This window comes from Rosa rugosa, chromosome 1, assembly GCF_958449725.1.
Source record: "Rosa rugosa chromosome 1, drRosRugo1.1, whole genome shotgun sequence".
NCBI classification, from domain to species: Eukaryota; Viridiplantae; Streptophyta; class Magnoliopsida; order Rosales; family Rosaceae; genus Rosa; species Rosa rugosa.
The window spans coordinates 45,201,944-45,274,032 of NC_084820.1; the positions used below are offsets into that span (position 1 = coordinate 45,201,944).

Below are 72,089 nucleotides of genomic sequence, written 5' to 3' on the forward strand. Positions count from 1 at the left end.
CACTAGATCCATCATCTTTTTCCTTGCTCTCTGCATTAGACTTTTCAGTATTGGTGTTGGATTTCACAACTCGCTTATAGTCACCACCCCGTTCACAACAAAATCTCAATTTCGGTCTTTTTTTCTTATTCCCAACAACACCTGTATCAGACCTCCTAATGATAATCACCATATTATTCTTCCTACCAACAGAACGGACCCATTGAAGTAATGCATCTTTACTCTCGAAAATCTGCACAAACCACTTTGGACTTTAATTTGCATATAACACCTTTTCCAAGTAAGAAAAAAAAGAAGAAAAAAAAGAAGGACATAGTCAATAACCATTATTAAACAAATAAGAAAACAAACAAGAAAATCATCTTCCAAAGACATGGTAGCATCACTTTCCTTATTCAACAGCACTTTTTTCACTTGATGCATAGTTAGGACGCAGGACTTCCTTCAGTTACAGTAACAAATAATGAGATAACATGCATAGTGCTGGGCATTGAAACCTTTCAATCCATTCAATGTTATCCAGCTTATGATTAGAGGGATCTATAAAGTATATACTACTTCGACAGGTTTTATCATGTACAATGGTGTCTGTGTCTCCGTCTGTGTCTGTGTCTGTGTCTATATATATATATATATATATATATATATATATAATTTACGCCTTTCAATATACAACTCGTAATAGTATTCATCACTCACCTGATTAGTTGTAAATTGGTTGGTATAGTTTTCTGTGGTCTCCGATCCAACTCCACTTTGACTAGATTCATTGTCTTCTTGTTGCTGTTCCTGAAGTTAAATAAACTAATTTGATCAATTCCTAGAAGGTAACAATGTATCAATGCTAAGGCATGAAGTAATCAGAAATCAGAAACAAAGCGAGTAAAGTACTTGCTTGCCAGGGCTATATATACTTTAGCTTTACTATTATAGTATTACACTAGGAATAAACCATGTTATATAATTACTATTATAGTACGTATTACACTAGGAATAAACTCTCTGAAGACCAAGATATATGGTCTTGGAGGCATAAACCATAGAGATTAAACCATTCCATTGTACTACAGTACTATAACAACTTGATCGATCACAATTAATGAAATTGCACTCTACCAGCCTTAAAACCATGACAAAGCATGTGCAAGAACCTAATAATTACCTATACATACATATTTGAACAGCCATTCAACAAATCAACGATTACTCAAGTTAAACAAAAATTTGCGCATTGACCCGTTCCTATTGAAAAACAAGAGTAGTTAAAATCTTAATCACATGTATAGGTAACGACGTTCATTGAGAATGGTTAATTGAAGTTTCTTGAGCCATACCTTGTAATCGAGATAGTGAAAAAAAGAACAGAACTCATACCTTGCGTGAAGACTCCAAAAGGATGCTTTGCTCAATTACGGCATCATCAATTTCTTCCATAGAATTTGATGTATATTTTAGGGTTTACGTTGCAGGAGAAAGTTTTCTTTTAAGTTGAAGACTCTGTACTGTTTCATGGAGGTAAGAAGATAATTTTTTTTTCCCCTATTTTGTGTCCTTATTGGTAATTTGATATGGGTTGATAAAGTCAACTATAACTTGAAAAAAAAGAGAGGTCCAATTGCCAATTTTGGAGGTATGAATAGAAGCTCCCTAAAACATAACGAGATGCACAGACGCATCTATAATAAAGAAAAAATAATAAAGCAAAACTAGATGCACAATTGCATCGAGAAATAAAGGTAACCAGGTAACCATGTGACTTGATGCCGACTGGCATCGCTGCACTGCATATGTCACTAGAGCAGTGTAAATGTAATAGTAACTGTAGTAGTAATCGTAACCAGGATCGTAACCGTAACTTGGGAGATACACCTCAAGAGAGTGAAGTGAGGCTCCCGAGAGGACGAAGGCGACCAAGGGTGTCAAAAACTTGGACGTTAGCAATCGAACTCTCAAGAACAAGAACCATGAGACCGAGTCTCTAATCCAGAATTGAACTAGAGCCCGGATTAAGCAACAACAACCACCTGGGTCCCAAAAACGAGCCCAAGAGTGCGTAGGCCTAGAGAAAGCCCACACACACCCTGCAGAGCCCAACATACAGGCCCAAGCCCACAGAGAGATACTATGGGCACCCAGACCACTCCGATCGGATTCCCTAGCCCTACGACGGCACCACCCGACCACTGCTACCAGTACACCAGAGCACGAGGGCAAAGAACGGCCGCCACTAGAGGAAGCATAGGTGCTCCGGAAGGAAACGGCGCTCCGAAAACTACCATCCCCAAGCAACCTTGCAATTCGGATCGGACCCCTATACCAACTGGAGTTCTTCAGCCCCTGCGGTCGGACGTCTTCCCGACCTCCACCATCACCTACTGCCACCAGCAGGCCTACCAGGTCCCTATCGCACCTGTTTGGACCCAAAATGAACATTTTGGCCTAACAAGGCACGTCTTGGAGAAATTGAGCCAATATCAGTGGCTCAAGCTATATATTGTCGACAAGCTCGAAATATATATTTAGAGGCTAAATAAAGCCTACTATGGAAGTATGACAAGTCAACTTTAGCATATTTTCCTACTTCGGCTAGGAAAAACCGAGCTAGACAAGGAAGGAGGGGTGGCAGACTAACCAAATGAAATCGAAATGTGCTGAAACTTTCCAGATCCATTCTAGACAGACCAAGGATCATTTCTTATGAAGAGTGCAAGAGCTTTTTTTGAGTGGAAGGCCTTTAAACAATCAGCCCAATTTTCTACAGAAGCAAAACTGGAAAACTGGACCTGTAAGAGGTCCAGCAGCATTTTCGGCCCAACCACATGGAATAAAAATCTGAAACTTTGTCAGGATGATCTACACTCATAGTGGAACATTTCATATGAAGAAGTCGAAGGCATATAATGACGTCTTGCTGGAGAAATAATTGAAGGAATAAAGGGGCAGAAACTGACCTAAAACCAGCTCAATATTCACATGTTCATGTTTCCTACCCACATGAAGAAAGCTAGATGCTTTTCTCTTTTTCCTTGGATATATTTTTCTTCTACAATCTCTTTAATAGATCATCACCACTTCCATGTTGCTGCACCTTCATGCTTTGCTTTCATTCCATATTTTCTCTATCTTTTCCATATTTTACAAGTGAACTTAGATCTACTTTCATTATTTTTCTTCCACTCATCATTTCACTCTTCTTTTTCTTCCCTATATAAACACCTTCTCCTCTCATTCTAAGACACACATTCACATTCAACAACAACATCTCTAAGATGATCTAAGTTCTCTCTAGAGCAAACCTCTCTAAGAGCAACTCCTCTCCCTCTCTTTCTCTTTCTCTTACCGGTGATCACACTCCTAGTCCTAGTCTTCTCAGAAGCCGACTTTCAGTGCCACCAAATCCTCTGTCAACGTGCTTCGGTCCTAGTCTCCTCGGGAGCCGACGGTAGTGCCGCGACCACAACGGTTACAGAACCAGCCAAGCAAGGGTAACGCCCTAGCAACCCAGCCAAGCTAAAGTCACGCTTTAGCAAGATCTCAATACTTCCCGGTGTTCTCGCTCTGTTCGATCTACAACATCGAGTATCGATTTGGTGACGCAAGAAGATTAGCAAAAGTCCTCACCACGAGGCACAAAGAATCCCACGACGAGGTTGGTGCTCTCCTCGTCCACAATTGCTTGAAAGAAGTCAGGTCAAGGGACACCCCCGACGACCGCACCCGAACGGTGCTGGCACGCCCGCGCAAGAAAAGAGACTGTTGACTAGCTGCAGCAAAATTGGAGCCAAACAGCACCCACTTCTCCATCCCCGGGAAAGAGATGAACCAGATCCAGTATCCCACAGACGGATTTTCACCCACAAACTCGATTTGGAAAAGCACCTCCTCCGGCGAGAATCCTGAGCAGACTCCCCACGAGCACCGCCGTATAGTTTAGAGCGACAGTCCAACAAGAAACGGATGCCACAACCCAATGGTTGAGCATAGGATACAGACGACCTCAAGGAGGACGACAAACAGGCGTCACGAGGGGAAACATCGGAGGCCACAGATCTGGACGAGCAAAACCCTAGAACTAGGGTTTGCCGCCGCCAGTAGAGAGAGAAGAGAAGAGCTCTCATCCTATCTTAACATATATAATGTGCAAAAAATTAATGTACTTAGTAGTCATTTTACACTTGAGTAATATAGTCTTTCAATAATTCAAATGTTTGTAGGGTGAACTAAGAAAATTGTAGGGTGGCAATAGAAGCACCCATAATATTTTTGGGGGCTAAATTATAGCACTGGCCCCAATATAGCTCCCTCTTACTGGACTTGGCCTTAGATAACCAAATGATAAGTTAGGTGTAAATTATCTAGTATCCTGATTTAATTCATAAATGTTTGAGTTTATGTTTAAATTAGTCCACCTAATATCAAAGTTGATTCCAATGCGGCCCTTAAAGCCTAATACACGGTTGCATTCACCAAAACCCACATTCCCTTTTCTCTGCAATTTGATCATGGCTGATTCAACCAAACCCACCATCGCCGTCGATGATCAGATCAACGTCGCTGCCACAAAGCTCAACAACCCCTACTAAGACCTCGATGCTCCGACTAAGTAGATTACTACCTCCCAACTTCACCTGATAGAGGCCGACAACGACCCGAGCTCAAGAGTCGGTGTGACCTTGACGCTGTTGAGGGAGATTCCGGAGCCGGATGATTGCGAGGTAACTACGAGGGAATTGCTGAACTGGATCTTAGGGATCTTGATGCCGACAAGGATCATTTTAGGGTTTGGATGGGGAGAGCTACAGGGGCGAACATAAATGGTGAGCCACGCTGGCTTGGGGACGAGGGGACCGAGAGACGACCTCAGTCAGTGACTTGGTTAGTAGAGACGTGGGGTTTCAAAAAGTGATTTGGTCAGCGACTTTGTACTATGACATGAATTGTGACATGATCAATGACTTGTACTGTGACATTACATGAATTGTGTCATGTATTGTGACATTCCTAGTTAGTGACTTGGTCAACACTCAATCAGTGACTTGGTTAGTAGACACATAGAGCTTCGAAAAGTGATGATATGGTCAGTGACTTGTACAATGACATGAACTGTGACATGACATGTGACTAACAGCATGTGAACAATACCTTTAAAACACCCTCCTTTAGAGCAAGTCCACCTGTTGGGCGTAAATGTCAAGGTCGAAAAGTCAAGAAACTGTTCATTGCCACTGGACATGGGTTTCCACCCGTTCTGTTTCTTGACCAGTCAGTTACTGTTCATTGATTTTTTTTTTTTTTTTATAATTGTAAAATTGAAATATATTTGATGTAAATAGATGATAATAATGGAGATTTATGGATAATTAATGTCATAATTGTGATTGGTATAGCTTTTCGGAAAGGAACGACACTAGGAAGAGAACTCGTCGTTTTGCCACGACGTGTGGGGTTTTTCGAGCTTTCGGGATCGTTTTGGGCCTCAAAACTGCAATTTACGATTTTTATAATATTTTCGGTGGACAAATTATGAGCCACTTACAGTTACCGACAATTTTTCTTAAATTGTGCAAAGCCCTCCACAACAGCGTAACAATCAAAACTCTGAAAATTGTATCTTTTGGTCTTCCCTTTTCTCTTCATCCCGACATGCCACAATTTACGTGCTTCATCAAGCTATGTTATTTTAAAAAAAAAAATGCAATTAGTACAAATATAAACGCCATTATGAATGGTCATCTATTATAAAGGTCATCATTTTAATAACAAAGTATCTCACTGTTTTGCAATAAAAATCAATTAGTGCAAATATAAATACCATTATAATTACTTCATTATTTATCAAGTAATTATTTTAATTATAATGTATGTCGTATTACAATGAAAAGCAATTACTACAATTATAACCATATTATAATTACTACATTATTTATCAAGTAATATTTAACTATAATGTATCAACAAATTAAATGATTTATCAACAAATGCATTCGAACCGCTCTTGTACCAATTACGAGCTTTTCTTAATGCACAGTGCCACTCAAATAGTTCAACCTTCAAAATTTTCCACCTTCCCTGCAAAGAGGAAGATGATCGGCCCTTTCCACTCCAATTTGCGGCAAAGTGTCGCTTCACGCCCCTCTATAGGTCGATTTTTTTCTGATTTGTGCCCACAGCCGGATTTTGGCTTATAGCTTTCCAAGACTTTCACAATTGAACATCTTCCTCATTCGTCCATCTCCTCCCGGATTCGGCATTTTCATCTTCACTTTGATCTCCCCCTTGTCCGGCCACTGGACGTGTGTTTCTCACTTGTTCGGCCATATTGGAAATAACAAAATTTGGAATATGAAAGCTATAGGAAGAGGAGGAAGAACAAAATTGGATTACTATGAAAGATAATTTTTTGGGTATGAGATGTAAAATAAATGGTAGGTATTTATAGAGAAATTTTTATAATTTTTTAGAATTTTTTTTTGTTACCGTTTGTTAACGTTACAAATATACATACATATTAATTCCCTAGCCGTCAGATCTGCTCAAAGTATTCAATCCAACGGTCCATATCATTTGACCGTTGGGTTCAAAATCTCAAACCAGCCAACCGTACAATTACACGTGTAGCCCCTGCTGCCTTTTAATTGCCGCTACGCGACAAAAGCTAGCTGCAGCACGCAACTCGCCAACACGCGGTCCCTGCAGACTTGCAGAGTGTCCTTCTCTCCACTGAAGCCCATGACGTCAGCCACAATGGTTTTGGGCCGAGCTGGCAGCCGGCCAAGCTTGGGTCAAGAAGAAAGTCACGGGCTTGGCTTTTTTTTTTGGACTTGGTCAGGAAAAGCCAAACGGCTAGTCAATCTTGGGCCGGTGGATGGAAATTTTTGCTTCTTGCCGGTCACCACATCATTAATCCTAGCTGGAGGCCGGTCAATAGCAGACCGGTGGACATGCTCTTATGTCTCACTCTTCTACTCCTACTCTCTTTATAATACAGCCTTTTACTTTGTAATCTGACCCACAAGCTGTCACCAACGACATGTCGGATCCCAACCGATTCCCCTGTATCAAACCACCATCAAACCCCACACTTCCTCACCATCTCCACCATCCAATCAACCCCTCCCTCAATCCAACGTCCACGAGTACGCCCCTTGACCGACGACCACCATATTCCCAGTGCATCTCCTTACACTCTCCTCCTTCAACTCTAATGGCACATGTGGATCGAACTCAATGATGAATTCATTTCTCTGCCTTTGCGGGGATCAACCTTACAGTTTTATTTGTCCAATATCTCATGATATGTTAGTGGCGGAATCACCGGAGATTGATCAGAGAATTGAATCGTAAATGTCACAGTAAATGTCATAATGCATGCCAGGAGACAATGCATGTCACAATCATAATAGGTCAAGTAAGAGATTTAAACTTGAAGATTGTGACCTTGAAGCTTGATGGGAACTGTAATAGGTCGACAACGAGAGAGCTTTTCCATGAAAACTTGTCTTTGCGGTTGATTTTTCTTTTTGGATAGAGACGGTTTTCGGCGACGGTTTTGGTGAGAACTGTCAGTGGCATAGTTTTGTAGTTTTTGTTATTTTTAATGTCAGGTTATTAATAGATGGATTGTTTTAACATGAATTAAATTGTGTAACCTAATATAACATAAGACATGTACAAATAACATTTTTTTTTATCATTTGTCAGTGAGCTATGACTTGTTGGTAAGTTATAATTTCAACATTGTAAAGGTCATGGGTTCGACTCTCACTGACATATGTAAGGGTGAGGTGGGCTAAGAGTTTTTTATTATTTTTTATTTATTTTATCATTTTTCCTAAATAAAATGGAGGCAATCGTTTAGGAAAAAAAAAAAAAAACTTATTAGCCAGCATGACTATTGTAGATTGTCAGAGCGTATATATTTGTCCTAAGTTATTTTATACCGTAAAACCAACTCTAAGCGTGTTCTCTCTCTCTGCACGCACCTAAACCCTACTCCTGAACGGCGGTCACCCAGCCGCTCTTCTATCCCCGTCGACGTCCAAACCACCATGGCATCCATTGAGGATGTTACGGAATCCTTTGCTGCATCTCTTGCTTTGGCTAGCAATGAGATCATTGATCTGTCCAGACGGTCGGGTGGTGCACAACGTCGTCCACGACAATCTTTCCTCCTGGCTAAGCCTCTGGCCAAACCACCACCTCTGGTGACTGATCTACGAAGATTCTTTCGGAGAGTGTGGGTTCTTGACAAGAATTTCCAGATCCAAGAGCGAGAAGACCACCACTTTGTCCTGAGTTTTGACCTACTTCGAGATAGAAACAAGGTTCTCCGGGGTGGACCTTGGAGAATCAATCATGCTCCCATTGTGTTACAGGCATACGATGGGGTAGCCCCGATCCAATCTGTGGATATGCGATCACTTTTTTTCTGGGTGAAGATCTCTAACATCCCCCCTGCGTTTGAGGATCCAGATACCATTGCTGATATCGCATCTGTTGCAGGTAAGTTCCTAGAGATGGATACTAAATTGTTTAACAATATGAGGAAGGTTAGGGTTAGGGTTGCTCATGACCTAGCCAAGCCTTTTCTCCTCAAGAAGAAACTTCGCCTCGCTCCTGGGGTTGAACCAGAAATCTCCTTCTTCTTTGAGAATTTAGTTGGCATGTGCAACTCTTGCAATTTCCTCAGGCATGAAGGAGAAAAGTGTCCAGTTAGCATGGAATCTGCACGACCGAAGCATAATCCTGTTGAACGGATTGACATTGGTTCTCCATCGTTCAGCTTTTCTGCAGGTAATTTCCGCTTTCATGGCGTGCAAACGCCGGTATTACCACCGGTCAGTCGTGCACTGTTTCAGAACAACACCAGTTCACGTAGAGCTATCATTCTGCGTGAAAAATCGCTCCCCGAGATTCCTGCAGACAACTCATTGGCAATAGTTCCCGTTTCTAACCTTCAAGAGACCAACCAATCTCCAACCAAGGAGGAACACGCTGTGGCTCCAACAGATATTCCTGAAATCCTGCACTCCTCTTCAAAGCACGTGACTTCACTGTCAAATGCTTTGGTCATGGCTTCTGAAACCCTAGCTTAACCGGTTGATGAAGATGCAGGGACGTCACAGGGCACCAAAGTGAATGGAGATGCAAAGCAACAGGAGGAGCATGGCAATGCCCCAACAAAGGCCGAGTTTAGAGTTGAGAAAAGAGAGCGCCCTCCAACCTCAGGGGCTTCTCCGAAGAAATTGAAAATTCTGCTCCCAGACTTGTTTCAGAAAATTGAGCTACAAGATGCACCTGGGAAGAAACTGAAAGTTCCTAGCTTCCCTTGCAAATTCACTGCTCGGTCTCTTGGCCTCACTGAAGCACCAGGCAGCATTTTAATACCCAAGGATCAGATTGTGGAAGTTCTGAAACCAAAAAAGAAGAGAGGGCGACCTTTAGGGTCGAAAAATAAAAATCCCTCCAAAGCAAAAATGGTTGCTGCTGCACAGGAGAATTGCTATGAGTACCTTACTAAGCCTCCAAGCCCTAGTCTGAAGGGCAAGGAGACGATATAGGTTTTTTCTTTCTTTTCATTTTAGCCTATAAACTATGAAAGTGCATAGTTATAGGCTCGCTTTTAATAAGTGAGCGGTAAGTTCTAAGATAGCTGGTCTATCCTATGTATCACTGTGGCTCCTCCACGAAATCTTGTCTGGCCATTGAGATGTGTCAGCGGATGGATATGTAATGGCCTTCTTGGCATGCGTTTTATCAATGAAATTTCATTAGTTTCAAAAAAAAAAGATTGTCAGAGCGTGAGAAATTGCTAGAATTTAATCACCAAATTGGGAGAATCAGTAAGGGTGCATACACCCATAATATGATGCACACACTCTTTAGCTACAAAATCAACTATCATATTAACTTCTCTGTGAATATGTTTTATGTGTAAGAACTGAAAATGATTCATCAAAAAAGTGCTTTAGGGGGCATAGTTCAGCTTTGTCACTGTGCAAGGGACTTACCAAATTAGCAAAGTCTAATTCAATCTTCAATTGAGCAATATGCAGGGAGGTAGCAAGCTGTAAACCATGAAAGAGTCTGTATGCTTCAGCTTGGATTACTTATCTCCCAAAATTAACCATAAATCCACTAATTCATTCACTAAATTCATATATGTTAACAACCCACCTCCAATCACTAGAAGAGCGAGATCCATCTACATTTTTTTTTTGTGTTCCATACCAGACTTATTCCAGAATATCATATTTCTCTGCATAGTCTTCTGAACTTTAGCCTTACAATTGAAGAACAATATTCCATTTGGTGGCATAGTGTAGAATAGTCTCAGAGATGCTATAATAAACATTAAAGCAGGGATTGAAGATCATTTTACACCTCCATTGATAAACCAACAACTGAAGATTATTATTATTATTATTTTTTGGGTACACTGGAGGCAATAGCCCAGAAAAAATAATATAGCTAGCATGAGACTATTCCATATTGTCCCAGCTCTAGAAACCCTAGAGTATCAAAAACGACATCTTTTTAAGACCCAAAAAATATCAGTAGTATTCATAATAATAGATTATTCACGGTGCTTTTGTCCTTCCTAGGACTTTTTTTGGTTTGCAATCCATTAACTTTTTTTAGTAACAAGGCTAACTTCCGCTATTATTTCTCAAGTGAGGACTTCATTTCCTACATTGATTTCTTTTTTGGTCAAACGTACATATCCTCTTTAATTGCCGCTTCGCTTCGTTCGAAGACATTGATGAGCCATATAGGGAACGTGTGGTCTTTAAGGAGGATTGATTCTGCTGACACTTCATTTCCTACATTGATTTCTTTTTTGGTTAAACGTGCATACAGGGAAGGTGTGGTCTAGGAGGATTAATTCTGACACCGTCTAAACTTGGTGTTGGCAGACTCAGTGTCTGCAGAATTTAAGCACTTATTCCAAATTAAGGTGGGAGCGATAAAATAAAATTAAAATAAAACAAAAGTAGATACTACTATTAGCGAAAAGAGCAACACATGTAGATTTCAAAAATACTGACTTTCACACTGAAAAAAATCAGTGAATTTTCACTGATTTTAATTTTTAAAAACAGACATTCGTGTATGAACTAAATGTCTGGGTTCTACATAAGAAGATGCTTAGACAATTACTCACTGAACTCAGTGTGCCTAGATTTTCTCACAGATGTCCGTATGTACCAAGTATTTAGTCTATACTAATATTTGTATAAATTGTTATAAAGTAAAGAGAAGATGGAGAGAGAATAGTTGGGAGGAAGTAGAAGTGTTCTCATTCAGTCTCGTTAGCCTCATTTATATAGAGGTAGGGTTTACATCAAAGTACACAACTAATGAGTATTTATGTGGACAGCCATTTAGATAATAATATTTACAACACTCCCCCTTGGATGTCCACCAATGAATGATGATATTGGACGCACTTATTGTTGCCTCGTTAAAAACCTTGCCAGGTAACAAAAACCCAGTGGGACAAAAATAACCCTGGTCGAAAGACAAAAAGAGCACAACGCGCATATGTCCTAGGTTGTATGCTTCTGGATGCTCCCCCTGATGAGAATCTCTCCCTGATTGTTGCAAGCCTTAATTATGTATAGTGGTTTGATGTGTCTATCACAGAAGTGAGACCATGTGTGCTTTACATATAGGGGCTCATCACAAATTTTCATACCTGCAAAGGTTAAGCAATACCAACAAAGCTAGACGATTTTCAATAAGCCTTACCTCATATGATAAGGTTAGAAACAATCTCATATGCTCAAATTCATACACAAAGTAATAGCTAAACAATATAAAGAAATTGACACATTTAACTTTGTATAGTTTAAAACATTGAAAAATCATCATGGCATACCTAGCCATACATATCAATATCTTTGCGTATTGATATGTCTCATATAAGCTCTTCAAGAGCTCTAAGTAAATCATAACTTTGTGAAAGTTAGAATATGTTGCAACATTATAATCATAATTCGAATTCGATAGTAGTCTTGTCATAGTACTCATTAAGGCAATTTAGATTACGTTGACTAGAACGAAATGAGTACATATGAGCCAGCTTTAGACTCTTTGATTCCACAAGTGAGCTTCAGGCTCTTTCAACCATTCATGGACTTGCATTTGAATCATTCAAGGATTTGATAAGCAATAGGCTTATAATCATAATTCGAATTCGATAGTAGTCTCGTCATAGTACTCATTAAGGCAATTTAGATTACGTTGACTAGAACGAAATGAGTACATATGAGCCAGTTTTAGACTCTTTGATTCCACGAGTGAGCTTCAGGCTCTTTCAACCATTCATGGGCTTGCATTTGAATCCTTCAAGGATTTGATAAGCAATAGGCTTATAATGACACTTTACTTTTGAGATTTTTCTTTTAGTAATGTATCTTTAAGATCTTCATAATATACGATGACAACGTGCCATAAATCTCTCGTCAATATAACAACTATATGTAACACTGTACTTATAGAAAATTGTCATTCGTATAAGGGAAGATGTTCACAATCTCATGTCTCTATAAATAGACATTGTGTCATAGTGATTTATCTTCACTTTTGATAAATACCCTTTTGTAACTTGTAGGGTTAAAGGTCCAAGTATTTCATCACGTTTCAAATGTTCAATTTCATTGGAATTGCCTCTTTCCAATTTGACCAATAATATACTTTGTCGACATTCATAATGAAACATGGTATATCATCAATACAGCCCTTAATGAATTTTGGTAGCTACCAAATGTAAATTATCATCGATGATCATTAATCATAGATCCCACACATTCTTATATGCATGCATTAGCTGTAGTAAACTTATTGATATTGGGTACCCATGCCACTTCTGGGGCATATATTGTCACTTCCAAGACAATCATCTCTCATAGATGAATCACGTAGAGAATGTGGATCTTTATACTTATAATCTCATGTAAAGCATTATAGGGCTTATATAATCTCCCCTTTTTGGGAGCTTAAAACTTTAGACTTGGTGGATATAATCCGCACAAATTCACGCCGTTATTCAAATGACGGTAGTCTTTCCTCCCCGTAACGGTGGGAAGACTGTCTTATTTTGACCATGCTCAAAAGATGCGTTCAAAAATCTATCACTTTTTTTGAAGTGAAGATGTTCATTGGCTGGTGGCGAACCCAAACCAAGTTTTAGGTCAAAAATGTTTTGTCCATTAACATCAACCCTAAGACATCAGTTCATAATGGCGTACTTACACCCTTTGTATGTGTAGCCATATTAGGAGCTGTGATATTGTTTAATGACATTCTCTTCAGGAGAACCATGTCAATTGGATACACTTGCATGCCACAAATCAAATGGAGTCTACATTGTTTGTATTAATATGGTCGGTCTCAAGGACTTTAACCCAAGCAGATGCCTTTGCATTTAGCATATAATTTTGTCACTTTCTTTTATCAATTCACTAGTTTTGATATTTCTCAAAGTCAAAATGAGACGGTGGATAAATATCTCACACTTTCTCCCCCTCATTGCAGGAGGATTGTCTCATTAAAGTGACAACTCGCAAATATGTAAATAAACAATTTGCTTGTGAGTAAGATTAGCAATCATCAAACTTGTAAGTGATTCCATGCAACATGGTAGACAAAAGATGACGTAACCGGTCATGCAAAAATAGTGTATTTGGTTCAAGGAACTTCAGGTTCATGACATCATATGCCTTAATTTGCTGCAGAAAATTCGATACAGTATATATCCGATGGCATAAAGTCTTCTCCAACCATATAGGAGGCAATTAATGCAACAATATTACAAATTCGGTAACATGATAGTAGCTCATTTGGAGCCATAAATCAAGATCTACAATATCATGTTACCTTAGCTTCAGTAAATATTAATTGTGGAATACTGATAATTGGAATGAACCAACTTCATTTTGAACTACTAGCCAAAATGATATACTCGAAATTTCAAGTTAAAGACTACAATCCATAAGAACAAGTAACTTTATCATGCGGAGAACCTCAAGTTCTGTGTCACATATAAATGTGTAGTCAAAAAGAGGAGGGACTTCAGGCCCTCATATAATTGGAGATCCAAGAACTTGGGTTTTGATTTTTTTTTTTTTCATTTTGTAACAACTTCTTGAGGAACATGACGTTCTAAGATAATCAGATTAGAAAATATTTAGTTTCAAGGAAACTCAAGAGGTTACAATAAATCTGAGGAATAACACAATAGTGCTTTCAACTTTGCTTATTATAAGCAAAAGACATCAGGGATGTGTAATAATCTCAATGTTTTTATTAGTCAATGTAATTTAATTTGACCAGTGCCCTTTCGAAAATGACTTGATAATCATCCACCATATAGTGTACCATAGGCGACACACACCCAATGTACAATTTCCTCACATATGTGGATGTTAGGACAGTATTTACATTGACTCCTGATTTATGATCTCTTGCCATGATCCACTTCTGGTGGCATTTCATGGTATAGCCATGTCAATCAGCTTTCTTATCAATAAGATCCATGAGAGGGAGAGGTTATACATCTCTGGTAATATTGGAGACACAGGATGCAAAGAGACAATAATAAGTGCTCTTCTGGAGCCATCAATCAGATATGTAAGATCTGAGATGATTGTTATATTAGCCCCATAAGCATAAGCCTTAATAATGTTTTCTGGACACCATGGATAAATTGCATTGTCTGAAAGTCACTCAAAACATAAGTTTGAAGGTGACACAAAACAAATTTGTAAGAATTGAAAGGTGGATCTCATAGGATATACACGAAGCTTCTGGTCCGTGTTATACAGTTAAAACATGACGTTTAATTATTGTATTGTTGTTTGATGTAGATTAATAACATAAAATGCATTCTGAACTTTTGGCCAAAATGCTTATTCGAAATTTGGAGGTAGAAAAGACTGAGTCCGTAATAAAAAAAAAATTCTTTAATGAAAATAAGGAAATTAATATAATGCTAGCAAAATTTAAATAAAATTATGCGATAAAATGAACTGGGAACTTCTGGTTCCATAAGTGAAGGAAATACACAGAACTTCTGGTCTGGTTAACTTCACAATACATGATAATCTTGTATCTCTCCCTAATTGCACAAGAACATAATCTCAAAATAAGGCAAGGAACTTCAAATTCACATTGTCGTGCGGAGGAGGGAACCCCAATACCCAAACATTTTGAGGAACTTCCGGCCCTTTTATAATTATTGGGGATCAAAAATATGTGAGTTCATATGCTCGATTATATAGCTCTGAGGATCTTCTGGCCCTCGTATTTGCATAAGTTCTGAAGAGATTCATGTCACATTTTTCCAATGTACATTTCATAACCCTAGAGGAACTTCAGGTCCCCATATGATCAAGGATCAAGTAACATGCGATTTTGATCATTGTATAATTCTAAGGAACTTCTGGCCCTCATTAATTGTATAAGCTTTGAAAAAAAATTAGGTCACAGCGTTGATCATGTAACTCTCGAGGAACTTCAGGCCCTCTGTAATCGAATCAAGAGACTTCAGGTCTCGATCTATTTTGATTACAAAAAATAGATAGTTCACCACCATATCAATTTTCCAAATTGAATGAAAGAAGAAGGTGAATCAAATGGTCAAAACAAATAAATATATACTTGAAATTCTTTCAATTGAAAGACTGAAATATGCACTGATCATATATATGTATATAATTCCGTAACTGGATTATTAAAATTTGTTATAGCCCACGAGATTATAATACTGACAACCATATATATGTAAAAGTTCCAGCCAAAAAAAAAATATATATGTAAAAGTGAGTTTGCTGTACCAGTTTATCTAATAGATAAAATGAAGAAGGATCAAATTGAAAACTCAATTCAAAACATATATACCTTATTTACTGGTAGTTGAAATTGCTCACCGTTAAATGTCACTGAAGATCTCGAAAAGCCAGAATAGCTTGTAGGTATGAACATAAGATATAACCATGGTAAGACAATATTAACGATATACTATAGTGTGGAGAACTCCATGCACCCACCATCATAAACAGAGGAGATACTATCATGGCAGACATATATGATCATCAGATTACATGTGCCATTATAAGATATAAGGAAGAACAAATATATTGATTCGCTAGTGATTATATATAAGAGACAATAAGCATGTATATATGCATATAGCTAGGGAACGCCAAAAATAGGATGAACTCATAGATCATGAATTATGGTAAGAAGTAACAACGTTACACCAAAAATTCTAGGATCATCATAGAATAGAACAAGTGTGCTGATAACGTGTTATAAAGTAAAAAGAAGATGGAGAGAGATTTGGGAGGAAGTAGAAGTGTTCTCATTCAGTCTCATTAGCCTCCTTTATATAGAGGTAGAGTTTACATCAAAGTACACAACTAATGAGTATTTACGTGGACAGCCATATAGATAATAATATTTACAACATAAATTATAATTTTTTTTTGAAAAAAATATTTGTATAAATTCGTTATACATAGATATCCATCAGTGATAAAAAAAAATTTAATTTGCAAAATAACTTTCATTCACCCAACATTTTTAATAGTAACTTTTCACACTGCCATTCGTGTGAATGTGAAAATGGCACTAATAGATCTGTATGTAGTTTTGCATAATTATCTGTAGCAATTGATGCTTTCCCCACAGAGATACGTGTCAATATTTGATTGACAAATAGATGTGATATGTTTGAATTTTGAGAAATTATATATATATATACACCACCCCAAATCCTTTAAATAATTTAGCAAATTTTTGGCATAAACTTCCTCTTCTGCCTCTTTCTATCATTTTGCTTCCCTAAAGAGTCTGGTGGAGTTGCTAAATTTGATAAAAAAAAAATTAAAGATGCTCTCTAAAATAACTAAAGAACCAAGGTAGAGAGTGTTAAAGATGCTCTAACATATATGCATGGTCAATTCCGACTTTTTTCTTTTTCTTTTCCTGCTCTCTCTGGTTTCTACTTTCTACATCCTTCAAGATCTAGCAAAATTTGAATTATGAAAAGGAATACATATGTCAAATATGCTTTGGGGGTGGTCAACAAATTCGGACCCACAATCATGACAATTAACCACACCATGAATACGAGAATGATTTCAACCATGAATACTGTGATAATTATGATTGTAAATGTAGCAACAATGATGACCATAAAGCACAATAATGATTACAGCAATAAGTGTGATAATCATTACGGCCATAGAGCACGGCAATGATTACGGTCATAAAGCTTGATAATAATTATAGGTATGAAGACGGTAGTAATCACGACTTATGACCCAAGTCCTCCCACACCTATAAATAATGGGCACGTTGATGGTCAAACTCAGACAACGCTCAAATAAAGCTTCTCGATCATTCCTGAACAGCTTTCACTCCAGTCTGTATTTATTAGTGAGTAAAAATCCTCTTTGAAACTTTTCATCACCAACAAGAGTCGCCATCTGTGGGAACACTTTTCCCTAAAAAGTGATGGCGGGAGCTGCAACTTAAGGAATCCCATTTTCGTCATGAAGGATTAGTAGTGACGGAATACAAACCCTGAACGAAGTTGGGCAGAGATGAGACATGTCAACCATGAACCCCAATGCGCAGGGATCGCATTCGGAGAATGACACTTCCCAAGTACGCCCCATTTCCATCTATTAATAACCGCAATGCCGGGAGACAATGCATGTCACAGTCGTAATAGGTTGGCAGTGAAAATCAGACATTGAAACTTGAAGACTGCGACCTTGAAGCTTGATGGGAACCGTAATAGGTTGACGGCGAGAGAGCTTTTCTAGAAAAGGAAGAAAGAGTTTTTGCAGCTCGTTTTTCTTTTTGGATAGAGACGGTTTTCGACGACGGGTTTGGTGAGAAGTGTCAGTGGCATGATTTGTAATTTTTGTTATTTTTAATGTCAGGTTATTAATAGATGGATTGTTTTAACATGAATTAAATTGTACCCTAATCTAAGATAAGACATGTATGCGCTTGAGACAGCAGTAGAGAATTGCGTCCCTGTCCGGCGGTGAGCCCTTTCGCCGTCGTCGGACGGGCATTGGTTGGCTCCTTGTGGGTCTGTGTGAGGTCGAGCTCCTTGATCGACGTTCTGTTTTGATCGTGGAGATCGCGGTGGCAGTTGGTGCGGTGAAGGAGAGGGAGATTGCGGTGGTTATCCGATCTGGCTTTGCTCCTCGATGGTCGGTTCGACGGACTGGTTTGGTGTCGCAAACTCGGAGGTTGGCTGGTGGCGGCTTGCTTGTGGCGGTGCATTGTGGAACCGATCGGACAGATCTGATCTGGATTGGATCTCATGGATCCGATCTGGGACGGGCTTTGTTTGGTTGGGGCAGTGCTTACCCATGGAGCGACTGGGATGGCAGTAGGTTCATGGCGGTTCGGCAATTGCAGAGGGGCGGCGTAGTGAGGGGTCTGGCGGCAGTGGCCATGGTGGGGTTGGGCCTGGTTTGGCTGGCGGTCCGTATTCTTCCTTTGTCCTGGGTCGAGGTCTGGGCCTGGGCTCTCTGTTTGGGCCTGGCCTGGGCTAGTTGGTTATTTTATGTTTTTAGTCTTATTTTCATTAGTTGTTTAGGTATGTCTCACTATTGGCGTGTAATAAGTCCCTGCATGAATCTTGTAGGGTTAGTCGGGCTAAATGTCTGTGTGTGCACTCTAAGTGCCTTGTCTGACCCAGCGAGGCGACGATCCTTGGTTAAATGGTCGCAGCCTCCTAGTGGCAGAATGAAACTAAGTGTCGTCGGATTTATTTTCCGGCGGCAACATAGTAGGAAAGCTGTGATTTTGGTATTTATGCTTCGCTGTAATCGAGTTATCTTTCCGTTATGTCACCGCTTTGTCAAAGCAAATAGAGTAGCCAATAGTGCACTCTTTGCTAATTGGTGCTTGTTAGAATACATGTATTTTGTAGAGTTTTCTGATATTATTTCAGGACGTGCTCTAGATGCTTATTGTAATCAGGGGTTTAGGCTCAATGTCCCCCCCTTGTATTCGGCAGTTTCATTAATCAAGGTTGGAGGGTAGCCGCACCAAGCCCTCGTTTCAAAAAAAAAGATAAGACATGTATAAATAACATTCTTTTATCATTTTTCCTACATAAAATGGAGGTAATCGAATCATTAGGGAAAAAAAAAAAAAAACTAGAGCGTCTACAGTAGCCGCTCCCAATGATAAAAGAATGTTACAATGGTAGCCGTTTTTGGGAGCGGCTACTGTATGAGTCAGTCACAATGGTAAATATGAAAAACCAAAACCCTAGCCTCCTCTTCACGACATCGTACCCTCCTCCATCGAAAGCATGGTGTCCATTGACGACATATAGAACAAAAAAGGGGGAGATCTTCAAATGAAACTAGACTGTTAAAAGGGGACCAACAATTCATATCCATAATGCACACAACCATCATGCATTTTAACAGAGTATAGATTTGTAGTAGACACAGCCCTCTAATACAGAAACTGAAGCTACATTTTTTTTTTCCTGATTGAGCGAACTACCAAAGAAAACTTTAACCAAATTTAAATCTTTGCAAAACCCTATGACTGAACATGGACAGTACATATTTGATACTGAAGCCATGATTTTGCAAATCTAAACCCATATGAGATACAGGGGCGTAGGTTATTCTTTTATTGAATGACGCCAAAGAAACTTCATATTTACCATTGTGACTGACTCATACACATTCTCAGCCCGGATTGGGGTGTTCCTGTTTGAGCTGTACAAGAAGAAGATTTTATATACAGATTCGAATCCCTCCTCACCCACAACCGGCCAGAAAGGGAAGGATGGTCCTGAATAGTTGCATTCGAAAGGTTTTCCCTCTCTTGGTAAATGTTTTTCAGAAAGGACTGGCTTGCATTGCTACCATAAGTGACTATGCAAACAACATCATCTCCCATTCTCCCTGTGTTTCTAGTGATTTGGTGCATCTTATCTACAGTGATCACTAATCAGCTTCATACAGATAAGGAAACTATTAATTGACAACATAGCTGCCCAGCTAAGCTACTTGATTAACCTTAAAGATAAAATAAAAATAAAAAAAGCCTCTCTTTGACCAAAATTCCCCTGCAAATCCTAGATTCTAGAATCACTGCAATTTCTTCCATACTTCGTGTGACTCTCAAAATCATGTATTCTATACGACTCTCGTGCACAACTCTGATATGGATAGTCAAAATTATCTTATGCATTGCTTACTGTGTTGCCACTAATCCATGCATACCATATTGAATTCCTTATCCAAATTATTCTGACTAACATATAATCTAATCCAATCAAAGCCAAGCATAGCAATGCGAGACGGGGAAAAACAAAAAGCCCAGAAAGAGAAAGTAACCTGAGAAATGAAATCGGTGGTGTTGTTAACGATGCTTGAATTCTTTTCTGCTTCTTCTTCTTGTCGTCTGCGAGGGTCAGTGTTTTTGGAAGCTACTGCCATATATTCTGTATGTTTCCAAGTCCCAACAAAGTAGTTCTGTTTAATTGAAATTTATCTTTCTAGCATGTTAGTGTCTTTTACTTTCATAAGGATGTTCTAACGCTTGCAGAGCTCACATGGTTCTACAGAGCATACACCAAAAATATACTTGACCTACGTAATAGACTAACAGTGAACTGAACTGAGAAATGAACAGGGGAAGGTAAATGAAGAAGTGACACTGTCAGCTACCCTATACAAAATAGAGACAACTGTTACCTGGTACGATTCGATATGGCTACTTTAATTGTAAACACATGGTCACCACGAATTGATGGCTTGTTCAGCTTTGGTACTCCTTTTTTGGTCAGGACTAGAATGTCACCAGGTTGGGTGCCGGGTGGAATTTGTAGTGTTGTTAATCCTTCAACTGTTTTAACCTGTTTACATGCCAGAACCTCCATCAATTGGTCATGCTAAATATACGAGTGAGGAAGAGGGGGTTAAAAAAAAGGGACCAAAACAAACATGGTGTACTACAACAGATCCATAGTCAAGTTGGTCCAGAAAAAGAATTTCAGCTTCTGAAAGCGCAGACAGATATGATAAACTATTTGATCTTAAAAGTGTAGAAGAACAATCGACACGTGCAAAAATAGTGAAAGGAGTAATCACTTTATGTGAGCAGTAAGCATCACAAACAAGGTTACCAAAAAAATGTTGAAGATAATTTTAAACTATTCAAAAAAAAAGAAAAGATAATTTTAATGATGGATAAAAATCTGAACAATAAAATGGGAGCATGAAATAATCCAATGAAAACTTTACCTGAACAACAGTTCCCAATATGGCGTCCAGATAGCTTATAGATACTGTTGAAGAGAGATTTATGCCATCTCTTCAAATTCCTCCTATTTCTTCAACATCAAGATATACATAAAGATCCCCAGGAGGGCCCCTGATGGAGTAACAAAATCAACAAATGATTCTAAACCATGTACCATAATGTGTGACATAAATACTGAAATTATACGTACAGAATTACAGATATATTTATTCTCTCAGAAAAAACTACTAACTATTCCATCTGAGGATTGAAAGCAAAATTACGAGCAATCATGAAATCCTGGAGGCTGTAATTCATAAGGGTATGAAATCCGCTACACTATGAATTGGGTCACACAAGACTTCAATTGTCTTGACTGTACATAGTCAACATAACAATACGTGAATAAGGCAACTTAATAACATAACAAGTTTGAGTAAGGCAGCTTTAATAACATAACAAATTTGACACCTAGATGCAATCGTCAAATTTTCTGCTCCAATGCAGTTTGTGTTTTGGATGAATGATGAGTTTATAAACTTTGTATTTGATTGAAGTTCCTCTAATATTCACACAGCCATAGAATAAGAAGTTGATGTAATATTCACTCAACAAAACAATAAGAAGTTAATCCATATTTACGGAACCAAAGAATTCTATGTAAAGGGATGTCCAACTGTAAATACCAAAGTTTAAAATATTGGATATGATTAGACATATCGGACTCAAACTTAAGAATATAGCGACAGATACATCTAAGATATATCAGTACTGATGAGCATTTGTCAGGGAGAGAAGAAACATCTTCCCTTGGGGGGGAAGAAAAATAGATCAGCATTTGTTTCAAAGCTTGGTAATTACTACAGAGCCTTACATAGTTAGAAATCACGAGAACATGTAGTCTATAATGGAAATATCATAGCTTAGACAAAAAGAAGCCAGTAACATGGAATTTTGTTCAATGATCTATCCATATATAAGGGAAATTCGAACACCTACCCTCTCGGTCCAGCATCTCCCTCTCCAGCAACTCTACGAATACTTCCCCTGCTAACACGAGGAGGAACTTTCACTTTGATACTTTTCTTAACACGAACACGTCCTTCTCCAGAGCACTTCCGACAGTATTCAGAAATAACTTCACCATCTCCACCACAATTTGGACATGCAGAAACCTAACATGAACAGGAAGATAACTTAAAACCACCATCCAATTATTTTTGCCCAGAAGATGATGTACCAGTAATTTAGGTATTCTGTTTTTTAATCTACACAGAGTGAATCAGTCCCTAAGGCAAAAGAAAAGGATACCGGCCTCATCTCTATGGTTGCAATATAAACTTCAAAGTAGCCCTTAGCCATAAATACTTGGAAAATGTACAAAAGCAGGAAAGCATCCATGAACATATAGGACTCAATTAGCAAAATCAACTCCACCTAGAGTAATTATTGGCCATTATGTCATTACTCACTACTTAAATAATTTTATGTTTGGCCTTCCCAGACAGCACCCTAAGTGATTATTCCACATTTATGTATTTATATGTAAATTCTTCTTATCCCAATTGGCGCCATCTAAGGCAACCATTTGTGCCTTCTCATGTCATGTCAGGTTGTAAAACCCTTATCCAATTTTAATTGAGTTGCATGCCTGAGAAAATATAAGAACAAAGTATAGTTTATCACTTTGTTGCACAACCATTACATTTTATTTTGGGTCAAAATTAAGATTGTCTTACATAACGTTCGTTGATTTAGCATCAGCATTTTACAGACTCTGACCATGCCAACTACCCAACAAAAGACTACAACGATCTTAGGAAAACAAAGCTCTAGCATAAAATACAATTCCATGGTTGACTTGGTGGCAGTACATGGCAACCATAACCTATGCCATTATACATCAGGAAGAATTTGACGTACGGCAAATGCTTCAAACCACTTCTACTGTTTCTGCTACTGATTCATTGGACATATATATAACTTGATCCCAACAAGATACAGACAAAAAAAGAACACAAAAGGTCAAAAGCCTCGTACACACACTAACAGCTGGTGTTGTACTTTCATATCCTCCTCAGAAATTTGCACTTTACATTTCAAGGATTGATATCCTAGTGCTGATTGAAGAAAATGTTAGTATAAATCAACCAAAATAATATCGACTTCTTCACCAAAGAATATGTGAAGATTATATGTCAACTTTATGATTGAATAACCAAAACATATTGAATGCACTTCAAGAGTATCAACAATTGATATACTGTTAAGGTGCATTCAGTATGAGACTGGACAAATTTCTAAACCACAAGCATAAACCAGCCAAAAAACCAGGAAATAGAATGTGAAAAGTTTACCACATGCACTTGTCTCATTACATGTTCGGGTCTGTTTGGGCTTGCTTTTGAAAAGCCTAAAAGCGCTTGTCCAATTTTGCAAAAACGTTTTTGTACCAGGAAGCTCAAAATACTATTAAGTGGTTCTAAAACTCACCCAAGTCAGAATATTTTTATTTTTATTTTCTGCAATTATTTTATTTATAAATATTTATTTTTATTAATTTAAAAGAACTTTTGGGTCTCCAAAAATCAATCCCAAACAGGCCCAAAGTTTTCTTTAGAATTTGATCGTTAGCCAACAGTACTTTTTTTTTCTTTTTTTTTGGGAAGATATGTAAATCAAAAGAAAGAAGCAATAAAAATAAAAAACAACAGAGACAGAGAAACCAGAAACCCAAAGTTACCTGAGAAAACAAGCCAAAAGGTGTCTGCGCTGTTCTCATAACTTGACCCCTCCCACCACAAGTAGAACATATCCTCCTTTTGGAGCCTACATTTGCTCCACTCCCAGCGCAAACTTCACATGTTTCCAGATGGGAAAGTTCAAATTTTTTTTCCACTCCAAATATAGCCTCAGAAAATTCTAAAGTGATGTCATTACTGAACATATGTGGATCAGGAGTCAACTAAGAAGTCGTCCACGGTATATTCATTTTGTATCACAACAATTACTGAACAATAGGAGAAGAAAAGCATTTCTAAGACACAGAAAGGTAGTGAAAAGAACAAGTAGCAGTGAGGCGCTAATATTCTGTTGGAAAGTATAGCAGAATCTGTTAGAATAGCTGTCAATATCAAATACATTCATTCTGTATCATTATGCATTCATTCTGTATCATTTACCTAGGATAGTTTTCCTTATTTGTCACCTAGCTTTGTGGAGACTGATTGTAATTGCTGTATATATTGAACACTGATGTATAGAAGAGATAATCCAGCCAAATATATTCTCTTTTCATGGTATCAGAGCAGGACTAAGATCCTGACTCTTCGTTTTTGACCGATCTCCTCTGTAACATCTCCTCAATTTTTCAGTCACCATGGCCATCAACGAAGTCCCACCACCACCTCCTAAATCCGGCAAATCAGTTGCCACCCCTGGTTCATCAGATTCAGATTCTTCAAAATCTGATATCTCCAATCCTTATTTCACTCATCACTCGGATCATCCGGGATTAATTCTAGTCTCCAAATCCTTGAACGGAGACAACTACTCTGGTTGGAAAAGAGCTATGACATTGGCCTTAAATTCCAAGAACAAGCTCGGGTTTGTCAATGGATCAATCAAGGCTCCTTCAGAAGAAGCTGATCCAGAAGGGTATGCGACTTGGTCGCGATGTAACGACATGATCCACTCCTGGATTGTCAATTCAGAAATCACTGACAGTATTATCTATTATCCTACTACTCATGAAGTATGGGAAGATCTTCGTCAGCAATTCTCACAAGAGATATCGCTTCTCTTCGGCAAGAACAATTATCAGTCTCTACCTACAACACAAGATTGAAGAGTTTATGGGATGAATCGGCCACATATTCAGATGCAGCACATGGAGCACAAGCAGATCAACAAAAACTAATGCAATTCTTAATGGGTTTGAATGAGACTTACAGTGCAACTCGTGGGCAAATCCTCTTGATGAATCCCCTTCCAACTGTCCGCCAAGCATACGCTGCAGTCTCTCAAGAAGAGAAACAGCGACTTCTCACTGATTCACATAATTCAGCCGAATCTAGCTCTAATGCAGCAGCTATGGCAGTAAGGAACAACAACAGGTTCAATTCGAATTCAGCTAGAGGAGGAAGATTTGAAAGATCTGATCGCTCCTTTGCCCAACAAGATGTCCGTCCAAATGTTTGCCCAGATCGCCGTTTTGACAATGATCGGCGTCGCGGTACAGGTAGAGGCAGGCCTCAGTGTTCCTATTGTGGAGATCCAGGTCATTGGGTCCAAACATGCTATCAGTTAATTGGGTATCCACCAGGCCATCCAAAGGCAAAGCAGAATTCTGGCCCAAATTCTAACAATTCTGGAGGAAGGACTTCAAACAGGTTAAATGAAGGACTTCAAAAATCATGTGCTATGACCATTGCAAACAACTCAAACCCTGCTTAAGCAACTCAAGATAAAGAACTTGATAGATATTTAAATTAATCTTTTCTGGCAATCAATCAATTTCAAACTGCTTTGTATAAAAATTTTACTCAGCCTATGTTTTCCTGGAGAACAAATCACTAATCAGGTATCCACAAAAAGAGCCCTTCCAATTTAGACTCATTTTTAACAAGGGGTTTGACATTTTAGAAAAATGAGGGAAAAAAGTTATTTAATAGCAGCAATTGTATTTGAAGTAAAATTAGAATCGCCATAATATCTCATTGTCAAGAAGAAGGGCCACCTAAACTCAAATTATACAATTTCTCTATCATTCATGCAACAATGAATGATGTTAATCAAGAACCAATGACGTTGTCTGCAACATTATGACTCACCGTATATCTTCACCCTTAGTAATAGTACTGCGACGGCGTGTTTCAAAACGAGTATCCATATCAGGGAAAGGATTGCTTGACCCAAAAAATGTCTCAAATAAATCGAAAGGATTATTAGTCTGCACAAAAACAAAACTAAATTGTATAAGTTTTAAACATATAATATGCATCATTAAGCAACTGGCTATGGAAACCGTTTACAACTCTATAGTTGCTTATACAGGCCTATTCCAGTACCACATAATAATACTATAAGCCCTGTCAAAAATAAGAACAACATTGCATTAATTTAACTAAATTAAACATTCATCAGATAACTCGGATTAACAATTGGGGAAACAAGTAGAGATAGTTTTTCGAGATTTCAACATATTCATGAGAAATTAACATATTCATGAGAAACTAGGAAATCAATATAGAAACTGGGAGAGCACTCTCTTCCATGGATTACAGGTAAGCAACTTTTGCTAAAAATATATATACACAATCTACAGGCCCTTCAAGAGAAGTACTGAAAATAACAAGAACAATAACCAATAAATCAACCCAAATGTAAACTTGGGCACACACTTCAGAAACAAAGCAACTGTCCAAAAATAGCATACATACTCAAAAACAATTTTTTCTATGGAGAATGCTTACTTTTTGAAATAATTCTGCTCTATAGAGAATGTTGCAAAGACACTGGCATATAGCCTATAGCTTTTCAAATAATACTGCTATAGTGTACAAATGTTGCCGAGGAAGTAGCATATACCGTAAATATTAAATCAGGCTAATTGTGAAAAAAAATAAAAAATAAAAAATTGATTCACTAATCGTGACGGAACTTGGAGCGAAGTGGGCTCTCATGTGCAAAGACCAAAAGGTTTATATGTGTTGTGCAAGTCTGTGTATAGTTATTGTGCTTGCTTAAATCCTGTGATAAAGACAGAATCACCAAATTGAGGCCAGATTGTCCCAGAACATATCCAACAATAGATAATGCATGGCAAATCGTTAACATGCATCAAGAAACTGCCACCTTTATGCCCCCAAAGAATTAAAGTCCTGAAGGAGTTTGCAGTAAGTTTGGTTGCTGAAAAATGCCTCAAACTAACAGTTCCATTCTATAAAATTCGACGCCAAAAGTTCATTCACAAAACATTACAAGATTCTTAGTACGTAGTGTGAAAATCAATCATGGTGGATTAGAAGAAGTAGGTACCTGGCGAGCTAATCTCCGAAAAGCGGTTTTGATTTCCTTGCTAGTGGCGGCTTTGTTAACCCCGAGAGTGGCGTAGTAATCACCGGAAGCGGCGAACACCGTCCCAACGCGGCGTTTCGTACTTAACTTGTTCCACGGACGAGTAGTAAAATTGAGTGACGCGAAGCTCTTGTGGGACCCGCTGAGAGCAAAGAAAGAAGACGGCGACGGCGGGAAGAGAAGGTGAGGAGAGGGCCATCGGAGTGTGGGCAAATCAATTGGAAGATTTGATTGTGGTTAAATTGAAGTGTCTATTCTATTGCCTGGAATTTTAATGCAAAGTAGTTTGAATATTAAGTACATCTGTTATGTTAAAAATCTGGGTATACCTACACATGCATAGGCTATAGCCTTTGATTGAATCACGAGCTCTTGTGAGTTATGATGTAACGCCCCAAACTGCACCTCACCAGCTTGAGCACGTCACAGTGCCGCGAGACCCCGAAACATAAACCGAAGGTTCGATTTACATTCCAGAACCCCGCAAGGCATTTTAATAAATAATTTTTTCGTAAACCGCACAGCGAAAACGTCTAAAATAATATTGAGGTGAAAACTTGAAAACTTTTATTTCAAATATTTGTTCGTCTAGAGCTTGAGTCAACAAGGAGTCAAGAAATAATCGACATATCCGAGAATCGAATTTATAATAAATGATCAATCAACTACTTCTGAGATAACACTAAACAATCAAGAAATGGAATTAAACTTCGAAACCTGTTCCCATTACAACCGTTTACCGAAGTTGACTCCGCACACCCGCTCCGTCCGTCAATCCCGTCACCAGTGCACAGTACCTGCATCCACACTGTTGTAGGGGTGAGCTTTCGTCCTCGCTGCTCAACAGGGGCTTCACCCCGGCTAGATTTGAAAACCTTTAAATAAACTTTTGTGGCGCCAGTATAAAAACATAAGTAAATGCATTTTCTTTAAGAACGACGACTTAAATGATTTTCCGATATAAAATACGATGCATGAACTTCAAGTAAATACGGTCGTGTAGTTGTCCCATAGACCAACTACACGACCTTACCTCAAATCAATTCATAACCAGGTAAGCGTAGCGAGAGCGTCCGCTACCTAGCTACACACACGGAATCGGGTCGTCATTACGATCGCGCACCGTCCGACCGGTGTAGCTAACCCTCCGGAGGTTTTGGGGATCGAACCCAAGGAAGTCAGAGCCACCCTTCGCTCTCAAGCCATCAACGATATCTCTCACGGAATGGTTAGTATGCATTGCATTTAAACATAACCATACCATATAATTTAACATGCATCATGCTTCACTTTATATAAAACGGGAAAACCACTAACCGAGAAAGGCCCCGAATCCCCTACCTGGATTCTGAAGTCGTCCGAAATTCACGAACCTTCCGTTCCTCGGGTAACTGGAGTCCTAGATTCCGACATAATAATCGTTAATGGTCCGTTAAACACTTAATTAATATATCGACGATTATCTAATCGTCCAACCCACTTTCTTGGTTTGACCAGGGTTGACCAAAGTTTGACCAAATTGACCAATCACAAAATTAACCATTTTGACTTCCTTCCATTTTTCATTAAGTGTGCCCAAAACTGCTAAGGGCACCCATTAACTCCGGATTCTTACCGGAAACAGTACTTATACCATTTTCTTCAAATCCCGGGTTGAGCATTTCGTTAATAATACCCATCTCTTTTTATTGTTACATGTGGTGTCTTCCCGACCCAATTTCTTTCCACAATTAAGTAGTAACAAGAACAACTTCACCATTCAAAACTAACACAAGCAAGGATTAAATCTATAGTTCAATCCCAGCAAACATCACAGCATGTACTTGGTCCAAAATCACAATCACAACATCATTCCATTCCCAGCCAACACATAAGTATAAACCAATTCTAAATCAAACATCCAATTCAACTCCCATCCAACCATTCGGCAATAAATCACCAAAAGCTCAGTTTCACCCCAAGAACTCGAATTTTACCTTTGACAATCAGAGTAGCTTAATCTGAGCTAACAGATATCGTGAGCAAGCAAACTTGCAGCCACTGTGCTTGGTGAATTTCGAACAGAGGGCAGAGCGCATCCTAGTCCGAAGTGCAGCAAGGACCAAAGCATCCCCGAACGCCAATTCAAGGAACCAAGCTTCCCCGGACCTCAACTGGTTTTCCAAGACGCCAGAAACGAAACTAGAAGCCTGGAATCGCCGCCATGGACGGCGGTCCGTCGATACCCGAAATCACCCAAAACACAAATTCATCAAAACTTAATCGAATTCGAGAACCACTTATACCAGCACGTAGAGCGTAAGGAGAGGGTTAGTTTTCCTACCTCACACAGCCCCGAAGGTCGCCGGAAATTGCAGAAGCATCGCCGGAAAGTTCAAACCTTTCAAGCTTCGAATCTCTCTCCACAGTCCGTGCATGGATGATCCGTGGCCAGAGGCACGTCGGCGTCGTCGAGACGAAGCGAACGCCGGTGGTCCGCCGCGAGATATGGTCGGACGGAGGAGTTCCGACCGGTTCTTGTTCTCGGGTCGTCGGGTCGCGTCGCGGGTCAGAGGGAGCTTGATGCTTCTGGAACCATCTGATGCGTTGGTCTGATGGAAGGTCTATATATAGTTCCCTTAAAAAATCTTGGATGGTCCAGATTAAGCGGTGGGTAAATGAATGGATCAGATTGAACCAGATAATTTCCATTTTCCTTAAATAATTGTTTATAATCCCAAAACTTCCAAAATTTGTAAAAATTAGCTCGGGTATCCGAAAAATTCTCCGAAAATTCCCACGAACTCGTCGTGTCGTGTATTTTATTATCGAGTCAAAAAAAAATAACATATTCCACCTTGTGAAAAATGCAGATGAATATTCCCGAGTATTTAAATAACCACCGAGATCGAAAATTTAATTCCTTAAACGATCTCACTAAACCTTTGAATTTTTCCGGGGCTCACATATGATGCTATTTTGTTTTCACGTACGGTTTTATGTTCATTGGATGCATATTTCTGTACCAGCTTTGCTTTTTATCTCCGCTATTCACTATGTGCACTGCAGTTGACCCATGAAGTTTTTGGAATTTCCAGGTCTGTTGCAAATGGTGCTTTAAAATGGCTGAGTGACAAGTCAACTGAAACATTGGCACTAGGTATTTTTCTTCCTCCCAGGCACCCTTTAGGAATGGTCTTGAACGAGCCTCGTAGTCATTTATTCTGATGTCTTACCAAACTGGACAACATGTAGTTAGGTATTATTTTATTTGTTGAACTTGTATCTTAACATTTCACCAAATTAATGATCAACATTCACACGCTGCATGAAATATGAAAGGTTGGTAGGAGTTGTGGTTCTAATTATCGTGAATAAAATCTTTAGTCCATAATTAATTGACTTATTTAATTAAGGCTATAGCCTATAGGGAACAATATCTTATTGTATTTGGTATGTGTTTGTATTTAGAATTTAGCATGTGGTTGAATTTAACCACACGACTAACATGATGGAATCTGACCAATAATGCATTTTTGTCACTGATGGAATCTGACCAATAATGCATTCTACCTAATATGACACTTGTCTTTATTGTTTGCCTTTACTTTTTCTTTTCTTTTCATAATAGAGCCTTACTCTGTCGTTTGCTTTCCAATCTGTTTTTTTTTGCTCTGTCAGATTTTATTTCAAATATTTAGCAAGATGACGATTACGAAAGCAAGCGAAATGAACGATTTCATTTTACTGGAATTAAATTTGATAAAGAAAACAAAAAAGTTGAAAGGTAAAGTCCGTGATATAAAGTGAAGTCTGGCCCCTAAGGCCCCCTCATCACGTGGATGTCGGTGGACCTAATCACCAAATAATGGAATGTACAAAGTCAAGTATGGCCGCCCCTTAGGCCCATCATCACATCATTCACATGTGACATGTGGATGTCGGTCGACCTAATCAATATATAATAGTATGTACATCATATATGTATGGACACACTTCTCACTCTTAGCTCCTTTGATCGGTCTCCCCTTCTTTCCACTACAGGGTGATCAATTTTTGATGGCTGAAGCCCTTATTTCCGTTGTCCTAGAACAATTGGCTTCAATCACCCGTCAACAGGTACAGCAACAAGTGAAATTGGTAGTTGATGTTAAGAAAGAAGTTGCAAATCTCAACGACAATTTCCGAGCTATAAAAGCCGTGCTCAAAGATGCAGAGGAGAGGCAAGTGAAGGAGGATTCCGTCAAATTATGGCTGGATAATTTAAAGGACGTGTCCAACGAGATGGAGGACGTGTTGGATGATTGGAACACTGAAATTCTGAAGCTACAAATTGAGAAACAAGAGAAAGAAGATGGAAATGCTCTTGATACGACTAAGAAGAAGGTATGTCTATGCATTCCTTCTACTTTCTTTTGTTCTGGCCAAGTTAGTCGACTTATTTTTCGTCGCGACATTGCTCAAAAGATTAAAGATCTCAATGAAAGGTTAGCAACAATTGCTAATATGAGGCAAAATTTTAACTTTCAGTATACAAAAAGTGGTACTGAACTTATTGAGAGACAAAAGACTACTTCTTTTGTCGATCAAACATTTGGTCGGGTAGATGAAAAAGAATTCTTGGTGCGCATGTTGTTGAGTGAGAGTAATCCTGAAGGGCAGAGCCCCCTTGTCATCCCTATTGTAGGGATGGGTGGAATCGGTAAAACAACCCTTGCCCAACTAGCATATAATGATGAAAAAGTGAAGGCTAATTTCACAAAAAGAATATGGGTTTGTGTCTCAGACCCATTTGATGAGCTCAACACAGCCAAAGCCATCATTGGAGCCCTCGGTGTAGATGTCAATTCCATTTCGAATAACCTAGAAGCTTTCTTCCAATCTGTGCACAAATCTATCAAGGGAGAAAAGTTTCTCCTCGTCTTAGATGATGTGTGGAACCCAGACTATACGAAGTGGGAAAATTTGAAGCTACCTTTACAGAATGGTGCTGTAGGTAGTAAAATAATAGTCACTACACGAAAAGAAGAAGTAGCTAGGATGATGGGAGCACCTGATAACACAATCAAGTTGGAGGTGTTGAGTGATGAAAATTGTTGGTCATTGTTCACTAGAATTGCCTTTACCAATAGAAAACAAGATGAGTGTCAAATTTTGGAACCTATTGGTAGGGAAATTGTAAAGAAGTGCAAAGGGTTGCCTCTTGTTGCCAAGACTTTAGGTGGTCTCATGCGTTGTAAGAAAGCAAAGAAAGAATGGCAAGATGTTTTGAGTAGTGAGATATGGGAGTTAGACAGGATGGAGCAACAAGTTTTCCAACCGCTGTTACTAAGTTATTATGATTTAACTCCAATGATCAAGCGGTGTCTATTATATTGTGTTACTTTCCCAAAAGACCATATAATTAAGAGAAAAGTTTTGATTGAGTTGTGGATGTCGCAAGGTTTTCTTGTTTCAGTTGGGAACAAAGAAAAGACAATGACAGACATTGGAGAATCATATTTCGATAACTTGGTAATGCGATCTTTCTTCCAGAATTTTGAGGAGGATGAATTTGGAGATATTATACGGTGCCAAATGCATGATATTGTGCACGACTTTCTCCAATATTTAACCAAGAATGAATGCTTAATCGTTGAGTTCAAAGGTGGGGAGGAGAGAATAGAATTGCCCAATAAGCTTGGTCATTTGACCATAATGTTTGCACCCGAAGAACCTTTTCCCTTTTCTTTTGACCACTGCCAACGTCTGCGGACCATTACAACATTTAATTGTAAAATTACAAGTCTCAGCCGAGAGTTGATTTTACAATTAAAATGCGTGAGGACGTTGAATTTGAGTGACAACGATATCAAGAAAGTTCCGGACGAGGTAGGCGGGTTGGTGCACTTGAGGTATTTGGATTTATCCTATAATGAGAGGCTGAAGAAATTACCTGATAGTTTGTGTAATTTAGTCAATTTGCAAACCTTGCGAGTTGATGGGTGCATGAGACTTAAAAAGTTACCCGAGGCCATGGGAAAGCTGACCAGCTTGCAGCATCTTCATGCTGATATTCAAAAGTGGCCGCCGCTGAAGTTGCCCAAATCAATTGCGAGGTTGAAAAGTCTACGGACTCTAGATCTGACTGTTGTAATTGAAGGTGAAGAAGGATTGAGGTTAAGTGATTTGAGAGACATGGACGAGCTTCAGGGGAAGCTTTGGATCAGATTGCAGGGGAAATTGAAAGATAGTGCTGCGAGTGATGCGGAGAAAGCCAAATTGGTGAACAAGAAACACCTTCTTCATTTGAGACTAGGGTTCGAGTGGATGGAGAGCGAGGTCAACCAGAGTACCATCCAGGAAGCAGTATTGAATGCCTTACAGCCAAATTCAAATCTTGAATCCTTACGGATCTCAAGTAGTTGCAGCACCCTGTGCCCCAATTGGACCTCCTCTTTAATTAACTTGAAAAGCGTAACCTTCTCTTACTGCGATGTTTGTAAGTATGTGCCTCTTTCGGTTTTGGGCGACTTGGGGTCCCTTGAGAGACTCAGATTTGAATACATAGGAGAAGTGAAGAAGGTTGGATTTGAGTACTCACTTGATCATCAAGTTATATTGTTCCCCAATCTGAAACAACTCGAGTTTGAGGGAATGCGGGAGTGGGAAGAATGGGATCATGATGAGAATGATGCTACTTCATCGTCACCAACTCGTTTCATGCCACGCCTTTCTACTTTATCCATTGAATGGTGCGATAAGCTGAAGACACTGCCAGACTTCCTTCCAAGGAAGACGCCGCTGCTTCAGAATTTGATCATCTACAATTGTCCCATTCTCTCCCAAAGTTGCAAAGACAGGCAAGGCCCGGAGTGGTCCAAGATTTCTCACATCCCAAACATCAAAATTGATTTGAAAACTGAACAAAAAGATGGAGTTTCGATCGAACAAGAGGAAGAAATTGATGAAGAAAGTGATCCAAATTGATGAACAAGAGGATTGATCAACAACGTCATCCATCCAATTCGTTGGTACGTAATTTGTTCACCAATCACTTTTTTTTTTCCCCCGTTAATTTCCAGTTATCAAAATGATCTACTGCATGCATAACTTGATGCCCTCTACATCTTTGATTATAAAGTCTCTCTTTTGATTGTCCAAAGATGATAATGATCTATCTCTTTTGGCTTGAGATCAAACCAGAGCAGTCCCTCGGTCTCAAACTTTAGGAAGGCTTAAATGAAAATGAAAATGACAATGACAATAGGAAGGCTTAATCCACGTACAATGTAAATTTGAACTTGCTATGTCTAATATGAATTTAGTTTAACTTCTATTGTTCATAATACTTCAGCTTCTGAAGAGGTATATTTGACATTTATTCTGTCCTCCTTTCAGAGTTATATGTGTATGTTCGTGTGCATATGTGTGCGCGCGCTTAGTACTTAGTGGTATTCTATTTTCAACGAGTGGTATGAGTAGTTGCTATGTGCTTGAATGAGTTTGCTTCGCTTAATTTTATATAACGGCTAGGTCCAGTAAGTTATATTTCCTACTCACATTTAGGGTGAGTATGAAAGCATATTGAATTTCTGTTTTTCCATACATAGTAGGGAGAAGACTCAAGAAGAGCAGATGATCCTCAAAGAAATACTCAATAAACTGTATATCAAGGCCAAGAATAAACTTGATGGCTAAGTAAGTTATCATCACTTTAGTGTATCAAGTAACCCAACGAGGATTTCGTAGATTGAATTTGCAAAAGAGAAAATATTATGAATGACTAATACATTTGCTTGCTAATCTTCTTATATCAGCAGCTGAAGATTTTCGCTGCATTGAAATAGTGGAACAGCAGAAATGATCCAAAAGTCTCATTTGATTTCATGTTCAAGATTTTCGTGTCATGCTGACATCTGCATATTGAAGAATTTGTGTAATTCTGTTTAATGTGGTGGGGATATTCATATTCTCACCCAGTCATATCATTCTCCCGGATGTCATCATTCCTCTTCTTCATCATCACTTCTATTGTTCATAATACTCCAACTCCTGGGGAGGTATATTTGACATTTGTTCTATCCTCCTCTCCTTTATGTCCAAAAAATTGTGGAGGAGATGGACGACAGTCATTTCTGATTACTTTTGGAACTGCTACAGCTCTTATGGAAGAGACTGGTGAAGAATTTGTTCATCTTGGGAGGAACATACCTTCAGTGAGGTTGCACGAACAGAGGCATGGAATCACAGAATGGCCCAAGATTTCTCACATTTTAAACATAGAGTGTTCTCTAACTAACTGAACAGGTATGTGCTTAAATGAGTTTGATTCACTTAGTTCTATAGAATGGCTAGGTCTATACGTTACAAATATAGGGACATTTGAAAACATATTGAATTTTTCCGTTTCTTTGTTAGCCAGACAAAACCTTGTCTGATGCAACTTATATGTTCAAATCATTTTCAGAAAATATTTGTACATTATACAAACTACTGTACTTGTTTTTATTTTTTCTGGTACATGAATATCCCCTAGGGTCAACTCTAATCAAGAAAACATTTGTACCACCAATTTCCTGGAGCTATTCAGATTCTGTGTTATACAAGTCTGGAGGCTTATAATTCAAACCAGCTCTTAGATGGATAGTGTTCTTTTTTCATGTATAGAGTATTCTGTTCTTGAAATTAAATCTATATCCCTTTATATATCTTCTGTTGAATGATGTTGCTGACCTAAGAAGTTTATGGAATGTATCCAGGAATGTTGAAAATGGTTGATAAATCACCAAGGCCATGGTGAAGCTGTTTAACTTACATTATCATAAATAATTATAAGCTGGAAGTCCTCAAAAGCTTTGTGAGGTTAACAATATCCAAGAAAGTGTGTGAGAGATAAGGGTGATCCTGAGCAAGCAAGATTGGTAAATGAGAAGAAACTTAATTTGGGACCAAGTTTGTGGTACTCAACAAGAGAAGCTCAACAAATACTGAACCCCTTGCACTCAAATCCAAACATCAGTAACTACAGTTGCACCGTGCACACTGTGCAATAGACGACAAATGTCTTCAAATAATTTCAGAAGGCTGAGGGATGACGAGTGCAGTTTATGTGAAATTGTGCCTCTTTTGGGGAACTTGGTGTCCCTTGAATCGCTGCAGTTATGTTTTGACATGAAAACCAAAGAGGTATATAGGAGTTGAGTTTCAAGATACAATTATCATGAATTTTAATCTTTAATTCGGGAGTCCTGGATTGATTGTCTTATTTAATTCAGGCCATAGTTAACAATATCTTATTGTATTTGGTATGTGTTCATATTATTGCAGTACTCCAGAAGGATTAATGATAAATTGTGAAGAGCAAGTAAGGTTTTTCAAGGGGTGTGCATTTAGAGATGTGAGTAGACAGAACTGAATCATCATCTATTAGCTGCCTAGCTTGTCGAAGAGGAAGGTTTGGGAGCCCAATAAGGAGGAAAATGTAACTCTTGGACCTGCGGTCAGAGATGGAGAGAACTTTTTTGGTGTCAGTGCTCATAATTATGCACTCACTCCTTGAGTAATTCCTTCATTTATGTGATGGACTTGAAAATGCTGCCAGGCATGCTTACAGCATAGTATGTATCTACATGGTGCAAGGTGCTTGCATATAGAGCTCAGGGCTGCTAGTCCAGGTGCTGAATCAGCAATGAGAGCACTTGATCTTGTTGACATGCCTAATTTCCACCAACTGTAGCTATAGAAAGCTTGGCTGGCACTCTGGGACATATATAGAAGGTTGAGATTTCTCAAATGTGAGGTTTCAGATGTTGCTCTCATTTCTCATACATTTTGGTTTGGTTGGAGGTGAAACCTATTCTCTCTCAAAGTTGCAAAGACAGGCAAGGCTGGAGTGGTCCAAGATTTCTCACATCCCAAACATCAAAGTTGATGGCAAAATTGTACAAAAAGATGGAGTTTGAATTTGATCACCCATCCGATTTCTTGGTACGTACCAATCATTTTCTTTCTTCTTTTATCTGTTAATTTCCAATTATCAAAATTGATCTACTGCATGCGAATTTGATTATTAAGTCTCTCTTTTGACTGTCCAAGGATGATGATGATCTAACTCTAGCTTGAGATCAAACCAGAGCAGTCCTTTGGCCAAGCCAACCAAGGCAACTGCGTTGGGTCTCTAGCTTTAGGAAGGCCTAAATGAAAAGGAAAATGACAAAACCTGAAGAAGCTTACTGCTTTAGTTTTACAATAGTAAAAAGATTCACCAATTTAGTCCATAATGTAAATTTGGCATGGCATTGCTCTGCTCTAATTTTAGTAAACAATGTATTTTAGTTTAACAAAGCCTGACATTTCTCATCTCTGCTGCTCTTGTAGTCTCAACTCTCAACCTCTACTTTCAAATGCTGATTAATATATATTTATGTTTCTTTTTCTGTTCTGTTTTCCCTATTCAAAACTCAATAGATTGATAGATTTAAAATCAATGCTCTCACCCAATCTATATCTCCAAGTGTCAGTTTCTACTCATTGCTAATTTAGGAAGGCACCTTCAAAATTTAGCCTTAGAACTCATTTTGCATTGGGTAAGGCCAATGATCAAACATACTGTATATCAAGGCCAGGACTAAACTTGATAGCTGAGTAAGTTATCATCCCTTTAGTGTATGAAATTTAGTTACATGGATTGAATTTCAAAAAGCCTAATCTTCTCACTACACTCCAATCAATTATGAATGACTAATACATTTTCTTGCTAAATTTATTATATTAGGTGCAGAAGAAATTGATTGCAATGAAATAGTGGAACTGCAGAAATGATCTGAAAGTCTCATTTGAGTTCACGTTCAAGACTTTCGTGTCATGCTGGCCTCTGTATAGTATGGCAGATTGAAGACTTTGTGCAACTCCGTTTAATGTGTTGGGGAATTTCATATTCTCACCCAGTCATATCACCCTCCAGGATATCATCACAACTTCTCTTCTTTTTTATGTCGCAGCTCCTTAAAAGGTAAATTAGTTTGTTTGAACATGTCATTTTGCAGTTGAACTGAATTTTTTTCTATGTTAGATTTGATATCTGATTTTCTTATCTCAGCAGCTCCAGATCTCCATGGAATATTGGAAAGGTGGAAGCCTGGAATCTCATTGGATGTGACATCTTTGCTGTAGGCCAAATTGAAGTCTATTTCTTGTCACTCAGTTCATTATGTTGAGGATTTGACATCCTTAATTAAGAAACTTCAACTCAAGTCATCAATCACTTCTATTGTTCGTAATACTCCAGCTTTTGAAGAGGTATATTTGACACACAACACACACACGCACGCTAAGTACTTGCTATGTGCTTGAATGAGTACTGAATTTCTGTTTGAGAAGACTCAGAAGAGCATATGACCCTCAAAGATATACTCAATAAACACACACACACACACACGCTAAGTACTTGCTATGTGCTTGAATGAGTACTGAATTTCTGTTTAAAAAGACTCAGAAGAGCATATGATCCTCAAAGATATACTCAATAAACTCTGTCAAGGCCAGGAAAAAACTTGATAGCTAAGTAAGTTATCATCACATTAGTGTATCAAGACCCTATGAAATTTCATGGATTGAATTTGCAAAAAACCTATTCTTTTCACTACACTCCAATCTATTATGAATGACTAATACATTTGCTTGCTAATCTTCTTATATCAGCAGCTGAAGATTTTCGCCGCATTGAAATAGTGGAACAGCAGAAATGATCCAAAAGTCTCATTTGATTGCACGTTCAAGATTTTGTGTTATGTATGGCATATTGAAGACTTTGTGCAACTCTGTTTAATGTAGTTGGGATCGATATTCATATTACCATTCAGTCATATCTTTCTCCGTGATATCATCATTCCTCTTCTTCATTGATCACTTCTATTTTTTATAGCAATGCTCCAACTCCTGAAGAGGTATATTTGACATCTGTTCTATACTCCTCTTGAAGTTATATATGCTTAATACTTCAGTAATATATATTCTGTTTTCGATGAGTGGTCTGAGTAGTTGCTATGTGCTTGAATGAGTTTGCTTCACTTAATTTTATGTAAGGGCCTAGGTCTGCTAAGCTATATTTCCTACTCACTATTACATTTACGGCAATTGTGAAAGCGTACTGCATTTCTTTTTTGGCATACATATTAAGGACAACTCAGAAGAGGAGATGATCCTCGAAGAAATATTGAATGCCTTCTACCATATCCAAACCTGAAATCCTTGTATGTTGGAAACTACAATCCCACCAAATTAATGCCCCGTCGTCTCTGAATAATTCGAAAAGGCTTGAGTTCTCATGTTGGGGGTAAATGTAAAGTCTTGCCTCTTTTGGTTTTAGGGAACATTGCGTTTGTCCTTTTTCTCAGTGCAATATTTGAAGATGTCTGTTGTGAAATAGCTGGGATTTGAGTTACTGATAATGGAATAATCATCATCATCATCATCTTCATCTTTTTTTTTTTCTTTTTCTTTTTTCAAATTTGAAACAATTTAGCTTTGTCATTTTGCAGGAGTGGGAATAGTGGGAAGGAATGGCAGCTGGGTCTGGGTGGAGTGGAGAGGCTGATTCTCAAATTAAAGACACCTCTGCAAAATTTGACGATTATATCTTGTCCAATTCTTAGGCAAAGTTGTGGAAAAAGAGGAAACAAGGAGTGACTCAACATTTCTCACATCCCAGACATCCAAATTGATAATGAGTTTGTACAAAGAGACGGAGTTTGGATCCTACAAGAAGCTGGTGAAACCTGCCCTTAATTACTTCATCATCAACCCATACATTTCTCTGTCTCCACCAACAGTACCCACAGAAAGCTTGTCTGGCAGAAGGTGACTTATATAGAAGGTTGAGGTTTCTCAAATGTGAGGTTAAAGATGATGCTGTCATTTCTCATACATTTGGGTTTGGTTGGAATTGAAACTAATATTGTTAGCTTGCTTCGTATCTGGCAGGAATGTAGTTCTGAAATCTTAAGAAACATAATTTGCTTTATTTCATCACTTGTTAGCTCAGTGTGGTGTGGTACGGTATGATTTGACATTTTTTCTATCCTCCTCCTCTTAAACTATATTATTAAAAGGAGGTTATTGTCTGAGGAAGTTCTTATTGTCTGATTTGACGTGTATATATATGGTCTAATCATTTACAGAAAATACTTGCATATTTTACAAAAATCTTTATTACATGTTTAGTTTTTTTATTGTTGTACGTATAACTCCAGGTACATGAATACCATCTGGGGTGAACTGTGAGAAAACTCTAGTGCAACCAATTTCAAATGTAAATTTCGATCCTATATTCTGCTTTATCTTCTCCTCGACCTTCTTTGATGTACTTGTACTAAAATTCACTGCAATTGACAAAGAAAGATTTTGAATATTTCCAGAAGCAATCACGAGAATAATAGGTCTACAAACGCTAGCAGTTGGTGTCTATGGTGATGACATTGACAACAATGAAGCACATTCAAGTAGCCTGACAAAGCAAAATTAATAGTTGATTGAGAAACAGCTTGATTTAGGACTAAGTTTGCAGTACTAGAGAAGAGCAGATCAACCAATAATTACAGTAGCAGTGTGGCACCACCCTGTACCACAAACGGAAGATACCTTTATATAATTTGAGAAGGCTTGCCTTCAATGAATGGCATGGTGGTTTATGTATATGAATCTGTACATCTATTGGCCAAATTGGTGTCCCTTGAATATATCACCACACTTCTGTTTACAAGGAATCTGAGAAGGGTAAGAGTTGAGTCTAGGATTGATACAATTATCCCTAACTTAATCTTTAGTTAGGTAGTCCATGATTGATTGTCATTGTCTAATTTCATTCAGTTCATAGATGACATAGCATCATATTGGGTATAAGTTCGTAGCAAGAAGTCTTTGAACGGGAGGAAATTATTACTCACTTCTTGCACGGGAGGAAATTATTATTCTTGGACCTGTCAGAGACGGAGAGCATTTTTTTGGGTGTGGCTAGCTGATCAGTACGTAGCTCGTATATTCTGAATGATACCTTCATTCATGTGACCAGACATTTCCGAAATAGAAACTCTTGTTTGCATCGGTGGTAGTATGAAGGTGAAGGCTGATAGGGACTAATCATCACCACGTGCTGCCACGCATTCGTGCGGTAGCACTGGCACAGGCTAATTCTAGTTCTACACAGTGCAAGGAGCTCAGGGTCATTGTTTCTGAAGAAGAAAATCCAAGTTCATCACAAGTTAATTTGGAGATGATCAATTGAGAAACAAAGAGTTTCTCTTCAGCCAATAACAGAGTTAACGGCAAAGTTATCCCAATTTTTTTATTTTTTTGAATAAATTTATTTCAAATATTTAAGGAAAAACAAAAATGCTAGAAGAAAAATGAAATGGCTCACCCTTAAACCATTAGATTACACTTGTGATTGAGATTTTACGAACTTCACAAAACTTTACCAAAAATAACTTTAGCGAAGCCAGATCCATTATGTAGTATGAAGTTATGAACAACACATTACATTGCACAAGACATGAATAAAAAATTTTGTAGCAGAAAAAATGAGGATGAAACCCAAAATAATAATGAAGGCCAGACGAATGAGAAACAATACATTCTCTAGTCACCTACTTCATCTCATAGCACATCTCAGTTATTCTACAACCATTGGCAACTATTTCAGAGAACTCTGTTTGCTTATACATTCTCTTCAATCTTGTAAATTTTTCAAAAGGATCATTTCTTTCTTATTTACAAAGAGAAGAAGAAGAAATCTTAAGGACCACGTACATAGCTTCATCCATTTGCACGACTTTGCTTGATCAGAAGTAAAGTAGCTAGAATGACAGGAGTGAATATCATAACAAGAGCCAGTATGATGTTGGGTCTGGTCATCTCAGGAAAAACTATGCTGCCATACTTTATTACAGCTCCACCCACAATGGAACCAGCTAGCACCTTCCCCAGATATTCCAAATCCTTCAGTTTACACCAAACAAATCATTTAAAATATTATCAGATCATGGGTGTGTTTGAAGAACCATTGCATTATCAAATATCAAAAGACAGATTGCCTTTTTAATTAAATGAACTCATGCATCCAGCCCAGTTATTGCAGACATGACTCCAATGCTTAAATCAATGCATTTGAAATCATAAACCATGTAAAGAAATCAATAACGTATTACTACTTTGATAAACAAGTCAAGCTGGTAATAGCACTCTAATCATTTATTGTATAGAATGAGAAATATTGACGTGGATGGAGTGGAAAACTTTCAGAAGATTTGGAAGGCTACAAGCGCATAACTGCTTCTTGTTACGAGTCAAAAAAGGGGGAGATCTTCAGATGAAAACTAGACTGTTATAAGGACCAACAATTCATATTCATAATGCTAACAAAACCATCATGCCGTTTAACTGAGTATAAATTTATAGAAGACACAGACCTGTAATGCAGAAACTGAAACTACATTTTATTTTATATTTTATCCTTTTCTAATTGAGCGAAGTACCAAAGAAAACTTTAACAAAATTTAATTCTTTGCAAACCTGTATGACTGAAAGGGAAGAAAGGTCAGAGGCCGAGACGGCGTCGGCGCCAAAATGGACTCCATGGATTTGGAGAGAGAGAGAGAGAGAGAGGGGAATTACCATTCAGTTTACTGCACTTGGAATGCTTATCAGGTAAAAATCATAATTTCATCATTTATTTTAGTTCGTTTGCACATCAATATGTGAGTTTGAATCCCTCCTCACCCACAACCCGCCAGAAAGGGAAGGACGGTCCTGAATAGCTGCTTTTAAAAGGGTTTACCCATCACAACGACTTGCATTGCTATCATAAGTTGCTAGGAAAGGGTTTCCACCTCTGTAAATGTTATTCAGAAAGGACTGGCTTGCGTTGCTCTTATAAGTGACTATGAAAACAACAGCATCTCCCTGTGTTTCTAGTGATTTGGTGCATCCTATCTACAGTGATCACTAATCAGCTTCACACAGATGAAGAAACTATTAATCGACAACACAGCTGCCCAGCTAAGCTACTTGATTAACCTTAAAAAAAAAAAACTCTCTTTGACCAAAATTCCCCTGCAGATCCAAGATTCTAGAATCACTGCAATTCTTCCAAACTTTTTGTGACTCTCTCAATCATGTATTATATACGACTCTCGTGCACAACTCTTATATCCATAGTCAAAATTATCGTATGCATTACTTTCTGTGTTGCCACTAATCCATGCATACCATTTTGAATTCCTAATCCAAACTATTCCGACTGACATATAATCTAATCCAATCAAAGCCAAGCATAGCAATGCGAGAGGGAGAAAAACAAAAAGCCCAAAAAGAGAAACTAACCTGAGAGTGGAAACCGGTGGTGTTGTTAACTATGCTTGAATTCTCTTCTGCTTCTTCTTCTTGTCGTCTGCGAGGGTCAAGAGCTCGGATGGGAGAAGACCCTTTGGCCCTTGTGGAAGAGAAGCAATCTGGGATGTGGATGGCAGCTTTTGAAGAGGCCATGCAGTTGTTTGCAGGCCCGGAAGAGGAGGACTGCCTGCACCGGAGGAGGAACTTGGGGGCTCCAGTAGCTGGTGCAGTTGCCGCCGCCATATTCTATCCTGTTAACTGTTGACGCCAACTGCCTCCTCTCACGGCGTCCAAGCATTCTGGGAGTTTAAAAGGGAGAAATATCACTTTGGTCATCGAACTATGGGTCTCTCGACACTTTGGTCATCCAACTTTTAAAAACTTCATTTTGATCATCGAACTATATCACCGTATATCACTTTGGTCATTCCGTCAGTTTTCTCCGTTTTCTCTGTTAACTCCAGGGGTATTTTGGAGATGAAATGTTTTACCCGCCATTTTTATAACTTAATCTAATTTTCTCCGCCTAAACATAAAACTTCATCCAATTTTACCAACTTTTCCCTCCTTTTATTCATGCATTCATCATCAGTAATCAAAGCATACAACAGAGAAAAATAATCGAGTCAGAGAATGATTCAAAATGAGGGAATATAAGAGGAAGAAAAATATTGATTTAATAAATCGAGGAATTATAAAAGGAGGGAAAAGTTGGCAAAATTGGATGAAGTTTTATGTTTAGGCGGGAGAAGTTGGATTAAGTTATAAAAATGGCGAGTAAACCTTTAAATCTCCAAAATACCTTTGGAGTTAACAGAGAAAACAGACAGAATGACCAAAATGATATGCGATGATATAGTTTGATGACCAAAATGAAGTTTTTAAAAGTTGGATGACCAAAGTGTCGAGCGAGCCATAGTTCGATGACCAAAGTGATATTTCTGCCGAGTTTAAATGCCAAGTCACGTTTTTGATTGGCTTAATTTACTTACGGCCAAGTCACGGGGTTTGAGGGTTCAGGGTTTTATCTTTAATTTTAGGGGAGTGCAAATTTGTACTCCCCTTTTTGTAAACCACACTCCTCATTTAACGGAAATTCCCAATTTACCCCTCACTTTCTCTATCATCTTCCTCATGTGTATGCTCTCGGCTTTCTCATTTCTGCTGAACCCTTTCCCCTTTAATCTTCATTAGGTCTTATGTGAGTGCAAAATTTGTCTCTCCATCTTCTAAGACTAAACCTGTCAAGAATTCAATTCTTACTAACCAGTGCTCACTCCATGTATGCTAGGCAATTAAAGCCAGTTTCCAGAACTAAACCCACTTGAAATCAAATATCAATTCCCAATAGAAAGCTTTCTAATTCAAACTCTCTGCATCCAACTTCTCTGTACATAGCCAATGGCCAAGTCAATAGGTTGGGTTGGGAGGGTTTGGAGAGGAGGAACCTATAACAAGGGTTAGGTGTCTGAACAAAGAAGTATAAGAAGAGAAAGCTCACAAAGTAGTATATGAGGTTAAATTTGAGAGTTGGGACTAAAAAAAATACTGGGTAAATCCTTATCTCAATTGCATCTGGTTTTGTCAGTACAATACTTCTAGTAATTCTATATGAGATTGGCTGCATAATATAAAAGATTTGTTATTGTGGCTGCATGTTTCCTACAAGTGGACATACATGCGATAACTAAAGAGAAAGAGGAGGAGAGAACCAGATGCAATGGGCTGGTTGGTGGAGGCTTTGACTAAGAATCTGACATGATCTTAGCAAATTTGTGGTTAATTACCCGTAATCACAGAGACAAGAGCACTCAAAGATGGCTGCCAATCAATGGTGATGCTAAAGATGATGGATGTGAAATTTGTTAGCAGCTGCTGCTGACAGATTAGTTGGTGATCAAAACTAGAATTGGATCCACTATAGAAAACACATTTTTCTCCAGGTTGTTGAAAAGAAGAAAAGAACTAGATGGAGAGTAGTCAGAAGGGTAATTGTGGAAAGAAAAATATTAAAATGAAAATGGAAGTGTGGTTTACAAAAAGGGGAGTGCAAATTTCACTCCCCTAATTTTAATAATCTTTCATATTTTTGATTTTTTAATGTTGTTAACAGATTTATTTTATCTTGTTTTCGAATTTAGTGAAATGACTATTTTTCCTATTTTTGTAAAAAAAAAAAAAAAAAGTTTACATACGTACCACATAAGCAAATTTAACGCAAAGTTAATAGAAGTAATAAGAGAAAAATCTTCATATGGTATCTGGACTATTGTCTATTGTATTTTATGGTACCTTAACTTTTAAAACTACTCTGATGGTACCTGAATTAAAACACCGTTTCCCCATATGGTACTTCCATCCATTCTGCCGTTAAGTTTGCTTAGAGCAAGTTCACCCGTAGTCAAGAAATGTCAAGGTCGAAAAGTCGAGGGGTCGACCAGTCAAGAAACTATTCACTGCCACTGGACATGGATTTCCACTCGTTCAGTTTCTTGACCAGTCAATACTGTTCATTATTTTATTTTTTAACTATTCGGTTGTTCATTGAAAACAATTTTTTTCGGTGTGAGATGTTAGAAAAAATTGTAGGTATTTATAGAGAAATTTTTACAATTTTTTTTCTTACCGTTAAAACCCCATAAATACATATTAATTGTTTGCCGTTGGATCCTCTTCTTAATTGAAACCAACGACCCAGATTAAAGGACCGTTGGATTCAAAAATTCTGTTCAGCCAACAGCTCCTGTGCACGTGTCCAAGCCTCGACCCCTTCTCTGTCGCTACGCGACAAAAAACTGCCGCACAAGCGTTGCGGCTTCACCTGCGTCTTGCGTGTGTTCCACCTTCGCGTCTCTCTCTGGGCGTCAGTGGCTGACGTCAGCCATGTGGGGAGCTCGGGCCGAGCTGGCAGCAAACTTGACTGGGTAGGAAAATAGTCACGGGCTTGCCCTTTTTTTTGGCCTGGGTCATGCAAAGCCAAAGCTTGGCTGGTCAAGCTTTGCCCGGTGGAAGCAATTTTTTCATTCTAGCCGGTCAACACATCATCAAAATGACATGGCAGCTGGGCAAAACCACACCGCTGCACTTGCTCTTATGTGGACATGAAAGTGCCAAATAAGCTCTGGGCAAATAGTTAATAAAAAAAATAAAAAAATCCTCATATAGTACCTGGACTATTCTGTATTGCATTTTTTGGTACCTAAACTTTTAAAACTACCCTGATGGTACCTGAACTAACGCACCATTTCCCCATGAGGTACTTCCATCCATTCTGCCGTTAAGTTTGCCTATGTGGCCCATACTTATAGGGGCAAATTAGTCATAACAACTAGTCCAACAAGCCAAGTCACCAAGCACACACACAATTTTTACTATTTGCCTAGAGCTTATTTGGCACTTTTATTTCCACGTTTAGGGGTCATCATTTGACCCTTTGGCCCTAAACCCGTCCGGCCAGTAGGGCCGAAGCCTTACCCGGCCTTTGCATTAAGGCGGGCCGGCCCGACCCTTTCTCAAATAGGGTAGGGTATGGGCCATGCAAATGAAGTCCGACCCGGCCCGTTTGAGCCCGTTAAGGCCAAGCCCGACCCGGCCTTTTAAGCCCGCCCAATTAAGCCCTAATAATTTCCTATTTTTCTATATGTTTCTCTTTTTTCTATAACATACAACTTATATCTTCTTTGTAATTGATTTCCTAAGCTTTATTTAATTTAATTTTTGCTTCCATTGTTAAATAACAATTAATTTTGGGAGATTTAGAGACATAGTTAATTGAATATAACCACCTTAACTAATATTTATAAATGTTATAAGTTAATTCCAATATATATGTATGTGAGTGTGTGTGTGTGTGTGTATTAAATATGATCAACAAAAATAATGAGTCTTGTATTACCTATATAATTATTGAGCCACATTTTGAGGAAATAAAAAATGATAAAGTATTTCTTTTTGTTAAACAAAATAAGGCCTTTTTCAGCCCATTTCGGCTCTATTTGGCCCTATTCGGAAGGCTGGGTAAGGGTTAGCATATTTAAGCCCCGACCCTAAATTTTGTTGACTTTGACTAGATCCGGCCTGGCCCATGATGACCCCTATCCACGTTGGCACCACGTAAGCAAACTTAACGGTGCTTTTATGTCCACGTTGGAAGTACCATATGGGGAAACGGTGCTTTAGTTTAGGTACCATCAGGGTAGTTTTAAAAGTCAAGGTACCAAAAAATGCAATAGACGATAGTCCAGGTACCATATGAGGATTTTTTTTTTTTTTACTATTTGCCCAGAGCTTATTTGGCACTTTTATGTCCACGTTGGCACCACGTAAGCAAATTTAACGGCAGAATGGGTGGAAGTACCATATGGGGAAACAGTGTTTTAGTTCAAGTACCATCTGTGGTGACCCGAGAGAGGGGTCCTACAGTGCCGCGACTCCGAGCCAATGAGAAACCGACATGTCACGAATGACATCCCGATAACTCATCAACCCAAAATCGCAAGGCCTTTTGGGTTTAAATTGTTGGTTTACAAAACATTTTCTTGGACGAATCATTCTAGCAACCGAACAGCAGATTTTCAAAAGCGGAGTTTAAAGTGGGCTAAAGGATTTGCGCTTACAATCGGAGCCCAATTTGGAAAACAAATCACTTTAGTAACATCCAGTATGAGAGACGCGCCCCAGGGTTGCGGACCTCTCGAAGTTTTGTAGATGAGTGAGTAGGAAACAAATAAACAAATAACTTAGTAAGAAAGTAAATAAATAAGTTACTTCAAAATCCGGTAAGGGACTAAAACCCTCTTTTAATAAAGTCAAAGAGAAATGCGCCAAGCCGGGCTATGTGCCTCCTCTGTACGCTCCCTGACCGCATACTAGAACCTGCAAACTGTCGTAGGGGTGAGCTTTCGTCCTTGCTTGCCCAGTAGGGGCCGACCCAACCATGCTAGGTTTGAAAAATAATATACTTGAAAATATTTACTACATAATATTGTGCACGTTTATCGAAAATACTTTAAAAAGAGGCAACCACAAACATTTGTTCTCTTTTATAAAACATATGCAGCATGCTTCACACAACTTGGAGCTTCGAGATACTTACCTGCCGGCTAAACTAAAACAAATCGGTGACCGACCCGATTCGTCATCCTTCGAGAACCGGCCAACTACTCTGTAGTCCTTGTGACTACAAGTAGCGAAAGTGTCCATTTCCTGGCCCTGAGTCTCCTATGACTGGTTCACTGTCGGTACTCACCCTTCCTCGACAAACATAGGAGCACAGCCCCCTCCGGAGGTTCACGGTTATCGACACCGTGGGATCCCTAGGAATCAACGCGTTTAGGTCCCATTCACTTTCAGGTCACAAGTACAAACATACAATGGGTACAATATCTCAACATGCAAGTCTAGCCTCGGTTTTCGCAATCAGCAATTATCAATTATGAAAACACAGATATCACGAGGCATCGACTAATGAACAACAAAAAACGCACTTGCAGGCAACATACTATCTTAGTATAGCATTCCACATATATCGAAAAGGCTCTAACAAGGAAGGGACAGCTCACCCTACCTGGAATTGGAGTGCTCGCCCAAACTTAGCCTCGTTTCCGACTTTCGATACTTCTTCCAATTTCATGTGCACACGCTCGAGTCCTTTATAATAAAATTAAACCAATAAGTAACTTGATGTCATTAACTTAATCAATCGAGCACCTAAGGCATTCACTTAATTTCCTTAAAGTCCATCGAATTATCCTTTAACATAAAAATCTACTATCCATTCCCAAATAATCCGAATGATATTGCATTTGAACCATTTGGGATATGGTGATTATACTTAGCACTTTGACTTCATTTCTTTAACCTTTTTACTTTAGAAAAACAAATCACAATTTCCATTCCCAAACAATTCACTTAACGTAGTAAGCTCTTTCGGGATATGGTGATCATACTTCTTTCCTTAATGTAATTCGGGTCAACCAAGTTGACATTTTTACTTAGTCTTTAAACCTTAAGCAAATAAATAGTAATTACCATTCCTGAATGATTATGATTCTTAAAAGGGCTAAATACTGGTTATTACCCTGTGGTTTAGGTTCAAAATCAATTTAGTCCCTGGACTTCTAATTTCATCAAAAACACCCCTGCACTTTTAATTTTGATCTAATTAATAGGTCAAATTCGTTAATATTTTGTTATGGGTTCAAGTTATAGTTGGATTATTTGTTGAAAAACTATTTATTTGATAGATTTCTAATAGTGGATCTCACTCTAAATTGACTATGCATGCCACCTCAACACCACATCATAAAACATAAGCCATATATGAGCCATGTCAACAAGTTAAATGACTCAATTGTCGGAAGTTTAATAAATTGGACCGATTAGATCAAAATTAAAAGTGTAGGGGTGTTCTTGATGAAATTAGAAGTTCAGGAACTGAATTGATTTTGGACCCAAACTACAGGGTAGTCACTAGGCCAATAACCTCAACATACAACAGTTTTTACACAACGAAAGAAAAAAAAATGTTGTGTGATGATGAAAAGTCAATCATACAACACGATTAAGAACCTTACGTTGTATAAGGCCATAAAAATTTTGAAGGTTTTATGTAGAAGGTGATTGCACAACACTGATAAGAATATTTTGTTGTGTGAATGATAAAAAAAAAGAGCGGCAGATTTCCCTCCTACCTTCACTCAAATTCAGCTCCAAATTCTACCTCACATGCACTGATTTTTACTACATAGTACAACAGTTTACTTGTTTCTGTTGTATGAGTGTAACTGATAAAGTGTCATACAACAGTGTTTAGCTTTGTGTTGTCCAAGTGAGGGAAATGTAGGAGGCAAGATTCAGATGTGCCCCAAAATGACAAAAGTAAGGATAAGCATCTACGCCAAAAGGCCCAAAACTGATATTGTGATAGTACATAGGCGGGAGTTTTCCCTCTCAGACTCTGAAATCAAATTTTATATGCAGATAATCCTACAACGGAATTTGATTTATCTGTTGTATGTGTCATGAGTAGTAAATAAAAAAATAAAAAAATATATCTATATGCGTCCGTGAAGAAAGAAAAAAAGCACCCCCAACCAATATTCATTTTTCGTCTTCGACACTTCGTCAAAATACAACAAAACTTCTTATCATCCCTCCTGTCTCACTCTCGCCTTCTCTTCATTCTCTTCTCTCCCAGAAATTCCAACTATACTTCAACATCGCGCTTGGGGAATTTCTCCCTCTCCAATCCTGATTGTCCCTAATTTCACTTCTTTATCTGCAAATCAACCCTAAATCTTCCATCTCTAACCCCTTAATGGCTCTGACACCTTCTTCCACCAAACCCAAGCACAGCCACCAAACCCTAACCAAAACGCCACAACCCAGCCATTGACTCTAGTTCTTGAAAGATTACCCGTCACCAAACCCAAGTCAACCCTAAAAGAATCTCCGTCGGAGCACCCGGTCAATGTCTTCGCTCGAATCCAAGACTACCTAGAAGCTAAAGAAGAAGGCCTCCACGTTCCTCTTGCCCCCAGTCGATGCCTCTAGAGAGAACCCCCTCATGGCTCATCGATTACTCAGTACGTCTCTCTTTCTCAAAATGGATTAATTTGGTTGTTTTTTTTTTTTTTTTTTTTTTTACAGTGGATGATACGAATAAGGAGATAGAGGAGGTTCAGAGGCAGAGGAAGGCCCCGATCTGGTGTGTCAGCTCGACAACCTCCAGGGCATGGTCGATACCTTCACCACCTTTCGATGGAAGCGCCATCAGGTTGATATTTGTCCAATCTTTCGCAAATTATGAGCTCTAAAACCCTAATTTGTCCTTGGGTTTGATTGAATTGTATTTGTTTTGTGTTGAAATTAGGTCGATTATACGCAATGGAGCGAGGGCTGAAGATTCCTCAGAACAAGTGAACCAAGACCACCAATTCCCTCCTGATTTCGCTCATGAAGCAGCTTGAAAAGGTCTTTTCTTCTCTCTTAACCACTTGTCTATACCATTTTTGAGTTTACTGTCAACTGGGTTGGTCTATTTGAGTTTATCAAGGAAAATAACAATGGAACTTTAGCTTTGCTGCCATTACCTGATTTTTGGTTCAAAATCGAATCCTGAGGCTCCCTATAATAGTCAGCAGATTAGTGAAGCTGTGATATGTTTCTGCTGCTTGTAATTTCAAGAAAACAAGAGTACTTTTATTTTTCGGCAATGTCAGGGGGTTCTTGTAATTATACTATTTGATTCTAAATAAGCTATACCATTTAATTGGAAGTTCATCAGTGGAGGGGTTTAGGAGAACTCTTTAGGGAGAACATGTGGTTAGTTTAAGTTTGTTGAACGCAAATGAGATTGCTGTTTGTTTTTGGTTTGTACAGGCCCTGTAAGTTCCCCATGATCGGGATAGGATTGTGACAAAATTCATAGATTTCAATGCCATCTTTGTTGGTGTCTATTGACACTTCTATGCTAGCTGCAAGCATTTTCTTTGAATTAGCCAGTTTGGTGTGCTTCAACTTGATGTGAGTTTTACGTTTTGCTATGCCACTTGAAAATTTATATATTCTTTTTGGTTAAAGTTGAGAATACAAATGTGTTTTTACTGATTTGAAGGTTATATACAGTTGGATTTGAGTAGTTCACCTTTTTATATCTTTTTGTAGCTTAGAAGTTAAATCTTACATGAATTTGAGGACTTTTTAGGTCTGTAATAATAGGTAAAATTAATGATTTTGATGTTTTCCGATACTATGTTGAGTTGGTTATTGAATTTAACCTAATTTACGTGGCATGTCACCTTGAGCTAGATTATGATGTTCTAACTTGGTTTTTTCAATGCAGCTTGTTTACCAACTCTGGCCACAATACCAATCTGGATAGGTCTATACCAAGCTCTTTCGAATGTGGCAAATGAGGTAACTAACAGGTCACATATCAAATTCTCTACTCAATATTGGTGATATACCGATGCTTTGCTTGCCTTTGAATTTTATGAGTGAAGCCACAGAATAAATTCTTCAAAAATGCTCTGAAGCTTTTGCTTTTCTTTCTAGTTACCTACTAGTTCTTGTCTATGTATGCGACTCTTGTTATCAGTAATAGTACTGGTAAAACATGCTGCCAGATTAAGGAAGCAGAGTTCTTGAAGGGGTTGAACATGTTAACCCCATTGAGGGGTGAAAATTTAGTGAAATTGAGGGGATTTTGTTGCTCAAGTGGTCGTGGAGAGTGCTTTCTCGTTTATGAATTTATTCCAAATGGAAGTTTGCAGTGATATCTTGACATCAAGGAGGGCGACAGCAATGTTCTTGAATGGTCAATGACTAGAGTTTCTATTGTGAAGGACAATGCCTAAAGGTCAGTTTTTGGCTCTGCGATATCCAATGGTGTGCATATTATTAGCTCTGCTCCTTAAACTAGTGTATCGTTTTGGAACTTTTTGTCTTTCTCTTTAATTAAGTGATATTTTTTTGTGGGAACTTGATGCAATGTAACTACTTTAATTAAGGCATAAAAAAATTGGCAGTCAACATGTACGTCTTTCTCTTTAATTAAGTCATAATTGTTTATCATAATTATACTAAACGTCCATTGTTGTTCTAGTTTTGTTTTCATCTGAAGGTATCCCTCTTTTATTAGAAAAGTGTCTTCTTATTGTTCTGCTAGTTATGTAATTACATGGTAAAAATTGGCCATGGGGATGTTGAAGGCGATTCCATATAACTGATTATATAGGAGGGGTACCCCATGTGCCCCAATATAAGTTTGTCTTTGTTATAAATATGCTTCTCTTTTTGGGTATTGCTGCTATATATAGGCTTGATCATTCAATTCAGTGTTAGAACATGTGCTTTCAGATTTGGTAATATTAGATGAAGACGTGTGCTTTCTGATTTAGTAATATTAGATGAAGCTCAGGTGCTAGTGTTTGAGTTAGCTTACTAAAAGTATTCTTCCTATATGTTTTGAAGATAGCATTGGAGGGCAGTTACAAGGAAGAATTTGTTCAAAGAATTTGCCAACCATTAATGAAGACTTCATAAGAGGCATGTTTTGGAACAACATATGTATCAGCTTGGCCCCAATTGATGCCTCTAAAGAGAGCCTTCTCAGGGCTCATCTATTACTCAATACATCTCTTTCTCGAAATAGATTAATTTGATGGATTAATTTGGTTGTTTGTTTTGACAATGGATAGAGAGATAGATTAAGAGACTATTCAGATCTGCTGCAGGGACAATATGAAAAGGAATTCTCGATATGTGATATGTCCTGCCATATGTGATATGTCCAGAATAGATGATGTGGTGATCACTCCCAAGGGTTTGAGAAAAGGGTGGTTTCACAGGTAGTTCTGTTATTTTCTTTTTTGTTCTCTGTTTAGTTTATATACGAGTATCTTTTTTTTCAGTCAAGAAGTATCTGTTTAGTTTATATACTAGTATCTGGTGCAGTCATAGTTTAGTTAGCCAAAAGGCTGATCATATATGAATTATCTCCGATTAAGGTACCAAGTCTTTTGCTTTGGTGTACTTACTGTTCAATTTGTGTGATCATGTAGGATGCTCTACCTGTTTTCAATTTGTCTATGCTTACAAGGATATTGAAAGCTTGGATGAAGTGAAGAAGAGGTTCAAGGAAGAGTAGCTGTTCAGCCTTTAGTGATATTGTTCTCAATGTTGTTCTTGTGTTTTAATGTATGAATGATTGAGAAATACTATGTTTATGGTACATTTGATGCTTTAATGTATGGATTGGAGTACTTGAATTGATGAATTGCATTCAGATTTCTTTCTAATATGAATCGATACTATTATTTAGATAACAATGGAGTATTAATTATGCAAAATTCGGATTACTACATAATAATCAAGCAACAATTCACACAACAGACTTCTTATAACACACCAAAATTTAGTTGTGTGAAATTAAATCATACAACAGTCATAGTCTAAAAACTGAAGTGGGAGGAGCAATCATACAACAGTAAAATTCAAAGGCATGTTGTCTGACGAGCTTAACCAACAACAGTTTGAAAACAAGTTTTGTTGTCTGAAGCATGCACTTGCCACGCATAGCATGGCTGCGCAGCAGCTCTGCCTAGCATCTGTCGAGGGAAGACACAACACTTATAACAAAAATACGTTGACTGTTTTTATGTCATACAACGGTGCAGCACCGTTGTGTCATTTTTCATCACACAACGCTCCGATACACAACGGAGATCGTCCAAATCACACAACGATTTTGGTCCGTTGTCTGTTAGCTTTTTTGGCCTAGTGAGTAATCAGTATTTAGCCCTTCTTAAAATCATTCCAAGTTATGGTCGCTTTAAAGTTAAGTAATCGTAATCCGCTCATGGTTTAATTTACTTAACTATGCTCGTTTAACCTTTTTATTGTCAATTTCCACTAGACTCAAATTCCTTATTTTCTTTATTACCAACTTCGTTCACCTTGCCATACAACATTGAAGGAATGGATGGATTTCAAAACTTTTAATTAGTGCGGAATTAGTTTAACCATTAAACTACTAACTAAACATAAAATCCATTCCTTTAACCCATGATCTTGGCTTATTGTGATATGTATATAAACATAGCATGCATAGTAAGGAAGAACAAAGAGGTAGTTTATGTTCTACTCACCCTTGGAGCGTGATTTTAATCCGATCCAAGTGAACCACCACAGTTCCTCTCCTTGATCTCTCCTTGTGTGTGTTTCCTCCACCTTGAAGCACCTTGAATTAAGAACTCCTTCTTGTGCTTGTAATATTCTCCTTGATGTAACAAGTAGAGCCACAAAAAGATATGGCCTCTAAGGATCTTCACCAAGTGAATCAAGAGATGAAGAAAGATGAAAGAAAAGAAGAAATTATGCAAGTGTTCTTCTTTCCTTTAATTTTGTAATGGACCAAGGGAGAACTCTCTCTCTCTCTCAAATCTGAAAATAATAGTGTGGAGACACACTTATTATTATGTCCATGCTTTCACTTTTATATAATAGGAAATAACTCCCATTACTAAAAGAAAAATATTGACTTTCATAAAGCCAATATGTTGGCTGGTCCATACATGTTATTGGGCACTAAAAATATGTCTTGGGCTTTCATTTAAATCTCACTTAGTGAAGCCCAAGTCCACATCAAAAAACCCGACAATCGTTTAGGCCCAATAGGTTCGGTTTTACCCGAAAATCCTAATTATGTCCAAATAATAAATCTAATTAATTATTTGGTCATAACCAACTCTTGTTTAATCTTCTTCATATACAATCTCAAGGATCCACTTATATGGTGTGCGATCTCTTAGGTTCTAATTAACAAGGCAGTGAAGTTTATAGAAACCATTCTATTTTGTTTATGAATCAAAAACTCCATTTTTGATTCTCCCTTGTTATTAGGATTATAAATGTTTATTAATCCTTGGGGACTTCACAAGTCATGAGTGACGTCTTGCAACATATCATGACTACCCTAGTTAATGTAGAATGACAAAGAACCTATTCAATTGGAATTACAATACAATACGGTCCTTCTCTAACACTATGTTCTAAATCACATCATCGGGGTATGGAATTGATATGTCAATCCCCTAATGTGATTTTCATTCTTATGTGATTCTTAGAATGTGATTAGAAACTCCTTTTTAATCTCATTCAATGCTTTGGCCAAAGACTCATTGAATCACATCTTTGAACATACACCTTATTTACTTAAGGATAGAGATTCCTTATTGTACACTCACATGTCTCCATGACCGAATTGATTATACCAATGAATGCATCTATTATATCCATTAAGGGACATAAGATTATTGCATCATCAAGAGATAATCCATTCACTCATAAGACAACTATAGTGTCTCAGGTCAAAGGACTAATTTGTATTATTGCAATTTAGAGTTCAAGTTTGACATGTAAGTAAGACTCCATACAAGAACTCTAATGATCGCGTTCAGTGTACTCTTTAAGTTAAGAGCACCCACATACTTGTATTAGTGTCTCTACACAAATGACAAGAGACATATCATCCTCCATATTGAGCATACATAGTATGTGCTAGTCTTTCCGGATTATCAATGTCCAAGTGATAATCCTATGACTAGGAACCTTTTAGGATAAGAGTGTGAAAGAGTAAAGGTCTCACACATCTAACTCTTTAGATTACTTTCTCTTTAACTCATATTCCTTGGACCTTGTTCAATCAAATATTAAATATAAGCAATGAACAATAAACTTGCCCTTTTGATTAATAATAATTACATCAAAATGATTGTTTTAGGACACAATTCCTTCAAACATTCCACAGTTGATAACAGATTCACCATTTTAACTAATAAGACCAATTTTCTCAATACAAACGCCCAGTTCACTCTTATCCACAGTATAGTCAAGTTATCATCAAGGCATCAGTCAACTAAGCAATCAAAGCAATAAAGCAGACTCCGTTCCAAATAGTAACAATTGCTAGAAATTTACAATCACTACACCAAAGCCCTGGATTGGTAGAGACCAAAACTTACCATCTTTTCTTCTCCAACTTGGAAACCAATTCCGTCCTAGCTGCATTGCACAACCATTAACCATATGAATCCCTAGCAGAAATTATACCATCAATGAACAACCCTCAACCAATCTTTCATTCAAAACAGAGTTAAGAAATCCTTACCAATCTCCAATACCAATTAGGCTGAACCAACAGTTTCTCCCTCCTCCAAAATCTCCAAAACGCATACTCCATAATCCTCACAGGTTTCAAATTAAGGAATAGAGTTAGGGTTTTCAATCTAGACCAAACCAGAAGCTCCAGCTAAAGAGAAATCACGAAATTACCTAATCAAGAAGTCCTGACGATTCGGCGACCGTGAGCGACGAAGCTACGGTGGTCCACGCGCCAGCAGCGTCGCGTGTAGCGCGTGCGGTGGCTCTGGTCGGAATCGGAGGTCGGGTGTTTGGGCTATTGGAAAACGTGATCAGATGCTAATTCCAACCATGGAGGTGGTTTAGCTCGATTCGCGCTGGAGATTGGAGAACGAAGGCATGCAGAGCCTCGAGTTTCGGCGAGCTTGCATGGCGTTTTCCTATGGTCGGAGTTTGAGGCTATGGTTCGGGTTTTGCTCTTTAGAGCTTGGTGCTTCAATTTCTGGTAGTGGTGGTGTGAATCGACGACTGGAAATCGGAGGATTAAGGAAGGCAGTGGTGTCGCAGCTTTTGGTGGTCGCGTGTGGAGGCTGCCGGCGATGCATGTGGGTGGTGAGGCTCGGGCTTGGGTCGGATTTAGGTGTTGGATCGATTGGTGGTGGCAGTGTGGTGAGATGGTGGCCGGAATGAGGTTTTTCGGTGATGGCAGAGAGAAGACGAGAAAGAGAGGTCGGGGAGAGAGAGAGAGAGAGAGAGAGAGAGGATGCAGCTGCAAAGGAGGAAGAGGAGAGTTTAGATTTTAGGGTTTCCAAGTTCCTATTTATACTTGTGTCCATGAAATACCCATTTTTCCCTTGCGACAAATTACGAAACTCTTCTAGCTAATTGTTTTCGGTTTTGGGCTCGTAACTTCTTCTTTTATTCGTTTTTCGTCAGAAACTTCCTAAATTAATTTTTGACTTTGTCCTAGGCCCAAAACTCGATTTCGTAAAAATTAAAAATCCAAAACTTTGTTACAACTCAATTTATCATATTCGAAACTTCAACAAACGGTCGCCTCACAAAACTTCGGTAACCTTCTAGGCCCAAATGAAAGAATCTCAGCCCAAACTTAAATCATAAGGCCCAATAGGTGGTCTCGACATTAAAACAATCTCCAAAGTCATTTCCTCCACTTGAATCACCTTGCGGAAAAATCTTATTGGCAAGAAATCACTTTCGGAAATTAACTAAAATTTTCAGGGGCTCACACCATCAGGGTAGTTTTAAAAGTTAAGGTACTAAAAAATGCAATAGACAATAGTCCAGGTACCATATGAGGATTTTTCCCAAGTAATAAATTGGCTAACGAAGCAATAGTTTAGGTACTACAATTAAGTAGACCAAAGGACCTAGCCCAAAACCTAAAACCCAACCACTAGGAACCAAACCGGAGCATGACGAAGAACAACACCAACATCGCAGCACCAACACCATCATCGTCGCCACTGACAACTTCGAAGTCGCTGTCGCCAATGACACAACTTTGTAGCCACCCCGTCAATGCCCACCGTCATCGGCCCAGCCATAGCTTACTGTACAACCCACCACCAAAAAACGGATTCAGGACGTATCTAGCTACCCAATTGGCCATCCTGACCACCCCTACAACCGTCGCCAAGATCGGATCACACACTCAGCTCCACCTACAACCATCATCCACACCGACCACAGCCGTCCTCCTCGACCCCATAAACCTAAGTTTCTGTAAAGGATCAACAAAGTCTGACCGCATCCACAGTGACCACATTCCTTTGATTAGTTATTGGTTAACTTCATAAGTGAGGAGATTTTAGTCCGTTCTAGTTTGTATGTCGTGTGGTGTTCGTATTAAGTATGAAAATGAAGCTCTTACAATTAAAATTGGTTCATGAATTTATAAAAAGAAATGATACTTGCATCAATAAAATTTATAACTATTACTATTTTGTTTGAAAAAAAAAAATATATATATATATATATATATATATATATATATATATATATATATATCTCACAATTTTCTTTTGTAATTCTCATGTACTGAATTTGGCTCGAATTATTTATAAAGTGATAGAGTCAAATGTTTGTAACTTCTCTACTATATCTATTAGTCTTGTTTTTAATTTTAGTAAGTGACAGCTCTTAATTAAACTGAAAAAAAAAAAATAACTTCAATGACTAATCAATACTTTACTAGAATAAAAGACTCTATACAAGGAAAAAGAGATCTACAAACACAATTAAATGAAAGCCCCTCTCTCTTCTTATGTTCAGCTAAGTTTTGATGGCTCAGTCATAACATCAAAATATGTCATCAGTTTCTGGTTTTGTCATTACAATCTAAATCTCGATAGACTATATCAATAGGCATTCTACTATTCCTTGGAGAATCAAAACTCTACTTTTCGATATTCAGATAACAGCTAAGCCTTTTCAGCATATAGAATTCAAACATATCTAAAGAGAGGCTAATTTCCTAGCTGATTCCATTGTTCATCTCGGTCATTCCACTAAACTGGCTACTTGGTCTAACAGACTCTCACCTCAAGCTCAGAATACAATTTAGGGTCCTTGACCCAAAGCACCAAAATTGGCCAAAGTTATCCCACTTATCCCAGCAACAAATTTGTATTCCCACTTACCCTGTTTAAAGCAAAATGAAAGTTTTGCCTTAGACTTAATTAATTAATTACATATGCCTCTCTCTCTCTCTCGCCTCGCCTTGCAAAGCCCCGATTTGCACTCTCTTTCTATCTCTGTCTCTGTCTCTCCCACTTTCTCACATGCCCAGTGTTCTAAAACTCGGCCGCCCAGGCCGCCTAGGCGCTGGGCGGCAGCTCTCCGACTCGAGTAGTGCTAAATTGGAGGAGTTGGGTGGGCTGGGGTTGGGCGTCCGCCGAGGCGGCCTAGGCGGGCCACTAGGCGCCTGGGCGGTTGGGCGCTAGGCGGCCTGTCGGCGAATCTGGAGCTGCGATAAACCAGATGAATCTAGCACTAAACAAGTTGGTCGATGGATGCAATCAACAAAATAGATCTCAGTGGTGATCCCCCGCGGTCTCCCTGGCAAGGAAAATCAGACGAGACACTTGAAAAGGAACCAGTCATTCCAAGTCAGGTTCCTGCCTTCGAGTTTGCCGATGTAATCTGTCGGGTTCTTTTGCAGGTGTCCATGTAATCTGTTGGGTTTGTATTGAATAGAGAACATAAGAGATTCACAGTGAGAATAATGATCGAGAGTGTGAATTGAGAGCGAGTTGTGATAGAAAAAACCAGGCGAGCATATGAGTTCTTGAGTAAGCGGTTCATAGCCACGACGACGGAGATAACAAAGGAGAGAGGTCTGGAGCTTAAAGAGATAGAGTTTGGAATCATGTACGGCCTCTAATATTAACTATTATGATTCTTGGTGGTCATAAGGTCATGCGTTCGAATGAGATTGGAATCTAGGAATAGAATTCTTATAGTATATTTGATTATCTTTCATTATTCTTATTTATTAGCAATAAGTCTTTATATATATACATACTATAATAATAGGTCTTCATATATATACATACTTTTATATATATACACACTCTTATTTATATTTTGTATATTATAAAAATAAATTAAAATTAAAAAAATTAAAACCGCCTAGGCCCCGTCTAGGCGCCCGCCTAGGCGTCTGGGCGCTAGTCCCTGCTTGGCCACCTCCCGACTAGCGCCTAGCGATTTTTAGACAAAGCAAACTGGTTCATGGGCTTGACAGCCACCAAATCGTAGGTCTTCAAAACGGGGTTACCGGAATTGAGCGCCTGAGCCTTTGCAGGGGTTTCGACACAGACAGTGAGGCGCGTGTACTGGAGGAAAGGGGTGGTGCGTGGGACGCCGAGGAGGTTGCGGTGGAAGCCGACGGAGGAGGTGAGGTGAGGTGAGTGTTTAAGGAGAGAAGGGAAAGTGAGGAGGGGGATGGTGCAATTGTCGTACGTGATTGGACATGACACCCTTGATTGTACGGTTGTAGGCGACGCCAGAGTAGCTGAGCTCGAGGGCCTTGGTCACTAGCTTTGAGCGGTCCGGATGCGGGAGGTCAGCGTAAGGTATGCTCAGGTCGAGAAGCCCATTGCTGGAGAATTGGGGAGAGTGAGAAATTTGAATTTGATTTGGAGAATTTGATTTTCAGGTGGTTTATGGAGGTTTGGGGTTTAAGGGATGAAGAGGGGTTATCGACTGGTAAGGGAAGGAGTAAGAGGAGGTAGTTTGTAGTTTAGTTGTAATAATTCTCCTATATTAGGTTGTTGCCGGTGAAGAAGGAAAAAGAGAAGGGAGGAGACGTGGGTGCCCAATTTTTTTTTTTTTTTTTTTTTTTGGGTAATAGGGTTCATGTTGCGCATGCTCTATCTCAACCCTTCTTTCTGAAACGGACACTTAAAATTATCCCTGGTGTGGTGAAAGGAATCACCTTTTTCTTTGAGAACTTACATGGCAAGTGTAGGGATTGCAATATGATTTTCCATGAACAAGGGGTTTGCCCTATGAGTGGTGCACAAGGTGCGTAGGCCAATACTAATGAATAGGCTGCTATTGGGACTTCTCTGGCCTCCCACTTCCCAGGTTTCTCTGATCTTCGCTTTCAAAATGGTGTTTTCCGTTTTCAGGGAGTGCAGACACCTATACTGCTACCTATTGCCCAAAACTTGTTTGGCACCCCATGCGTGCAGACACCAAACAATGCCTTAGCCTTGATTCTTGTGGAGCCTGAACAGTCTGCAGTCAAGAGAGGGCGTCATCACTACCATACACGTCCTCAAAAAAGCTGAAAACTCTCTTTGGTTAGAGTGTTGGGGCTGCAAGTCCATCTATGCTCCAAAAGAAGCTGAAAGTCTCAGAATTCCACACCAAGTTCTGTGCCAAATCCCTAGGGTTGATTGAGGCTCCGGGGGGAATCCTGGTTCCTAAGGAAGGTGTCTCAAAAGAGGCTATGCAACTAATCAAAGTGGACCAAAAGAAAAAGAGGGGAAAACCATTGGGTTCGACGAAAAAGGTTTTTGCTGAAGAAGTGCTAAGTGTGATATGCCTGGGTAAACCTCCTAGCCCTAGTGTTAAGGGCAAGGAAAAAATTTATTTTATTTTCTTTTGAACTATGCCTATTTACTTGGTCTTTAGTAACATAGTATATAGGTTTTCTTGAATAAGTGATCATGGGTACCGTCAAATGATCGGACCTAATCTATGTATTGCTATGGTTTACCACAAACTCTTTATCTACCCATAGATGGTAGAGGGAGGATATGTAATGGTCCTTTCTGGCCTAAGTATTATCATATCAACATGATATTATTTCAGGAAAAAAAAAAAAACAAAACGGAGGCAGTCGTTTAGAAAAAAAGAAGAAGATAAAACTAATTAGCCAGCATGACTATTGTAGATTGTCATAGCTCTAGAAATCCCTAGAATATTATCAAGCAAAGCCTTCAATCACCAGATTGGGAGAATTATTAGTAAGGGTGCATACACCCACAATATGATGCACACCTTCTTTAGCTACAAGATCAACTATCATATTACCTTCTTTGTGAATATGTTTTATGTGCAAGAACCGAAAATGATTCATCAAAAAAGTGCTAGGGGGTGTAGTTCAGCTTTGTCACTTTGCAAGGGACTTACCTAATTAGCAAAGTCTAATTCAACCAACTGATTAATATGCAGGGAGGTAGCAAGCTGTAAACCGTGAAAGAGTCTGTAAGCTTCAGCTTGGATTACTTATCTCGCAAAATTAACCATAAATCCACTAATTCATTCACTAAATTCATATATGTTAACAACCCACCTCCAATCACTAGAAGAGCTAGATCCATCTACATTTTTTTTTTGTGTTCCATACCAGACTTATTCCAAAATATCATATTTCTCATAGTCTTCTGAACTTTAGCCTTACAAAGAACAATATTCCATTTGGTGGCATAGTTTAGAACAGTCTCGGAGATGCTATAATAAACATTAAAGCAGGGGTCGAAGATCATTTTACACCTCCATTGATAAACCAACAACTGAAGATTTTTTTTGGGTACAATGGAGGCAATAGCTAGCCCAGAAAAAAATAAGGGGTTTTTCCCATATACCCAGAAAACTCAGGTATTGTGTCCACTTGCACCAACACTTTTGTATTACACTATTTCCTTAGGAAAAGACTAATAAGGATAGTCCTTTTAGGATAATGTCTTTTGTATCCTATGTTAACCTTTGGTTTTTGGATCTAGCTGCCTAGCTTAGAATCTTTGTTTTAAACCTATGAGCAAAACAAAACTAGCCTTCAACATGCCCAAGTTTTTCACCTAACGGCTCCCTGCCTAGCGGTTACTTTAACAGGCGGAATTACTGCTGCTTGTCTTAATCCTAGGTTTTAAACCTCGGTTCTTTGATAAACAGAAAATCTACAACTTCAGATTTCAGGATACATGCATAGAACAGGTACTTAAACAAAATATGCATAAAACATATGATAATTGCTTATAAACATGATTTTGACGAAGTGGGTGAGCAATCTGAAATTATTTATTCAAATATAAATACATGCTAGAAATCCAGAGCCTCATTCTCAGGTAAACAGCAAAAGGCTGTTTAGCTATCCATAAGAATGAGAGCGGATACTTACTTGAAATGAAAGCACACTACTTCACACTAGACAGGAAGGGAAGCACACTGCTACTATGGCTTTCTTACTACTAGAGAGAAGACTCTTCTGCTCAATTTTCTGATGCCTTACAAACTGAACTTAAAGCTCTTTATATAGGGAGCGGACTCCAAACTGGAATTCAAAACATAAAATATACAGAACAACTCTGTGACTCTCTGCTTTCCTGAGTGCTCCTGATGATGGAGGTCGGACGGGGAAAAGCAGAAACTTTTTAGGTGAAATGTTTTTCACCTGTCTTTTGAAAAAGCAAAAGTAGCTTTTTAAAAAGTCTAAAAGTCTACAGTTGCCATTTTGGTGCTTTTCTTCACCTGTTGCTTCACATATTCTCGTCAGTTTCTGAATTGTGGCCAAGGACAAATGAGTTGTTGTCTGCCTGGGCCATTCTAGCAGTTGTGGCATTGTCTTCGACATCTGTATCAACATACATCTTGTAGTGGTTGTCATTTTCAAGTCTTTCAACCCACTGTAAGCATGCCAGTGTCGAGTCGATCTCCTTTCTTGTGAGAGATAAGAACAGGTCACTGCTGACTACGTCAGGATGATCGTAGGCAGTAACAATGGTTTTTTCTCCTGCTGCCAGGAAAGTATTGTTTGTATCTTCAGAGATGATCTTTTTAATATATTCTAGAGACATGGCCTTCATCCATGGGATGCTTGAATTTGGCTGGCCATTGTATCCAACACAGGCAGGCTGAAGATATCTTCTTTGAATAATTCTCACATAATGATATGGAGAAATATACTCAACTTCACCATTGGCCTTCTGTATCCATTCTGGTGGAGTGGATCTGAACTTCAGTCTAAGCATACAGTCATTTTTTCTGACATTTTTTACTGTGTTGACAATGATGGGGGGTAGTCCCTTGAGATCATCGTTTGTTTTGCTCCAAAGATTATGAACAAAACCATTTTCAACAAGCTAGAGCTTGTATTCTTGAGGATGTTCACTCTGAACATTGACTAAGTATCTTCCAACATAAGGCCCAGCAATAATGAAGAGAGTTGGAGGAATACAGGCCTCAGAATTATGACTTCCTATCAGATTATGGAATTCTAACCAATCTGATTCTTTTAGTGCTATGATAGGAACTCTAGCACTTTCTGGATCTTCTAGGAAGTGAATTTTTTTCATTTCGGACAGCACTCTGCTGCGTATGAATTTCTTCAAACTGTGGTCTAGCATTTTCACAGAGTTCTTCAGCTAGTGCAAAGAGAGCTGGGAACATCAGACCACTGCTTCTTTCTTGAAAGGCAAATAAAAGATTATCCAGGATTGCCTTTTGGTGGTAAGCTAGCCTCCTGCCAGTTCTGAACACAGGAGTGTCAAATGTTTGGAGTTCATAATTAAAAACATTTATTACTCCAGTTGGAGTAGGTTTGCTTTTTGGCAAAGCAACAGCCTTCAACGGTCTTGATGAGCCTTTACCGTCTACCGTTTGAGACGGGCTAGCCAATCCTTTACCCTGGGATTGATCAGTTGTGGCTAGTCCTTTTGGACCTAGCAAGAATCTTTTGATGATTTTTTCTTTAGGATCCTCAGCAGGTTCATGTTCTTTTCCAGTTCTTCTGTTTCTGGGATTGCGACCTTCGTAGTCATCTTTTCGGCTGAACATTGTCATTTCTCTGGTTAAGGCGTCTGGAAGATAGTTCTTGTTTCCTGGAATTAATTCAACATTATAATCATACTGGTTAAGAAATAATTGCCAATTTGCTAATCTTCCTCTATCAGCAGCTTTATCGAGTTTAAAATTTTTGAAGTTCTTTACTCTAGCACAATCGGTGCGGACAGTAAAGGGTTTTCCAAGAAAAGCTGGAGAATTTAAAATCGTTTTCTTGACAGCCAAAATTTCTTTTTCCCCTATGGGATAGTTTAGTTCTGCAGGGCTAAACTTGCCACTACAAAATTTACAGATCTTTTCAATGTTAGTTCCAGGCGTTTTTGCCAGAACAACACCGGACCAATAATTATCACTCGCATCTGTTCGGAGGATAATCTCATCATTTTCTTCTGGTTGTTGAAGATGAGGGAGGTTTTTGCAGAGATTTTTTATCTGCTTCACAGTTTTTTCTTTTGCAGAGATTTCATCATCTTCTGTGAAGTTCCATTTTCTTTTGGAACTTGTCTTAGGAGATAACATTGTTGTTAATCCTGAGATTTTGGGAATGAAATCTCTCCCATAATTTATGACACCTAAAAATCTCTCTAGACTCTTAGCATCAGGAATTCTATCTGGGAATTTCCAGATCTTTTCAAGGATGTGAGGTTGGAGTTTTATTACTCCATTCTTGATGTTTATTCCTTGGAAATCGACTTCATCGAGGATAAAGAAGATTTTCTTTTCTCCTAGGATAATTCCATGCTGAACTATCAGCTTTACAACCTCATGGAGGTGTTTCATATGTTCTTCTCTGTTTTTGGAGAAGACAAGGATGTCATCAATGTAGACGACGCAGAATTCAGCCACATGTTTGAAGATGTTGTCCATCTTTCTCTGGAAAATTGAAGGGGCTTGCTTTAGACCAAAAGGCATTACCAACCATTCGTAATGGCCTTGTGGTGTTCCAAATGCAGTGAGAGGAACACTCTTAGGATGCATCTTGACTTGCCAAAACCCGACTTTGCATCGAATTTTGAAAAGACTTTAGCTCCTCTGAGCTGGTTTATCAGTACTCTTACTTGAGCAGTTTGATAACCTTCTTTGACAGTCTTCTTGTTGACATCTCTGTAGTCAATTACCATTCTAGCTTTTCCTCTGAGGTTTTCTGCATGATTTCTCACGTAGAAAGCTGGAGCATGATGAGGGCTAGTGGAAGGTTGAATTAATCTCTTGTTCAGGAGATCTTCAATATCTTTTCTGAATTCTTTTTGATCTTCCTCTTTGTACTGAGGAATAGCTTTGACATGACAGATAGCATTCATGTCATGTAATCTTAATTCACAGACCACTGGGTCTTTTTCCCAAAACTTCTGAGGATCTACATCGATATTTTGTTCGAGTAGTTTCTTGATTTTATCAAAAGTAGGAATTTTCTGAGACTCAAGCTTATTTTGGAAATGCTTGAGGTTATGCTCATGGATGAAACTAGCTTCTTCTTCTTCACTAGTTTCTTCTGCTTCTTCTTCAGAAGATTCTTCAACAAGTAATTCTTTTTGTTGTTTGATTTGGAGTATGGGTTCGAATTTGGGTTTGTAGGGGATAAGATCACCACTATTCTGTTGCGATCTCTGATATTGTGTAGTAAAGTTTGGTCCTACTACACTTTTGGCTTGAATAAGTCTATCAGCCCAGAACACCCGTTCTCCTTTTTTGAAGCCTATCGCTTCTTCATCCTGGATGAGTCTCTGTTGGAGAATAAAGTCATTTCCCAACAAGAAATCTGATCCTTGGCCTTCAGATTGCCAAACGTTGTGGATCATAAATGTTCCTCCACCAATGGTGATATGAATATTTTTTGCTACTTTGTTCATCGTAAGGTGACTTCCGTCAAAAGTAACACTAGTAGCTGTTCTTTTCTTATCTTCTTTCCAGAGTTCTTCTGGAATTGCAAATCTCTTTGCAACAGTAAATCCTGATCCATTATCTACAAATGCATGAAGATGATATTTCTTGTGATCAGGCAATTTTAGTCCAATCTCTATGTAGTTGCTGTATCTACTAGTAGAGACGACTTACGATTGTTGAAGCTCATTTTCATGAGCTTGTTCCTTTAGAATGAATGGTTTACATTCTTCTGGAACAGTTTCTGGTGGTTCAACCAGTTCAATATTGTCATCGATTTTTTCTTCATCGATGTTTTCTTCCTTTATTTTTGAGGAAGATGGTTCTATTAATTCTTGGAACAAGGCTTCTACCTTTTTCTCTTTTTGTTCAGAGAAATATTCTTCATATTCTTGTTCTACCAATTGGCTAACAAGGCCATTCTTGGTTTTCCTTCTTGCTTAAGCTATGAAGCATTCTTTGTGATAGGTCTTTCTTGACTCTTCACAGAACATAGGAAGTCCATTCTTTTCATGACATAGGCAGTAGTCACAAACGAATATACCAGGGTTCACCTGATAAGCGGACGCTGTTGCTTCTGTCTTGCTTTCTTCCCAGTTTTTGCCTTTCAGAACATTCATCTGTCTAGATTCTAAGTATTCTACTTCAGAATCTGTCTCAGAGTCAGATGATCCTTCATTGTCAGACCAGGCAGAGTAAACTGACCTGTCATCTTCTTCATCATCAGAATAGGCTATTTCGTAGCCCTTCATATTTACTGTTTCTACTATTTGCTCATATTCATCAAAGAGAGCCTTAGTAGATCTTTTACCCTTTTCTAGGCATTCATTGGCATAGTGCCCTTCAGCTTTACATAACCAACATCTGCAAGCTTTTTTGCTTGGTTGTTTGTGGCTGGCTGGGTGATTCTTCTTTTTCTTGAAGAATTTCTTTTTAGGATCTTCTTCCTGTTGTTTCTTGAAATTGGAACTCTTCTTGAATTTCCAATCCTTTTTATTACTCTTTCTGAATCTTTTAGAGTAATATTTTTCTTTTTTCTTTCTGTGGAACTTGGATTCATGACATCCCCAGTTGGTTGACATATCTTGTATTCCATAACAGAAATTTTCAACTCCTTTGAGTTGTTTCTTAGCCATCTTTGCTCTAAGATTGGCTTTGCACTGTTCTTTTAGTAATTGCCTAATTCTGTCGGCAATACCTCCAACTGAAAATCTTTCAATTGGTTTTTCAGCTATGCTTTCTCTCACAGCTGTTCTCCATGGTTCAGGGAGTTTCCTGTGCAACAAGTTGACTAGATCAGTATTCTCTAGTTCACCTATCGTACAGTAATATTCTTGAAATTCATTCAAGTATTCTTCAAAATATCTCATGTCACATATTTTGAGAGCATAGATATTTGATTTGGCCGTTTCTTTAGCCTTCTCACTCAAATTTGAGAGATCTCCACAGAACTGATCATACAGGGGTACTGCAAAATCATACGGAGACTTTGAATTTTTGATTTCTTCTAGCCAGTCTTTTCCTCTGGCAGTCTCTTTAAAAGAGAAGTAATACTTTTTTGCTACTCCAGTGAGAGTAGTTTCATACTACACCTGAAGATCTGGTGCTTCAAATTTTCCAAGGGTTAGAGCAGAGGCCATCATCAGGCTATCAACCCATTGGTCAAGAGTTTTTCTCTTGTCTAGAGCTTTGTCTAGATTCAGCCAGATACCATGGGTGGAAATTGGTACTCTGGGACAAATCTTTGAGAATTTCTTTCTCCATTTTTCCCCGTAGGGGCTTTCTGTATAGAGAGTTTTAATTTTCCCTTTTCTCTAATGATGAAAGTTTTGGAGCTTTCTCCTTCTTCCATTTCAATATCTTGATAGGGAAGGAGTTTTCTTTCCTTTCCTAGTTTGAAATTTTTCATTTCTTCGATTAGTTTTTTTAATCGTTCAGGATTTTCACAAGATTCTGCTTCATCATAGAGGTCATAGAGCTTTTGTGCTCTAAACATATTAACTGGTCTGTTTAGATCAGCTTCTAGTTCTTCTTCAGATATTGGTTCTTCAATAGTGGGTTTGGTACCACTACCACTAGCTTCTCTAGTGCTATAGCTTCTTCTGAGAAGATTTTTGTTTATCCTGATGTTCTCAGGACAGACATCACTTTTTCTGTGATTGTCAAAATTAAGACTGATTTCTCCAGTCTTTCTGCTTTCATAGACTTTTGCTTTAGCGCTTTCTGGTGGTTTTTTCGGACCAGATAATTTCTATTCTATGGGAAAAGTCACTTCATTCCAAGTAACCTTGTGGATTTGTTGTGAATGGTTCTTCTGATTAGTGAGAAATCCAATAGTAAGACCTGGGATATTTGTTATCCTTGTCTTAGGGGCTACTGTAGTGCTCATCAATCTGTAGTATATTCTGTATACTATTGCGAGTTCTTGCATATCTTCTTTCATAGATATGCCATCTGTCTTGACTCTCAGTCGTAGACAGTGAGCTGCATCTTTCAAGCTGGTTGTAAAATTTGGGAAGCAGTTGAAATATGCTACTTGTTCACATAAAGATGCTTCAAGGGTTCCCAACAGACTAGCTTGGAAATCTGTTAGTCTATTGTCTTGCAAGACACATAGAACTGAACAATTTATGCCTTCTCGGGCTAGCAGATTTATGCCTACTTGGACTGCTCCAATGTGCATAAATTGATATTTTTTTGCCTTTGCTCTGGCAACTTCTAAAGGAGTCATCATTAGGAGATCAGTTTCTCCTCCAGTCCTCCTGAAGTAGCAGGGGTTGTGATTTCTAGTAGTTTGAAATGATGGCTATCCATCAGATCAAACGTTCCCCTTTTGTAGATTTGTTTAAAATCTAATTTTGGAATTGCGGAGTTTTTTACCTCCTATTCAATTTCGTTGTATTCGAATTCTTCAGCATTTTGGAGCTGTACTCCTTTCTTTTTCCCAAATATGCTCAGCATTCTGACATCTCTTTTTTCTTTTGGGTCTTCATACCGAATACTAGTGTAACTAGTAGATGGTTCCAGAAAAATCATGTTTGGAACAGGATTCTTGTCTGGTATTTCTAATGGTTTAAATTCATTAGCTTTCTTTGTTTTTACTGTAGGCACTTTGTTGTTCTTCAGTATAGAATCCAGCGTTTTTTGCTGTTCATTGATTTTTCTACTAACACTTGTTAGCTTTTCTTCTTCCGTTTTTGGAAGTTCTTTGATATAATCCATTTTTTGCTCCAATTTTTCTAATCGGGCGATTATATCAGGTAAATTATCTAGATGATCTTGGGATCTAGATATTTCTTTTAACAGGGTCTGATGTTTCTCATCAGAGGATTTTAATAGAGAATTCAACTTCTCTAATATCAATTCAGACATTGTCCCCATTGGGGATTCCCCTTTTTGAGCTCTTTGCAAGCTCTGATACCAGTGATTTGTGGATCTAACCAATGCTCAGATGATCAAGAGGTTTTTGTTCCTCTTTCAGAGTATATAAGAGATTTTCAATCTCCTGCTCAACTTTATAAATTCTTGTTTGAATTCTAAAGATGATATCCCAATAATTGGGAGTTTCTCTTCTAAGATTTTCTCTAAAATCTTTCAATTTTTCCAACTCTTTTCTTTCTTTCTTCAATTCTTTGCTTGTAATATTACAGATAGCAATTAACTCAAGTCTGTCGACAATCGAAATTATGAATAGTAAGGCGTACTGTTTACCTTTGAAGTAGATGATGAATTTTAACAACTATACTTATATTTAAACAAATAAATTCCTGATGGGCCCACCACGTTTCATCAATCGTTTTATAGAAAATAGTAGATATGCAAACACCAACATAGACAGCAAAGAAGGGTACTGAAGGTATGAAAGTAGACAAGATGGGTCGGTAGGAAGAAAAGGGAAAAAGGTTTGTGTAAAGAGGAATAAAAATAAGTTGTTGAGGTGTATGGGAAGTATTTTGACAGAATTGGGGTGTATAAGAATTAACCCAAAAAATAATATAGCCAACATGAGACTATTCCATACTGTCCCAGCTCTAGAAACCCCTAGAGTATCAAAAACGACATTTTTTTAAGACCCAAAAAACATCAATAGTATTCATAATAATAGATTATTCACGGTGCTCTCTGAGTTGTGTCCCAAGACTTTTTTTGGTTTGCAATCCATTAACTTTTTACATCTCTTACTTCATTGAGTTCATTCAGTATATAGACCACTCTGAAGAGATGAGCGTGTGAGTTTAGTACCGAGGCTAACGTCCGTTATTATTTCCCAAGTGAGGACTTCATTTCCTACATTGATTTCTTCCACGTGGCGGTGGGGTAGCCCAATCAAAATCCACAAAATTTTAAATGTGTTCCGAAATTATCCTTACTTATTAAAATGAAATACCCAATACACCCTCTTGCATGTTCACTGATTGGGCAACCCTACCAGCCACGTGGTACGTTTGCCCTACATAAGAATTTCTCAACGTACATATCCTCTTTAATTGCCGGTTTGTTCAAAGACATTGATGAGCCAT

General features: G+C 38.4%; 3 protein-coding genes, 1 long non-coding RNA gene and 1 pseudogene across 16 annotated transcripts in view; 2 read left to right on the plus strand and 3 right to left on the minus strand.

Moving 5' to 3' along the window:
- Window positions 1-770, minus strand: part of LOC133728965 (uncharacterized) — a 3,539-nt gene extending 2,769 nt beyond the window's left edge. Inside the window, exons 1-3 of the mRNA XM_062156429.1 lie at window positions 700-770; window positions 352-442; window positions 1-232 (exon numbers count right to left, since the gene is read on the minus strand). The exon at window positions 1-232 is cut by the window's left edge and continues 1,003 nt beyond it. Coding sequence (XP_062012413.1) covers window positions 1-232; window positions 352-442; window positions 700-770 — 394 coding nt within the window. The remainder of the gene's footprint in view (window positions 233-351; window positions 443-699) is intronic.
- A 14,223-nt stretch (window positions 771-14,993) lies between these two features.
- Window positions 14,994-24,250, minus strand: LOC133725066 (uncharacterized; annotated as a pseudogene).
- A 6,264-nt stretch (window positions 24,251-30,514) lies between these two features.
- On the plus strand, window positions 30,515-40,534 carry LOC133725064 (putative disease resistance protein RGA3). 11 transcript variants are annotated; one of them, XM_062152094.1, is made up of 10 exons: window positions 30,515-34,373; window positions 34,953-35,040; window positions 35,160-35,402; window positions 35,503-35,649; window positions 36,102-36,528; window positions 36,670-37,329; window positions 38,117-38,353; window positions 38,444-38,640; window positions 39,043-39,287; window positions 39,882-40,534. In XM_062152094.1, the coding sequence occupies exon 1, from the start codon at window positions 31,330-31,332 to the stop codon at window positions 34,327-34,329; it is 3,000 nt and encodes a 999-aa protein (XP_062008078.1). In that variant the 5' UTR covers window positions 30,515-31,329; the 3' UTR covers window positions 34,330-34,373; window positions 34,953-35,040; window positions 35,160-35,402; window positions 35,503-35,649; window positions 36,102-36,528; window positions 36,670-37,329; window positions 38,117-38,353; window positions 38,444-38,640; window positions 39,043-39,287; window positions 39,882-40,534. The 11 variants fall into 11 exon arrangements, with proteins under 11 accessions (XP_062008078.1, XP_062008079.1, XP_062008077.1 ...); XM_062152095.1 differs by having other exon boundaries at window positions 35,160-35,649; window positions 38,441-38,640; XM_062152093.1 differs by having other exon boundaries at window positions 35,160-35,649.
- Window positions 40,535-41,937: 1,403 nt separating this feature from the next.
- Window positions 41,938-44,030, minus strand: LOC133725067 (uncharacterized). The gene is made up of 2 exons (XM_062152106.1): window positions 43,720-44,030; window positions 41,938-42,336 (listed from the first exon to the last, which is right to left on the minus strand). Exons 1-2 carry the CDS (start codon window positions 43,969-43,971, stop codon window positions 42,154-42,156), a joined length of 435 nt encoding a protein of 144 aa, XP_062008090.1. The 5' UTR covers window positions 43,972-44,030; the 3' UTR covers window positions 41,938-42,153.
- A 6,789-nt stretch (window positions 44,031-50,819) lies between these two features.
- Window positions 50,820-54,504, plus strand: LOC133738556 (uncharacterized). 3 transcript variants are annotated; one of them, XR_009860165.1, is made up of 6 exons: window positions 50,820-51,505; window positions 51,602-51,702; window positions 52,574-52,647; window positions 52,786-53,089; window positions 53,704-54,080; window positions 54,294-54,504. It is a non-coding gene; the product is annotated as an uncharacterized LOC133738556 (long non-coding RNA). The 3 variants fall into 3 exon arrangements; XR_009860170.1 differs by having other exon boundaries at window positions 52,857-53,089; XR_009860161.1 differs by having other exon boundaries at window positions 52,574-53,089.
- The last annotated feature ends 17,585 nt before the right edge of the window (window positions 54,505-72,089 follow it).

Coding starts and splice junctions, on each gene's coding strand:
- LOC133725064 (XM_062152095.1), top strand. CDS start 31,330: ATGTACATCATATATGTATGGACACACTTCTCACTCTTAGCTCCTTTG.
- LOC133725067 (XM_062152106.1), bottom strand. CDS start 43,971: ATGGCGGCGGCAACTGCACCAGCTACTGGAGCCCCCAAGTTCCTCCTC. Junction 42,337..43,719: donor CCACCGGTTTCCACTCTCAG/GTTAGTTTCTCT, acceptor TGTAAACTGAAG/GATTTGGAATATCTGGGGAA.